General features: G+C 54.2%; 1 protein-coding gene and 1 long non-coding RNA gene across 2 annotated transcripts; one reads left to right on the top strand and one right to left on the bottom strand.

Annotated features, from left to right (window-relative positions):
• Positions 1-515: 515 nt before the first annotated feature.
• Positions 516-2391, top strand: LOC122231894. Its single transcript, XR_006209180.1, has 3 exons — positions 516-599; positions 1425-1573; positions 1913-2391. It is a non-coding gene; the product is annotated as an uncharacterized LOC122231894 (long non-coding RNA).
• RASGEF1A (RasGEF domain family member 1A) lies at positions 1491-35180 on the bottom strand. The gene is made up of 13 exons (XM_042960695.1): positions 35040-35180; positions 11987-12187; positions 9386-9508; positions 7114-7251; positions 6025-6246; positions 5400-5474; positions 4965-5057; positions 4403-4505; positions 4236-4315; positions 3300-3491; positions 2367-2490; positions 1873-1945; positions 1491-1567 (listed from the first exon to the last, which is right to left on the bottom strand). Exons 1-13 carry the CDS (start codon positions 35055-35057, stop codon positions 1543-1545), a joined length of 1467 nt encoding a protein of 488 aa, XP_042816629.1. The 5' UTR covers positions 35058-35180; the 3' UTR covers positions 1491-1542.
• Between the last annotated feature and the right edge of the window lie 25768 nt (positions 35181-60948).

The raw sequence follows: 60948 nt of genomic DNA, 5'->3' as shown, positions 1-60948 counted from the left end.
TTTTAGCCTTTCTGTATCTCAAATACATAAACAAAGCAATATGTACTACCAAGATACAATATGTACTATCTAGAACATCTGAAAAGTGCAAAAACACTGTGACAATACAGTGTAAATAATCTTGTTCCACCCAGGGCTGAGGGCGACGTCCATATCGGATTGGGGAGCCACCCCTTCCTGAGGCCTCACCTCCACATCTCCAGGCTCTCCTAGGAGCTTTGGGAATTAGCAACTAACTGACCCATCCTCACTTGGGCATCTCGGCTGCAGGCTCCTGGGAAGCCAGGCATACGGAGAGAAACAAGGGTGAGTAGTTCTGAATCTGCTTGTGCAGAATGAAAGCCCTGCTGTGAGGGAGAGAGAGTCAGAGCAGATGGCCCACCTCTGGCTTTTGAGGGATCAGGACTTGCCCTCCCACAGCCAGAAAGACAGAAAATGGAGTGTACTCAAGTTTGGGTATGGAAAATACCTCCAAATGCTGGGCAGTTTTCTGTGAGTGGGCTCCAGCAGTCTGGTCTGGCTAATATTCTGTTTCAGATTCCCTTAGGGGAGCCCCCCACCCAGAGGGAAGGAGGAGGCAGTCTGCTGAATACCGCTTTGTAAGTTGCTTCTTTTCATTTTGTACTGGAGTTTCAGGAACTGCTTTAAATGTCCCTATCCTCAAGTCTACTTTGTACCCTCTTCATTACAGCTCAGTGTACCTTTCCGTTATAGCCTGGGAAACAGACAATTCTACCACACCCTCCCCCCTTACATTTATTTTAGATTTTCTCTTTTCCTAAAATGTAGTTGAAGAACAATTTGCCAGACATATTCCAATGGAAATATGCTGCCAGGTATCCCCCTGCCCCTCCCCGACCCCCTAAATCCCTGATAAAGGAAAATGAAAATGTAAACTTTGGAAAGCCTGTACTCAGGGTTTGCTTCTAGAAGTATGCAAATGAGGCCCCCTTGGCCAGCCAAGCCCTTCTTGCTAGAACCTCTCTGGCCTAGGTTTTGAGGGCAGGTACTTTGTGGCCCAGGGCAGAGCTTTCCTGGCATTTCCCTGGCACTGGCTGGCTGAGGGCTAAAAGAATAGAGTGGGAGACCGGCCCTCCAGTACTCTCTAAGGCACTAACCCCGACATCAGAGACACTGGCTGGAAGGGCGTCCAAGCAGGCAGGGCTCACATTGGTTTTGGTTGGGTTTTTTTTTTTTTTTAATATTTTTTCGTAAGATGTTAATAATCAAAAGTAGAAAATAAAAATCTACATTTCATTAGAATAAGATGTTATCATGGATGCCATCTCCCATGATACTCTTTCCCCACCCTCCCCGAAGCAGGGCCCTGCCCTGTTATTTAAAATAAACAAACAAAAAAACTTTTGTAAGTGCCAAAGGTTGATGCATGAAATAATTACTTTTTTTTTTTTTTTTCATAAAAGTTATATACAAAATGGACCCCAACCAGTGAGGCCTCCTCATCTCAACCCTTATCAATCAAGATTAAAACTCAGTGCATGTGTGTGCTTCGTCCCGCGTCTGCAGGCTGCATCCGTGCCTTCAGGCTCTGTTAAGGAGAGTCGTCCTAAAGGTAAGCAGGGCACAGAGAAATGGTCAGGTGGTTGGCAGGCCCTTCCCCTGAGCAGGCAGAAGGCAGGCCACGCTATTTGGGGACGGCCTGGATTCAAAGATCCGGCCAAGAGGGGAAGCGTCAGCGACACTCAGACCCAAGTCCTCAGCCTCCCACCGACTGGCAGCCTGTGTAGAGACACCCCTGGCTGCCTTTCAGAAGGGCAGATCCATCACGCTCCCCAGTCCTCTCCCTTCCAGCAGACTTGGGCACGGGACTGGTCTCGGGGGCTCACAGGCCCATCCTGGGGGTTCTCCTACCTGAGAGTCTTCCAGCTATCCTTCTCCATGTGGTTTTCAGGACCTTCACTTTCAAAGGAGGCGATGAAGAGAGCTGAGAGAAGAAGCCCCTCAGAACCCACGTCCACATGCAGTCAGTCTGCCTACCACACCAGTTGTCCCTTCCTTTCTAGAGGTACAACTGGGCCTGGGAAGGGACAGTGACTTCTGGTCTAGACCTGTCCACAGGTCTCTGCTCCCTGGGGTTCTAGAGCTCGCAGCTTGGGGACTGAGAAGCTTCCTGGTTCTGCAACACTATCAGGGGGCTTCCAGAGCCCCATCTCTCCTTGTTCTCATCCTGTCACCTACCCACAGCCCACCCTCATGTACTCAGCCCTGTGGGCTCAGCTTCCCCTGTGATCAGGCCTGCCTCCCAGGGCAACCCCCCATGAGAGGAGAGGCCCTGGACGTGGGGAGTCAGGTGACATGTACAGTGCAGGGAGGTGGATGTGCTGCCCTGGGGAGCCGGGCCTCACCTTCCTCGCTGTAGATGGGTGCCGTGAGCAGGTAGTTCTGAATCTTCTTGTCCTTCTCGAAGGGACACTCTACCTGAGTCCATGTCATGAACTCATGGATCTGTCTGGAGATTTCCCAAAATTTCTGAAGGCACAGAAGACCAACTGGATGTTCATTTGTCACCTTAAGCTTGAAATCCTTGGTTTGGGCAGGGGATGTAGGTTCCGGTTTCATTCTGTGCCCCAGCAAGATGGGACGGTGACCCTGCTCAGCTGACTTTGTGGCCACGGCAGCACTTTATGCAGCATCAGAGCCAGTAAGTGTCCCCAAGACCACTCGGTCCTGCACTCTGCCTAGGCCCGAGGCTGCAGCAGGGTCTGTGCCTCCCCCGTGCAAGACCCCAAGAGGGCCCCATCGGGGACTCCAGGCTGAGGCAGGTATGCCAGCCATACCCAGCACAGCACCACCAACCTGAACGTGTCATGATCTCATTCTCTGGGGAGCTGTAGGGGAAACGGGGCTGTCCAGTACTTACCTCACACAGGTAAGGGGTAAGAAAGAGTTATGGATTCTTACACAGGCCCCCATAACCTTTGTCCTACCTTCCCACCATTGGCCAGCTACCCTTGGTTTCCATCTGGAATTCTGCTGCCTCCTCCCTGCTCAAGTACCTTCTTGCCTAAAGCCTTCCTCACTCCCAAACCCCCAGAAGTAGCCCCTTCTGTGTCTCCCTGGTGGGGTCAGTGTTGGGGCCACCCTTATACTTCACAAACAGCACACATAACCCACCCTGGAGCTTTCAGTCCTAAAGGCCTTTCCGCAAAGGGCTACTGCTTTTCAGCTCTAGTAGCACAGATTCTACCTGCCCTAGGATAAGGCTGAGAGGTCTGTTCTGCCCTGTGTTGGGACAGTCTGGCCCCCCTCCCCTCAGGCCACAAGGGTGCTGAGCTCACCTTAAAGTTAACATGCCCATTGGGCAAGTGATTGGTATGGATTTTGTGCAGGAAGTAAATGTCCTTAACGAAAAGGTTGAATACAGGGATAACAATCTTCTCTCTGCTGCTGTTGGCCATCTGGGACCTTTGAGTGGCCCCCTGCAGGGCAGTGCGGTAGTTGCAGAAGTTGCTGGATGGGTCCATGTGGTGCTGTGGGCAGACAGGAGGACCTGGTTGGCTGTGTTCTCCCTGTACCCCTGACTTGTTCAGAATGCCCCTTCACAGAGCAGGAAACAGCGATGGGGAAGGCATTTCCCTGCTGGGCAGCCCTGGACTGTCACCAGAAGAGACCTCCTTTCTGGGAGTGAGCACCTGGCTGAGTACTGGGTTTGGATCCAAACATGAGGAAAGTTACAGAGAAGTCTCACAGCTCACACACACCTCTTCCCTGCCCTGCTAAGCCTGGGTCTCACTTCTTTCCTTTCAAAACCTTCCTTTGCCCTTCTACTTGGACCAACACCTCCCAAAACTGACGAGCTCTGTAGGACACATTTGCAGAAAGTAGATTCTGTGATCAAATACTTCAGGGAAGGCTGCAGGTGAACCTACCCACTCTTGGGCCACCCGGATGATCCAGGACCGCAGGAACTCAAGCCAGGAAAAGGCCAGCCTCTGCTTCGTCAGCATCACCCAACACCCCAGCAACACCCTGGGACCCACTTTTGTCAAACTCTTTCCTAACCACTCTCTAGAACTTGCCTTAGGCAATGCCAGTTCTGCCTAAAGTTCCAAGGGCTGAGGAGAGCTTCAGCTACCCACCTCCTAGAGCAGCCAGGCCAGCTCAACATGCCCTACACCAGATGGCACTGTGGGCAGTGGGTTCTGAGCAAGGGGGCAGAGTGGATGAGGCTCACCCCTCCTCAGGCCAGTGTAGGACATGGCTGAGGTGCTTACCTCCAAGACGTCAAACTTGGCCGTCTTGACTTTGGACCACGTTTTCTTCAGCCTCGCCACAGGACTGAGGTTCATGCCAGCTGCAGGGAACAGCAGGTGGAGTCAGGGTGGGGTTAGGTAGGCCATGCAGAAGCTGGATAGGAAGCCCCTGGGGCCTGGCCACTCACAGATGATGGCCATCATGGAGTTGAAATTCCCGATGTTGAAGCACTCCCGGGCCACATCAATAAAGAACTCTAGCATGCGGGTCCGGTGCTTCTTCTTCACCACCTGGAGAGCAGCCAAACAGCTTCAGGGTGAGCCCCCTACAGGAGTAACCCCCCAACCAGTCCCTGAAGAGCAGCCTAGACAGGAGCTACACTGGGCCCTCAGAGCTGTCAGACCCAGGGCTGGGGAGATGCTCATCGGCTGCAGAGGCAGGAAACGCAGCTGTAGCATTTTCGGTGCTGGGCAGAGGGGCAGGAGGGCAGTCTGAGAGTACTAAGGGAGTCCCAGATAAACTCACAGAACATGCCAGGTACACTCCATGGATGGGTGTCTCATAATTACTGTGAGATTGGCTGGAGGGTAGGGGGGAACAGGGATGTTGGTGCCCCAGCAATGGAGACTTCTGTCTCCACTTTCAAAGTTTTATCATCTCAGGGGTGTAGAAGTCAGAGCCTCAGGAAGCACTGTGGGTCCAGAGAAGGGACAGTGTCACCCCACCCATATGGGCCATGCAGCACTTACCCGGCACACCTCGGTGGCCACTAGCATGCTAAGGCAGTTGAACCAGTTGTCATAGGCCTCCAGGCTATAGGTCTTGGTCAGGTCCCCTCGGCACTGGGAGAAACACAACAGGTCACAGGGAACCTGAGGACCCTGCCAGCAGGTGCTGCCCCAGCCCTAACCCCAGAAATGAGCAGGAACCATGGCCAAAAGAGACAAAGTGATGGTGGGGTGTGGGCAGCTGACAGGTCCAGGTCTCCCAGGAAGCCCCATCCCCAGGCTCCCGGGAACAGTGGCCCCCTTCCAGTATACAGCACCCTGAATAGCTGTCTGCTGACCCCTTGGGGCAGGCACCAGGCCACACCCCTAACATTTGGTTGTAAGGCCCCCACCCTGCATAGGTATAGGTGCTAGGCCCACCCTAAGGCCACCACAGAGCACACAGCAGCCCCTCACCCGGTGCTTGTCCCGAGAGTCCATGTGGCTGACGATCTGCATCAGGTCCTCAGGGTGAATGTTGCTGACCCTCTCCTAGGATGGGCGAGGAGGTAGCACAGGAGGGGTGATGAACCTGCCATTCTCCGGCAGGCCCCACACTCGGGGTATAGGCCATGTTTAGAGTACCTGTGAAGACCTTTCTGCGGGGGTGCACTGCAGGCCCTCCTTGATCAGAGCACCCAGCCAGTGGCAGGCCCTGAAATGCACCCCAGGGGTCTGCAAGACCCTCCCCTCCCAGGGCTTCATGGGATGAGGTGGAAGTCTTGGGGGCAGTGGCTCCTAGGTGCAGGGTACCTTCTCAGCCCAGGGCATAGGCAAGATGAGGTGACAGGGCAGGGGAACAGGCCCTCCCCCTCTAAGCCTTTCACCTCCTGGGCCAGTCCCCATCATCCCAGCCCCTCCCCTGTACATGGGGTTGCTGTGATCCCAGGGACCCAGGAACTGACAAGTGAGCTTCACCTGACACCCCAGTCTGACCAGCAGGGGAGGCCCTGCAGCACTATGTTGAGAAAGATGCTGGGGGTCCAGCATTGGTGAGTGCACCCCCGCCCCCATGCCAGGCAGGGCACAATGAAGCACTGACCAGCTCGATATGAGTCAGCTGCTGGGCCAGCACCAGGGGGTCACAGCACACACCCAGGATGTCCTTCTGAGTGGCTGGCGGCTTAGTCTTGAGGACAGACCCTTTGTCCATCGCCGGTGAGCGAAGCTTGTCCCGCAGCTCCTGAAGCTGGCTCCGGGCAGCCAGCGACAGCAGCAGGCTCTGTGTCATTTGGGCAATGGCCTTCTTCACTGTGCCATTCTCCTGTGGAGGTCAGGGGACAACAAAGGTGCAGGTGTGGGCCGGCAAGGCCACCACCTCTCCAGAGAAACCCATTTCCTCTCCAGGGATGTGCCCGACTTTGAATGCACTTGCCTACTAAAACCTGCCATGAGTGTTTGGGCTTTTGAAGGTAGAATGGAACACAGTGTGGGCTTCTCTGAGTACCGTTGAGGAGGGTGGCTCAGCTGGCTGTCCTGTGGGGATGGGAACGGAGGGCCAGGGCAGGGCCAGGGGTAGTCTTCTGGGTCTGAAAACCATGGTTTTCCTAATGCTCTCTAGCTGAAATACTTTTGGCCTCCCCACAGCAGGGAGGAGAGCATCTGGAAGGGCTTCCTCCAGGACCAGGAACCTTTGCTCTCTGGGTGGGAGCAGCCCCCCGAACTCTCCCTGGGCTTTCTGAGCCCTCCAGCCAGACAGAAACTGCTGAGCACACAGAGCACTTTCATTGTGGAGGCCCAGCCAGCCAGGTTTCCTGTCTCCACAGAAGGCCAGGAGGGAGCTGGGAGCCAGAGATGTAGACAGGCTCTTAAAACCTCTTACTAGGTCCCCACTCCACTCACCCCAAGCCCAGGAAAGGTGGGGCCTGGGCTCATTCCAGCCCGTCACTCGGGACACAGGATTTCCCACATGCAGAAGATGTCAAGGGCAAGTCTGGCCCATTGCTGGACAGCTGAGCAGTCTTGTGGGGAGGGGCAAAAATGGAGCCATCCAGCAGTTGTCTTGGGAGGGTGACCGCATAGAGGACCACATACAGAGCTGTCCCTGAAGACCTATCCTCCTGTGAGAGTAGACCCCCCTTCCCCAGACACATACCCAAGGGGTTCTGCCAGGGTCTAAGGAAGACCTCACCTCATCACACTGCGTGACCCGGTGGGTAATGGCCTTCAGTTCAGCCATGGCCTTCTCATCCTGGAAGTCGTAGGGGAAGGCTTCTGTCCACTCCTTTAACAGCTGCACAATCTTGGCTGAGAAGGACTTCAGCTTGGCCTGGGGTGGCAGGGTGTAAAGTCACCCTCCAGAGTGGGCACAAGATGACCAGTGGTACAAGCCTCCCCATCTCCCCCAGGTCTGCAACACTCCCACCCCCATTATCCCTCGTGGGACCTGCTCCCCAGCCCCATGCTGGGGCGAGGGTTCTAGAGAAGGACATCCCCACTCTGTCTACCTGTGGCTGTGTTGTACCTGCTTGGTTTCATATTTCCCCTTACGTCAGCTTTCTTTTTCACTTAAATTTATTTTCAAAAAACTTGTCCTCTCATAACCATGACATAGAAAACTAGTTTCCTTTGCTGTAATTAGAAGTTAGCCATTTAAAATGACAACAATGAAAACCAAGGAAAATTATTAAAAATCAGAGACTCTCAGGGCACCTGGGTGACTCAGTCGGTTGGGCATCCAACTCTTGATTTCTGCTCGAGTCATGATCTCATAGTGTGTGGGTTCAAGCCCCGCATCGGGCTCTGTACTGGCAGCGCGGAGCCTGCTTGGGGCTTTGTCTCCCTCTCTCTCTACCCCTCCCCCACTTGCTCTGTATCTCTCTCTCAAAAACAAAAATAAATTTTTTTTTTTTAAATGAGAGATTCTTGCCTGCCCCCTCTCAGTTAGCAACAGGTTGGCAAGTGCCGGGAAGGGGTGCAGACACTCAGAGGCATCCCTCTCTGGACCTCCTATCCTTAAAGATGGGCTGGGCACCCCTGCCGTCACCCTGGATCCACACACCGGTAAGGCCTGAGGAGGATGTGCCAAATGCTTGGCCGCAGTATCCCAGCGGGTCTTCAGGGCCCAGCCCCACACTGTCCCCCACACACACATGTGCCCACACCCCTCCTGTGCCCACCACAGCTCCCCAGCACTGACCAGCTCCCTGCCTGCCCAACCTGGACTGTTCTAGCTGCCCTGTGGGCCTCTCACCACCCTCCACCCCCACTTCTTCTTGCCCACATCTGCCCCCACCCCTGCTGAGCTGCCTCCAACCTGCCTGATTCTGGCCATGTCCCCAGCTGGTCCCCTAGTGATGGCTTCCCATGCTTTGGGGAGCCTCTCCCAGCTGGCCCCTCACTCCCTGCAGCCACTCCTCCTGGCCAGAGTCCAGTGCAGACGGCATCCAGGAGGCCTTGCTGATACTTCCCCAGAGGACCACACCCCACACTCAGCAGGAGCTAGAGCCTTGAAGCCCCTCAGAGGCCCTGCGGTGCATGTCACCATGAACACAGGCTGGCGGGTTCATGCCAGGCTCCTCTTAAGCTTCTGTCTCCATGCTGACCTTCAGCCTATAATTTCATCCAGCCACCCCGCTTGGACTTATTTCCACCTGTCTCTTCAGGAGCCTTTCCTAACCCTCAGGCTGTGCTCAGTGCCTGTCTTCCTGCATCCAGGGACTCCAGGAGCGCATCCCCGCATCCCTCCAACAAGGAGACTCAGTTCACAGGCCTGGGCTGCACACCTGCAGGGGCAGGTGGCCTAGCCTGGTGGAGGGAAGGTAGAGGGGAAAGTCACCAACAAACAGGGATGGGACATGCTCTGCCACAGCCCAGACTAGGCTCTGCCAGCTCTCTGATGGCACACTGACCACCCGGTCTTCTGCACCAGACCCTGGGCTTCTAAAAGTCTCATCTGAAGCACATGCCCCCAGGGACAGCCTGTGGTTTCTTGACTATCCCGGCTGCCCAAAGCCTGGCTCAAGAAGAGACAGCAGGGGCAGAGAGCCCCATTTGAGTCACTGCAAACCACTCTGAGTAGGAGTCAGCCTGCGAGTGCTGCCACCTGACCCCCACCCCGGAGGGGTCAGTGACCCAGGTCCCACTGCGGCCTTTCTTCCAGCGGGGGGTCCCGGCACTGACCAGGATTGCTGGCAGAGCTGTCTGCCGTGGCTCTCTCCTGGAAAGGGGTGTGAGTGCCCACCAAAAGCAGTTACTTTCAGCATCCCATGAAGAGTACCCGGCTCTGTGTGCACCCCATGCCTAATGGGGCGCCATGCCCCAGGCGCATGCACCCCATGCTCCTCTGCCAAGGAGGCCAGAGACCAGCCAATCTGCCCCATCAGGGAGGGCCCCCTGCTGGGCTCAGCCAGACCTGACCTGCCAGAAGCACGGAGACAGGCAGTACCCATCTGCTCCTTTACCTTCTCAGACCCGGTCTCCAGCTGCTGCCTCTGCTCCAGGCAGATCTGCCCCACGCGGGCCAGCAGGTCATGAGGGGGGATGAAGACCCGGGAGCTCAAGAGAAATGTAAAGATGTATGTCCTCTGAAGAAGAGACAGGGAGAGAGGATGAAGAGGAGGTCAGGCCTGTGCCGCCCCCTCCAGCTATGGTCACAGCCTGTCTAGCCACCTGCCGGGCCCAACAGCACCATCCAGCAGCCATGCCTTCTCCTGCATGGTTTACTCCACCTTGAACATCCTTTTCTCTCACTGCCACCCAAATTCCTGCCTCCCTTGCAAGGCACAGATCAAACCCCACTTCCCTGCAGCTCCTGGAGGCTTCCCCGGACAAGCTCAGCTCCCAGCAGTCTTGCTCTGCTGGGATTCTCCCCCACCCTCCGTCCTACCCCACGGTAGGAGCTAACACCCAAACCTGGATGTTGGTGGGACTCTCCCAGCCTGTGTGAGCCCATTGCCCAGCCCACAGTGCCGCCAGGGTCAGTCTCCAAGCCTTCTTATCCAGATCCTTACTGGTCTTGCCAATGGCGGGCAGAGTGGGGCATTTTTGGACCCAGCACCCAGCGTCAGGGACTGTCAAAAGCCCCTGTGCTAACAACCAGCTCTGGGCCTTATGTCCACCTGCTGTACCACAGCCCCTCTGGCCCACATCCATGTGCCCTTGTCCCTGGGCTATGTGGTACAGTTTCTGAAGGGCCCTCATGATCTGGACTAAAAGGTGTCAGGGAACAGGGCCCAGGGCCAAGGGTTCTCTGAGGCCTTTTGTCTGACATGGGTCAGCACCTGGGAGACCTTCACACTGGCTCCTGCCTGCAGACAGGTTGGACCTAGGAGTGGGGCAAGATGCTTGAAGCTCTCCTGGGGACTCTACCCCTACATGGGTGCTGCAGGCTGGGGGGCCTGGGACCCTTTGCCCTCACCCTGGGCCCAGGGCAGGTCTTCCTTGTTCCAGCCCAAAGCAAGTGGGCCGTGTTTGCTGGGAAGCGCAGGCCTTGCAGATCAGGCCTCAAGGCCTCAGGCCCTCACTGCCCCCCTGCAGCCTTCAGATGCCACTTGAGGAGATCCTCCTGGGAACAGCAGGCGTTCCTCTAACCCCCAACAGACTTCCCATGCCCTGTCCCCAGGCTGTGTAGCATGGGTGCTCAGGGATCCCAGCTGCGTGGTGGCCCCCTTCTAAACAGATGGCTCAGAAGTGTGATGAATGTCACCCAGGCATCACACCTTGGAGTTCCTAGCCAAGGCAAGAAGAGAACCCAGGGAGGAGCTGTGCATTTCCAAGGAGCACAGAGACTCGCTGGTGTGTGTGTGCATCCCCAGCTGCCCACATACACAGGAGAGGGGGACAGTGGGGGGAGGGAGGGAACCCAGGAGCTTGGCAGAGAAGCTGATGCCCAGCTGGACTCTGCCGGCCCTAACTCTGCACTTGCACCCCTTTACTCTCTCCTGGAAAGCAGGGGGTGATCCCAGGGCATAGTGTCTGGGGGAGAACACTGGGTAACAGCTGAGGAGGCCCCTCGGGACACACCTAAAAGAGAAGTAGCTCCTCCCACAAGGCCACAGAACAGTTCTGGGGTTGGAGGTGCCAGCCCCTGGGAGGCTGATGCTCTGCCCTAGGCTTCTTCAGGAGACCTGACCCTCAGCTGCAGTGTCTGCACCACCAATTCCAGCCCCAGCCCAGCTTTGGGTTTTCAAGTAGCATGGAGTAGACAGCCCCAGGAGGAAGGTAGGAGGCCTGACGTGTTGGGGGGGTTGTGCCAGGAACACCCAGAAACTGAGTTGGCTCCAGCACCGTTGGATAAAAGCTGGAGAGTGGATGGGGGCAATTCCTCCCCGACCCTCCCATGCAAGCCTGTGTCAGACGCCAAGGCCAGCAAGCACAGCTCTGTCCTCAGGAGGGAGGGGGCACCTGGAAGGGGACTGTTGCAGCCTGGCCCTCCAAAGGGAGCAGGCAGGCCCAAGACCACTGCTGCTAAGAGATGTGACCTCTCAGAGGCAAAAGGGAAGCCACACATGACAAGGGAACTATTTCTGCCTGTTCTAAGAATGTACCAGTGGCATCTTGAAATGAAGAGGGGGATCCGAATTGTAGTGGAAGGCCAGTCCTGCCCACGCAGGCATGTGCCGTGGGGTCTGCATGCTGGCTGGGCATGGCGGGGCTGTCCCTCTTTATTCTGGACCATGGCATTTCATGCACAAAACAAACTTCCCAGCTGGGTGGAGCCTCACCAGGACCCCAAGGCTCCAGTCTTACTCCTTAGACTCTTCCCTAAGGACCCTGTTCAGAACTCTGACCCCTGTTCCACCCCTTGTGTATCTGCTTCCTTGTGCCACCAAGGCTATCTCCCAGCTGCCTGGGGTCAGCAGGGACATCCCTGCAGATTCCTCTCCCCTGCAGGGGCAGGAGGAGAGAGCAGGAGGTAGGGCTGAGACTCCCTGATGGCCTGCCTCTCCCCTGTTGCTCTGTCCAGCTCTGTCTGGGCCTCCCTTCCCATCCCCGAAGCAGCTGCCCCTGGAACCTAGGTGACCCCGAACAGTCCCACCCATCTCCAGGCCCCAGGCACTTACATCCGGGTAATAGTCCACTGTGGGGACCAGGTGCTCCATCAAAGCCTCTAGGGACCCAGAGATGAGGCGTCCCTCTTGGAAGACGAGGTCCCCGGAGCTGCTGGCCCCACTTCCTCGCTCCCCCATGCCGGGCAGCACCTGTCCACTACAGCTGGGCCCAAGTATGCTGGAGAAGACGACGGACGTCTGGGGCATAGTTTCCTGGGAGAGAAGAAAGAGGCGTCACAGGCCTGGTCACCCGCAGCCTGAGTGCAGGTGCACAGTGAGAGCCCCAGCAGGGCCAGGAGGGGCACCCCACCCAAGGGTGGGCATTGAATGGCAGCTCAGATGGCCAGGCAGATTCCTCAGCAGCCCTACATTCACTGAGTGTCTGAGAAATATTTCTTGAACACCTGCTCCACGCATACCAGGTCTCATTCCTAGAACCTAGACACACAGAACCCTGCCTCCTGGGGTCACATCCCAGTGGAAGAAGAGAAACTATGGAGAAAAACAATGCCCATAGGAGAAGGATCTGGAGCATTTCGGGGTGGTCATGGCAGCCTCAGGTAAGATGGTGTTAGTCATGCAGCTGCCCGGAATAAGAAAGGAACATTCTAGGTATAAGAGACAGCAGGTGCAAAGGTCCTGAGGCCAGTGTGTGTGAAGGGAAGGAGCAGGGAGAGTGGTCTGAGTAACAAGCCAGACCCTGCACAGTGTGGGCCAGGGGGCCATGTCTATTCCTCTGAGACAGGAGGCATGGAAGCTCTGAGCACAAGAATGACTTGACTCAGGGTGAATGTCACTATTTCTGCTATGCGGAGACCCAGCAAGGAAAGGATCGGAAAACCAACTGGTGGGTTTTGCCATAACCCAGGGAGGGATTGCTCAGGTCAGGGGGTAGCAGAGGAGGGGAGCAGCGTCAACTCCAAATGCTGCAAAAAATGGTCTCAGGCCTGAGTGATTGATCAGCACAGGAAAGGACGTGAGAGTGGGGTTTGGAGAAAGATCTGGAACTTCATTTTGACATGCTACGTGTGAAGTGCCCATTAGATGCACATGTCAGACAGCAGTCTTGGGGGTGCTCAGTGGTCCCACAGTGGCCTGGCCTGTTATGGCCAGGAGGCTGAGGGTGCCCACCTCACCCTGCAGCAGAGCCTCTTAGTGGAAGTCCTCAGGAGGTCTACAAGAGTCTGCAGCCCTCCTGGGCCTCAGTTTCCCCTTGCCCAGGGGGCGGCACCTGGGAGGTGCTGCGTGGGGATCAGAGTGAGGAGCGTTTGCCAGCCTGAGGCCTCCGAAGCTAGTGCCCACGAGTCTACTCTCCCTCCTGCCGGCCAGAGTAGCCTGCCCTGCTAGCTTGACCAGCCTCATCCTCTCCCCACTTAGAGGGCAGGCTAGGCTGGAGTAGAGCAGGGCCTTCCTGCGCCCTCTCCCATGTTGGGAGAGCACTGGTGAGCAGGCACCACCACCCCAGCACCTCCATCCCCAGGCCACCACGCTGCCCTGCCTCCCAGGGGCGGAGGCTACCTCCTCGTGCTTAGGGGCCTGGGAAGTGCACACACTCTCCTTGGGCTCCCGCAGCCCTGAGCACTCACCTTGCTCCTGCTGCTGGGCTGCTCCCAGCCCTAGCCTGCTTTCTGATTCAACCTGGGGCAGGCTTCTGAGCCACTGTGGCCTCAGTTTCCCCACTGTGCAGAGCAAACAGTAGCCCTGATTATTTTACTGCCATGAGAGGGGCAGTGAGGTGTCTACACAAGCAGATCTGACTTCCAGGCCACAGCACATCAGCTGTGCTTCACGTGAGAGAAAAGGGGCACTCGGCCCAAATGACCTGGCTTCCCTGCCACACACACACCTGAAGGTTGCCTTGGAATTCTCACAAAAATCCTTCGTAAGGAGAGTAAGAACTCAAGGAAAGCCCCTGAGGTTGAGGTGTCCGTGGTCCCCAGGCTCAGCTGCCTCACTTGGGGATGGGGTTTCAGACTCACAGAACACTCTCCTCAACACGTTAGAATGCAGATTCTCAGGCCCTGCCAAGTCAGAAACTCAGGGATGGCCCTTGATCTGTACCTTGACAAGCTGTCTGAGGGGTTTCTGAGGCTGCCCGAGTCAGTCAGAGAGCTACTGACTTGGGTAAACCCTTCATTTTTCAGATAATGAAATAGTGGGAAGAACTCAACTGAGGAAATCCTAAGAGTCCCAAGTGCAGCCAAGGTGTCACCACCTCCAGGAAGCCTCCCTGGGTTAATCCCTAGACTGCTGACTGCAGGACTGATCATTTGCTTTCGTGCTCTCCTGCCTAGCCAGAACCCAGCCCATTAACCATTTGTGGGATAGAATGACAATGGTGGGCTCCCCAGCAATCCTTATCAAAATAACACCAGCATTCTTCACAGAGCTAGAACAAACAATCCTAAAATTTGTATGGAACCAGAAAAGACCCCAAATAGCCAAAGCAATCTTGAAAAAGAAAACCAAAGCTGGAGGCATCACAATTCCAGACTTCAAGCTGTATTGCAAAGCTGTCATCATCAAGACAGTATAGTACTGGCACAAAAACAGACACTCAGATCAAAGGAACAGAATAGAGAGCCCAGAAATGGACCCACAAACATATGGCCAACTAACCTTTGACAAAGCAGGAAAGAATCTCCAATGGCACAAAGACAGTCTCTTCAGCGAATGGTGCTGGGAAAACTGGACAGCGATGCAGAAAAATGAACCTGGACCACTTTCTTACACCATACATGAAAATAAATTCAAAATGGATGAAAGACCTAAATGTAAGACAGGAAGCCATCAAAATCCTAGAGGAGAAAGCAGGCAAAAACCTCTTTGACCTTGACTGAAGCAACTTCTTACTCGACACGTCTCCGGAGGCAAGGGAAACAAAAGCAAAAATGAACTATTGGGACCTCATCAAAATTAAAAGCTTCTGCACAGCAAAGGAAACAATCAGCAAAACTAAAAGGCAATGAATGGAATGGAAGAAGATATTTGCAAACGACATATCAGATAAAGGGTTAGTATCCAAAATCTATAAAGAACTTACCAAACTCAACACCCAAAAAACAAATAATCCAGTGAAGAAGTCAGCAAAAGACATGAATAGACATTTCTCCAAAGAAGACATCCAGATGGCCAACCGACACATGAAAAAATGCTCAACATCACTCATCATCAATCAAAACCACAATGAGATACCACCTCACACCAGTCAGAATGGCTAACATGAACAACTCAGGCAACAGCAGATGTTGGTGAGGATGTGGAGAAAGAGGATCTCTTTTGCCCTGCTGATGGGAATGCAAACTGGGACAGCCACTCTGGAAAACAGTATGGAGGTTCCTCAAAAAACTAAAAATAGAACTACCCTACAACCCAGCAATTGCACTACTAGGCATTTATCCACGGGATACAGGTGTGCTGTTTCGAAGGGACACATGCACCCCCATGTTTATAGCATCACTATCGACAATAGCCAAAGGATGGAGAGAGTCCAAATGTCCATCGATGGGCGAATGGATAAAGAAGATGTGGTATATATATATATATATATATATGCACAATGGAGTATTACTCGGGAATCAAAAAGAATGAAATCTTGTCATCTGCACCTATGTGGATGGAACTAGAGGGTATTAGAGCAAAATTAGAGAAAGACAAATATATGACTTCACTCATATGAGGACTCTAGGATACAAAACAGACGAATGTAAGGAAAGGGAATATAATAATATAATATAAAAACAGGGAGGGGGACACAACATAAGAGACTCTTAAATATGGAGAACAAACAGAGGGTTACTGGAGGGGTTATGGGAGGCGGGATGGGCTCAATGGGTAAGGGGCATTAAGGAAGCTACACCTGAAATCATTGTTGCACTATAGGCTAACTAATTTGGATGTAAATTTAAAAATAAATAATTTAAAAAAAATTTTAAGTATATTTTCAAAGCACAATTTTGCTACAAAACATGAAAAAAAAAAAAAAAAAGTGGGCTCCCCAGGCACCCTGACGCCCTCAGCTGCTCTTCTGTGCCATTGCTGGCTCCCAAGGGGACCTAAGTGCCAATCCTTCACCTGAGGCCCATGCACTATGGGGGGTCTTCCCCAAGATCACACAGTTCCGGGTTCAAAAGGTGACCCAACAATGGTAACCTTGGTGAGTTGGGCCCTAAGATTCTTGGTCACAGAGATGGCGTTTTCCTGAGCCGCCAGCCCCTCCCACCTTGGGGGCAGCAGGGGCTCCGGTCAGGACGGGCTATGGGCAGGCATGCTCAAGTACTCCACTAACTCTCACGGCCGGTGCCAGATCCCACACAAAGCAAGGCCACCCTGTGTCCAGCCTGCAGGGAGACCCACCCCAGTGCTAGGGAGGCTGCCTCGAGCCAGCCTGGGAACTCAGCACCACCCCCTGCTGCCCAAGACGGGCCAGCAAGCCAAGGAGGCCAGGGTGCTGAGCTCTGTGCTGGACAGCAGTCCACAGCTGCACCCTGGGGAGCCTCAGCACTCACTGTCACTATGGACAGGTAAGGGACAGAAGTTCAGGGTGGTCACCTGCCCCGGGAGGGTGGGGCCCAATCCATGTGTCCCAAGCAGCCGCTGGACTGTGCTTCCCCCCGACCCTGGCCAGCCCAGGAATTATCACACCATTACTCCCCCAGGGCTCCCTGCCCTCATGGGGGCCTCAGTCCTCCAGTGACTGCATCCCACCCACATCCCGCCCATCACAGCCCAGAAGGCCACAGGAAGGAGCAGCCAGGAAGGGCCCATCTCTTCGGCTTGGGGTGGTGGCCCTTCCTGCAGCATCTGGGCTGAGGACCCCATAACTGGACTCCCCAACTGCACAAAATCCCATATTGCTCATTTTTCAATGACATCAATATAAGTGTACGTAAATGCACAGAAACATGTGGCCGTCCATGACCACACTAGTTACAGAGTTCACTGCAAGGGAGCTGGACAAGGAGGAGACTTCCACTTTCCTTCTACACATTTGTAAACTATTTGGTAACTTTTCTAAATGGCACATCTATTTTGTCAGTGTTAAAGTAACTTTGTTTTTCAGTACAAAGAGGCTGAGTTTTGAGATCAGCAGTTTTCATAAAGGCATGTTAAAGAGGCTGGGCCTGTGAATGGAAGCGGTCACTGCCGCGGGGCACCTTCCAGGCAGGGCCCACAGGGGCTGCGTGGGATGGCCCCAGCGCCTACCCTGCCCTGGGACCCGCCCAGAGACGCTGCCTGGGGCTGGGTCTCCATGACCTGGTGTCCTGCCCACGTGTCCTCCTCTGTCCTCTCCTCTGTGCCCTGAGTCCGTGGGCCTCTCAGAGCCCCTTCTCTGCCCCCACGCAGTCCCTAGCGGAGCCTCCCCCACCAGCCCTGGGCACTGAGGGGGTTCTGGGCTCTGTGCCGAGTGGGCAGGGATTTAGGGCACCCTCAAGTTTGAATCCCACTCTTCAACGGCCAGCTCCTGGCCCCTGGACAAGTGTCACTAGCCTCAATTTCTCCAGCCATTAAATGGGGATGAGGGCGACCCCTGCCGAGCCCCCTGCTCAGTTCTGCCGGCCACCCCCACCTGGCCCCGTGGTCCCTTCTGTTCTTGCCCATGGGCTCCTCCTCCCAATCCCAGCACCAGCAGGCATCGCGATCGCTGGCCACACCCCTGTGTGTCCTCCGCACCCCTCCTCAGGAAAGGGCCCGAGTGGAGCCTCCAGGATACCTGGGCTCCTGTCACCGTGGGGAACACACAGCAAGCGCAACCATAATAAGAAACGATACGCTCTGACTACCTCACACGAGCCATCAGGGACACTAATGCCAGCACCGAGTCAGCTCATTAATCCTCACAAGCCTCACAAAACCCGTTATTCTCCATCTGCGGCAGAAGAGGACAAGGCACAGAGAGACTAAGCAACTGGCGCAGGTCACACAGCTAGATTGCCGCAGGGCCAGGATGGCAACGAAGGCAGTCAAGGGGACCCGAATCTGAGCCTGGCTCGGCCACTTGCAGCTTGTCAGGATCCTCGACCTCCCAGAGCCTTAATCTGCCCACCTGTGGAATGGGCAGAGGGTGCGCTACTTCAGAGATTTGCTGGGAGGATGAAATGGGCACTTGGGTAAAGCATCGCACAGCAGACATGGGATCACCTCCCCATCCCGGAGGAGCCACCTCCCCAGATATGCCTACTCAGCACCCCACACAGGCCATGTGGGTCGTCTGGGACAAAGGAGCACTGGATTCTTGTAGACACGCAGGCCCCCAGAGAGCCCGGGCCTACACGGATGCTCCAGAGCGGGTGCCAGCGCGTCAGCACCACCGGGGGGCTTGTGGGAGTGCGCTCATCCTGAGCCAGAACTCACCCTTTCTCGGGAGATTTAGGTCCTCTTCTAAAGTATCGCCGCTGCTTCGAGTGGGGCTCAACCAGCAGGACCTTCACCTGGCAGCTCACTAAGATGTAGGACCTGGAATCCCAGCCCAGGCCTGCTGGCTCAAGGCTACGGTTTTTTGTTTTTTATTTTTTTAATTTTTTTTTAACGTTTTATTTATTTTTGAGACAGAGAGAGACAGAGCATGAACGGAGGGGGGGCAGAGAGAGAGGGAGACACAGAATCGGAAGCAGGCTTCAGGCTCCGAGCCATCAGCCCAGAGCCCAACGTGGGGCTCGAACTCACGGACCGCGAGATGTGACCTGAGCTGAAGTTGGACGCTCAACCGACTGAGCCACCCAGGCGCCCCTCAAGGCTACGTTCCTGAGGACATACTTGTCCCTTTGAGAGCGTTAGCCTGCAGGTGAGCCAGCTTCCCCTAGGTCAGTGCTGCGGCTGGACACCAGAACCACGCGGGTCTTTAAAAAAAACACTTCGCCCAGCCCACCCTCCGCCCCAACGATACAGATTTAACTGGCCTGGGGTACGGTCCACGCACTGGCGGTTTTTCAGAGTTTTCCAGGTGAATATGGGAGCAGGAGGCACAGGGAGCCCCTCTTCCACCTCTGCTGCCCGTGGCTATGTCCAGACGTGGCTGGAGGCTGTGGACACTGGGAGGAGAGCTCTGGAAGCTTCCTGAGGCCAGGCCCCGGGGGTGGGGAGGATGGAGCTGGGCCCGGCCAGCTTTCCACACCAGCTTCCTCCACACCAGCTTCCTCCACACCAGCTCTAGGTCCTGAGACTGGAACCCGCACCTCTGCTCCCAGTCAGCTGGGGCCAACCCGGACTCACACCCAGCCTCCTCCGACTCTCTGCAGCCCCTCCTCTGTTCAGGCAGGAAGGCGAGCACCTTCTAGTTATAGCCGCGCTCGGCTCCCGGTGAGGCAGGTGAAAGCGGTTCACCATCTCCTGGAAGCTGGGCCTTGAGAGCTTCCCACCTACCTCACAGGGCCAGGTGGGCACAAGGGCAGGCCCACGTGCACAGGTACCCAGGTGCTCCTGCTCAGGGGAGACCCGGCCCTGAGTTTAGAGACAGCAGCCACGTGCCAGCGCATGCCCATTCCATGCCTGGTTTTACTTGGCTCTCTGGGGGCACCATCTATGGAGGAGGGGAGTCCTGCCTGCCTCTGGGCCCCAAGTCTCAAGGGTGCCGGGGTGCCAGGGGAGAGGCCAGGCCACTGCCCCTCCCGGGCAGAGTGGCGCTTTGGGGGCTGGCGTGGGATGGGGGCAGCAGGGCGGAGAGGCAGAGTCCGAGGGCCCCTTCGCTACCTGCCAGCGGCAGTGTCCCGCAGGCTGGCCGTAGATGAGGTGGGCCAGGCGGGCAAAGCGCTGGGGCAAAGCATCTGGCCCGGCCCAGCTCCATCCTCCCTGCCCCCGGGGCCTGGCCTCAGGAAGCTTCTTCCATCTTCCTGCCCTTTCCCACCACGCCCCCTACCACTTTGTTCCATCCAGCACATCTGTGGCTGCTCCCCAAACAGGAAGTGACTACAGAGGGGCCCCGGAGCTGCCGCTGCTTCAGGGCTCACACCTGCTGCCCCTCCACGGTCCAGTAAGGGACACGACCTTGGGGGACCCCCAGCCCCCTGCAACTCCATCCCTAGAATGCTCCTTGTCTGCACCCCCGCCCACACCCACCAGAGTCCTTTCATGTGGGCTCAGGTCTGGGACTACAGTGCTAGAGTCCAGAGTGGAGTCGGGAGGCACGCACTGTCTCAACGACAATGGGGAAGCCTCTGAGCTGCGCTGAGCCTCAGTTTCCTCCCCTGTCGATTCGGTGTGTAGTTTCTTGTTCCAGGTCCCTGGCAGGGCAGTGGTGAGGGCTATGGAGGCTCATAGGAAAGGAAGGAAGGAGGCTCAAAGGAGGAAATGGCAGCTACCATCCTGTGAGTGGCACCTGATGCCACTGTGGGCCACCACATCTGTGCTTTGCCTCGATGACGCCGGAGTGGCCCAGCGCTGGCTGCCATGGCTTCGAACCCACTCCCTCTGGCCTGGGGCCTCACGGCCATCAGCAGACCACACGCCTCCTGCCCTAGGCTGTGGGCTCGCGCTGAGGCCATGCGCTGTGGATCCATCCAGGCCCTGTGAACAGCTCAGAAGCCAGGGTGTAGCCAGGTTACCCCCCAGGGGCGAACTTGGACCAATGGGACATGGGAGGCAGAGGTAAGCTCCCCTGCCTTACCCCAGATGGACTGTTTGAGATACAGAAGCCTCAGAGAGGCTCCCCAAAGACATCAGTGAGACCGACTCCTACAGGAAGGCATCCCGCATCCATTCACCCCCTCCGTCGCTCGTGCTTCCCTGGGACCACACTCCGCACTAAGTGCTGGCACATCCGCTCTGGCTCAGGCTCTGATCTCTATGGAAGCCGGGCTTGGAGGAGAGCATCTGTTTGTCTTGTTCCTGCGCCTCCTTCCCATGCCTACAACAGGCACACGCCTGTGGCCGACTGTCAGATGAGGACACCGGCCCCTGAACTTCACAGCGAGGGTGTGGGAGTGCAGGAGGGGAGAGCGCATGGAACACGGCTTCCAGCCCAGAGCAAGTGCTCACGCACCAGGCAGTCAGAGTCCAGAAAGTAAACGCTGTTGTCTGAGTTCTGCTCAGCCTGGCTGAGGACTGCTTGCACGTGGTCCTCGATCCCTGAGTACCTTCCCACAGCGCAGTCTGGAGCTCTGCGTCAGTGCACCTCAGCCAAAGTACTCAGCTCCTGAGTACTCGCAGCTGCCCCGCGTGTCGCGCACACACACGCACACGTTCTAAGGAACACACTGACAAAAGCATCGGCAGCGTGGATACTGCCTGGACGGAGGGCCCAGGAGAAGAGAGAAGCACAGTGAGAGGGGCAGACGGTCTCAGAGACCTCGAGAGAATAAGTGGCAAGAACGCAGGCAGCCCCAGGGCCACGAGAGACCTGGCAGAGATGGGGAAAGGGTTTTGAGGGGCTTTCTGTAGAAGATTATGAATCAAATTCCCTTTTGCAGCCTCCTAAGAGACGTTAGCTAGAGATCTGAATGCTGCTCGCTGCCACAGTGCTTTTCAATATGGCCCTAGCAGCAAACTCGGGCCTTGAGGGCTCCACGCCCCTCCATCGGGCAGCAAAACAGAGGAGGGCATCTGTTTCCAGCCACACGAGTGCAAAAACCAGATGCGCCCTGGGAGGGACGCACACATCATACCTTCTGTGACCTGGGACACAGATGATCTTCTCCAGCTGGGCACAAGATGGCCTTCCCAGACCCTGCACCCTACTCACATCTCCCCCCGACCTCTCCCGGCCCCTGGGAGCTGCAGCTCTGATGGAGGCCCAGAACCTGTTGTGAGCACCCAAATTGCCCATCGCTCCTCGCCTCCATATGCTGTCATGTCTGCCCAGGCCTGGGTAAGGGCTACACTCCTTCTGAGTGCCTTTCCTGCTTTCTGTACTGAGATGCCCAGCAAGGTCCGGGGGAACGGGGGTGGGGGGGGGGTCACACTGCCCAATGGTCTTGTAAAACACTCCCACAGCTGATGAGCTGATGTCACAAACAATTTACTTGAATATACTTGAGTAAGGAATATAAGTGACATTGACTCTAGAGAAACATCCAGTTGCTGCAGTAACCGTATGCAGAGGTGTCTGTGTTTGCAACTGTCCCGGCAGTGCTGTGCACCTTCTGGAGGTGTTCTCATGCCCAGGGTCTGCTCTCATCCGAACTGGCCTTCATCCCTGGCCTCTCAGCCCCGGAGGGAGCCTCCAGTTCACTGCCTCATCCCACAGGGGCTTTACCCTCCCAGCTCTGGGCAGGAAGGGACTCAGGGCGGCCAGGTGGGGGCAGGAGCCTCATCACAGGAGGGGCCATGGCCTGTCCCACCGCTGGGCGCCCTGGGGCTCTCAGGCCTCCTGGCCTCTGATATCCAGCTACCTGCTCCCAACACCAGCTCTGCCCCACAAGGCATCTTCTGGGAAAGAGGAGGCAGGGCTCAACCCCGACCCAGGGCTTTTGCAGGAAACAAGCACTTCCTTCAGCCCAAGAGGGGCCTAACAGAAGACCGCCAAAGATAACTGGCTACCCTCAGCCACAGCCAACTTCGCCCCAGTCGATAGTGGGGACGGCAGCCCGTGGAGGGGACGGTATCCTGCATAACAGGACAGGAACAGTGTCAGGCCTCCATTCAACTCTGAAGGAGAAGAACTGGGGCAGGTTCCCAGGGCAGTCAGAACTTTAGGACCTCTTCCAGATCCTGGAGCCTGCAACTCTCGAAATTTCTGAGAAACACAGAAGCAAAAACAAGCTTTCTTTTGACTAACCTTGTTGTACTTCAAGTGTTTGTCATCGGGACTTGGAGGCCGGCCACATGCTGGGCATCACGTGTCTCACTTGATGCAATGCCCCCTAACCCGGTGGGGCGGGGCACGGGGTGGGGGTGGGGCAGCACAGAGACACCCATTTCTCAGATGAGGACACTGAGTTCACAGCACTTCTATAATGTTGCTCAGGTAGGCAGCGGCGAGTATGTCTGTCCCACAGCCCTGTTCCTTCTCAGGACTGTCACTTCTGCTCACCAGTGTCCCTGTCTGGGGCATGACCCCCTGAGCATCAGATGTAGGCTGAGGCCCTCACCCCGGACACATGGATAAATGCACATTCCCACGGCATCCTGCATATAATTCCAGGGATTGATGGGTTCCCAGAAGCTCATCTATGGATGCAAAGTTAAGAATCGCAGCTTCCTGGAAAATGGGGACAAAAATGGCCTTCAGGGCCCATCCTGCACGAGTCCCCAGGGATCTGCCAGGAGGAGGAAGAGGGACCCCGATCGGCCCTTGCCTCTGCCAGGCTTTGCAAGGGGTGCTGCTTTTGGAGGCAGCACATGGGCTTCTATTTTTTAACCTACTCAACAAAAATGAAGCCTATTTTTAGCTCAGCAAGCTGCAGGGCATCACAATTAGCAACTGAAAATTACACATCTTGCCAGTCTCCCCTCTTTTGGCTGGAGGAGAAAGAGAGAGAGAGACAGAGAGACAGAGAGAGACTGGGTGGGGGAAGAGAAAGTGCTCCTGGAGGGAGCTGGGTCCAGCCTGTGATCCCACAATGGTGGGCCACTTAACCAAGAGGGTAGGATTTGGCAGGGATTTCAGAACGAGTGTATTCATGGAGCTATCTTGGGTTACATCCCGGCTCCAGAAAAATCCAGCCTTAGTGGGAGCAGGCAGGAGCCCCACTGGCACTCAGAGGCCACATCTGGGGAGTAAACCATGCTGGCTACTTGGACAAGGGCCAGCAACAGCCAGGGCTGGGGAGGAGCACCATGGACCCCATCACCCTTCTAGGGCTGTCTGGTTCTCTGAAATCATTTGCACTGGGGTGGGGGAGGAGGTGAGGTATTCCACAGAGCCCTTCCTCCTTGCCCATCCACCCACCCATCCATCCATCCATCTACCCACCCAGCCAGCCAGCCAGCCAGCCACCCACCCACCCACAAATGTTAACGAGGACCTGCCTAGACATTGTAGACCCACCAATGAAGGAAACAAGGCTCTCTGTCCCCACTAAGCCCCCACGGAGCAGGCTGTGGCTGCCATGCATGATGATCCATATCTGTGGCTGTGATATTAGAGGTCAGCCGGGGATCAGTGCTCTGGAAGAGAAGAGGGTCAGGAGTGTGGGGACAGAGCAGATGGTAACCTAACCAGGCGGAGAGACAGGCCTCCCTGAGGAGGTGAGGTCTGAGCAGACTTGAAGGAGACTTCTGGAAAGGGAAGAGCACTGTGAGCAGAGGGAAGGGCTGGTGCCAAGGCCTCTGGAGCCTTCCATCCCACTTGCCCCCTGGAGAGTCTTCCCTGGAGCATGTCCTCCTTGCTCATTTCCAAACAAATACTTCCTGATCATCTATCTTTCAGCCATGCGGGGGCTGCCGTGGGCGGGGTCCCCTCCCTGCCTTCTCCACTGCCTATGTGGGTCTCCAGGGAGACTCTTCTGGCCTCTGTCCAGGATGAGGCACCCCTTCCAGGAGGCCCTCCTGGGATCCGAAAGTGACCCCCCCTTGGGGCACAGACCAGGGAGAGGAATTGGCTGAGGGGACCTTCACTTTACACACCAGGGAATTCTAAGCAGGAGGTTGCAAGGCAAATCTGTGAATGAAAGGCTTGTTTCAGTGCATGCCCCCCACCCCGCCCCCAACCACTTCTACAGGATTCCTGGTGCATATGCAAAACCTTCCGGTAAACCTTAAGTGGGTCCTTGGCAGCCGTGAAGATTTTGGCCTACTCTTTGGACCCTCACAAGTCACACCGCCTAAGCGGGGGGCCAGCAGTGGGAGAGGGCTACCCCTGCCAAGAGAAGGCCGTCAGGATGCTGAAGGTGGCCTGGATTCTCCAGAACGCTGTGACTCTAAGTTATTAACTTACGAATCTGCCTGCTGGGGGTGGGGGAAGAGTAGGAAGCTGTGTGTTCGGTGAGTGAACCAAGGGGCCCAACTCACCTATTGGCTCTGTCGCCCACTGGGGAGGGGCGAAGGGAGTGGGGAGAGGTCCAGGAGCCCTCCTGGTGAGGACAGAGGCTCAGGGACTCACATGCGTTGTGTCTGCATATTCTGTGCCTTGAGGCAACGGCCAGCATCTTGGGGCCTCCTCCCTTCCCCAGCAAAACTAAGGCCTCACCCCCAACTCAAGCAGGACAGGTCAGGTGGCAGAGGCAGTGCCTCCTTCATTTCCCCCATCTTAATCTTAATCTTAATCTTAATCTTAATCTTAATCTTCCCTATCCTGCCATCCTGCCGTCTCCCAACTAGTATCACAGACCAGAAAATGGCAGCAAAAGCGGGAGGGCCAGCAGTGGGCAGGTCACTTCACCGTGGCCTCTGGAGTCCTATCTTCATTGCTGGGTGCGGGGGAGGGGGAGAGACCTGCAGGGCCTTCCCTCCCCCCACCTCCTGGATCCCACTAACTGGCCGGAAAAACCTAGTGGGAGAGCCCAGACTAGCTGGGGGAGCTGCGTGCCAGACCCCTGGGCTGGCGGAGGTTGGGGGTGGTTGGGGGCTGGAAGCCCAGAGGGCGTAGCGCCCACAGCCAGGGAGTGAGAAGCGGTGGGGGGTCTGAAGGGAGACAGGGGGAAGAGGGGTGCCCGCCCCAAGCGCAGCCACCTCCCTTCTCCAGGCCTCCCTCCTCTCCCCACTTCTCCGATAACACCTGTTATTCATGACAAGCTCAGTGTCCCCGCCTCCGCACCTCCCCTTCCCACTCCAGTGCCTTGGAGCTGGAGCTGCACCCCTGCACTGGGCATTCAAACCGTCTCAGGCAGTCTCCATCCCCACTAGGGGCCACGTGGCACTGGCAGCTGCCCAGGGACCTGCCAGTGGCCACAGGTCCCTCGGGGCATCTGCAAAGGGCACAGGTCACACCTGCTTGAGAGAGTCTGTGTTTGCAGCCGACAGTCACTTCCAGAGATTCTGGTGGGTGCAAGAGCTTCCAGGAGCCAGGACCCTGAAAGCCATATGTCGCCCCAGCCCCCCAATAACCCCAGGCCTGACCTCTGGCTTAGGGGGTTGGATCCTGGGCCACTGGAGAGCAGACCTGCTACCCATTCATCTCTGGCTCCCCCAGCCCCAGGAATGAAGGACCACCCACCACAGCAGAAGGGCGTGAGCAGCCTCCAGCCCGAATTCAGGTACTCCTAAGGCAGGAACCTCCCTCCTGGGGGCTGTCCTCCCCTCCTCAAACCCCAGCCCTCAGAGCTCCCTAACTCGGAGTTGATATGTGTCTCCCTTAAGCACCAGAGAGCTCTGGTCCTGTCCGCTGGGGCCACACGCTACAGATACTTGGGGTCTGGCTGCAAGCATGAGCTGGGGGTCCAGGACACTGGCAGCTGGAGCCCCACCCTCCTCTGTAAAACACCGGCACCTCCAGCACCTGTTTCAACAGGTGGTAGCAAGCGCGCCATGAGGCCACCGTGCTCGGGACATGCTCAGTACTCGCCGGTTTGGGTGGACTTGTCAGTTACCCGCTTCCTTCCTGACACAGATTGTGGGTGGGGCCTGGTGCTGACCTCTCCCTGATCTCACCTCTCCCTCTCACCTCCCCATGCCCAGGTCAGCCAGTAGGCCCCCTCCTGCACACAGGAAGAAAGTGGAGAGAAGCTACCCCCTGCTTCCAGGCAGGCAGACCCATTGACTTGGCTGCGCTGCCCTGCCCTGGCCTGAGGGGGCTCTGAGCTAGCTCTGGCCTCGGGGCGGCTGCCTGGCCCCTGCCCAGGGTGGGAAGTGGCAGGGGTGACACGCCCCTGTGGACAGGTCCTCATCCCTCCTCCCTCTGCACCCCCATGGACTTTCTATCACGGAAGTCCTTGGGAGGACATGGCCTGTCCCCTCCCCGCAGCTCGGGCCAGGGAGCACCCTGCAGCTCCCACCTCTGGATCCTCCCAGCCGGGTGGGCATCTGGAGCTCCTGGAGGACAAGGAGTGACATTCCTTACATAAACCAAGCTTCAAGAAATCACCTTCACAGATGCCCTGAGGAAGGGCTATATTTACCTCGGCGGACCCTCTGGGCCTGGCAAGGCGGCCCTGGGGCCCGGTGGAGGCCTGCAGGCCGGACCCCTGCCAGGAGGCGGCTGCCATGGGAACCAGAGCGAGGCAGCACCTCGCGGGGCGCCTCCTCGACAAAGGCCCGGCCTAGGGAGCGATGCTGATAATTAAAGCTTTGTTACGGACGGACGCATGATTCATTTTTCTCCCTCCGGATTCCTTCCTAGCACCAAATACTATTCGAATTGACTGAAAGAATCTTGCCGTCTCCTCTTCACACTCCAAAGTACAAATTCCGCCGAGCCCGGCTGTTTTCCTCATTTTTTTCCTCCTTCTTTTCTCCCTTTCTGTCCAGTCAGCTTCTTCTGGTGGCTGCTCAAGGGACAGAATGTCATTGTCCACCAATAACCGTCCCATTATTGAGGCCGGAGAGGCCCAAGGACAGAGCAGGTAGGATTTCAGAGAATCCCTGCCCTTTCCCACAGGGCGGCGGCTGGCATGCTGGCCTCCCACTCAGGCCACTCGGGCCCCGCGTTCCCCGCCCCTTCCCCTCTGGCCTCCCTCCCTCTTGAGCCGACTCCACCGGATTCCACAGGGGTCACCCCAGCACTTCTGCACATGGGCGGGCGACTTGGCCTCCTGGAGGCTGAGTGGGGCACAGGCTGGGACAGGAGAGAATGCAAACGGAGATAAACTTGGGAGCCAGTCCTGTCATTTCTGGGAGCCCACTCAATGTGCCCCGAAGGAGGAGGGCTGGGGGACCAGGTCACAGACCCCCACCTCACCTGAAATCACCCTCTAGGGCCCCCTTTCTATGTGGAGGGTCCACTTGCGGGGCTGCTACTCAGAGCCTGCATAGTCACTAGAGAGAGCTCCGGCCATCAGGCAGGAAGAGCCCCGGCTCCAGGAGGGAATAGGACAGTGAGGGAACTGCATCAGAGTTGGGGGTCTTTGAGAGGCAGGGAGTCTGGGCCCCTCAGAATGGATGGGTGCGGTGGGGTACAGGCCACGGCTCAGACCTTTCAGGAGTGAGTGCCAGCCTCCACCTCCGAGGCTGCCTGGGGTTGCTGGGGTATGGAAAAAAAAGAACACACAGTTCCTTTATTTTTAAATGACATCTAATTAGGCTGAGCAATGATTTTCCTTTGTGTTTAAAAACAAATAAAAATCAATTTTCTTTGCTTGAATTGTCATCCTCCGGGCAAACGCCCAGAGTGACGCCCCTGGGACCCCGCTGCGCTCCAGGAGCAGGAGGGTTCTGTGCCCCAGCCTCTCTGGTGGGCCAGGGAACCACGGCCTTGGCCAGGGGCCACAGCGTCTCAGAAAGACCAAGGCACATGTCTTGACCCTCCAACAAAAAGCTCCCACTTCCTGTGTCCACTCCCTGGACACAGCAGCTTTCCCGCCACACACCCTGTGTCCCCTAGGCTGGGGGCTCATGACCAAGTAGCCAGAACCTGGCCAGCCCCCAGGAGTAGGAGTGGCACCGCTGCCTCTACCCGTCCCCAGGGCAGCACGCTTGCCCACACAAGGCACTTGCTGCTAGCCAGGCAGCCACTGTCCCATTCTCCAGATGAAGGAACAAAGGCTGAAAGGGTGTAAGTCATCAGCCCAGACCTTACAGATCCAAAGTGGAGGGCTGAGATTTGAAGCCTGGTGGGTGTAACCACCACAATCCGGCATAAACCCTAGAGCCACCCGCATGGGCTCAGGAGAAGGGAGAGCAGGTGCACGACAAAGGCAGGTGGGAGCCAGCCAGGCCTCTGCGAGATGGACACCGCCCGGCCCACATGGAGCCACCTGCTTGGAGTGTGTGCAAAGGGGCCCGATGAACTCAGCACCGCGGCGGTGTCGGCAGGGGGGAGGGTGCCAGGCCAGGGCCCGAGGGCCAGCCACAAATGTGCCCCCAGAGTCTCCAGACAGAAATGTACAGGTGACAGAATGTTGTGGACACAACGCAACAGCCGAATATTAATAAACAAAGGATGAACCAAAAGTCTACCCGCTTGATTAAAAAACTTCCCTAAAACATGTTTTTGCTAAAGAAGGAATGAAAACTCCAATTACAGGGGCTCCTAGGTGACTTAGTTAAGCACCCAACTCTTGATTTCGGCTCAGATCATGATCTCACGGTTGTGAGACTGAGCCCCACGTCTTGGGATTCTCTCTCTCTCCCTCTCTCTCTCAAAAATAAATAAATAAAAGCTTTAAAAAAAAAACCCTCCAATTACAGATACATTAGAGAAATAACCCTTATAAAAAAAAAAACTCCTCATGAAATTTGTTATGTCCAAAGCTATACTCGGAGAAAAATTCATACACTTCAATATATTTTAAGTAAACAAGAAACAACGAAAATGAACTAAGATTCAAAAAGAGCTTCTCAACAAGCAGAGCCTGCAGCAAAGTAAACTGGAAGAAGGAATTACTAAAAGCATATTTAACGAAAGAGAGTGGAATTTGCTGGTTGAATTTAATAGCTGATTTTCTTTAGAAACCACAAAATAAAAAGGTAAACCTCTGGCAGTTCTAATCAACAAAAGGGTGCAAGAAAGGGAGGGAGGAAGGAAAGCAGGAGGTGGGGGCGGTGGGGAGAGAGGAAATCTAAAATGCAGCTCCTAAGAATGAAAACGGGAATCTGGCCACAGACAGGGACAAGAAACTTTAAAAGAATCGACTCTATAAATCTGTGCTAAAAGATCCGAAAGCATTTTGAGCTGGGATATTATTTAGAAAATATAAATAACCAAAATAGACTAAAAACGCTTAAACCCCAAAAGACCAATAACCATGGTGCAAATTAAGGTAAGCTGACAGCCAACCAGACCTTAGGGAAAAATTAAACCAACTCCTAGCTGAGACAGTTTCCAAAATGAATTATTTCAAGCCTTGGAGAATAAGATAATTTTATACGATATTTAAAGTATTTCAACTACACAATTCATATTGAAAGACTTTCCTATTCATTTTACGAAGCTGACACAACCATGATTTATAAATGTGACAAATATGTCCTGTAATAGAAAGTACATATAAATTCTTACTTATGAATATAGATGAAAAATACCCTAAGCAACTTATCAGTCGAATGAACCTAGAAGCATTTTAAAGCACAATTGACTCTGACCCAGTGGGATTTATTCCAGAAACATGAGGATGATTTAGCTCAGAAAAGCTAGTAAGTCAACACATTAATAGGTCCAAGGAGGAAAGGAATTTGATGATCTTGCTAGATACAGGAAAGCTTTCAATGAAATTTAATATCCATTCTTGGTGAACACTCTTGGCAATTATTGCAGAGGAGCATACTGTTCATGATGAAGAGTATCTATTGAAATTTAGGGCCAATTTCAGACTTAGTAAAAACATTAGAGGCCTTCTCATTAAAATGAAGATCAAGCCAAGGACAACTGCGATTATTTAATGTTGCTTTGGACCTTTCAGAAAACACAATAAGATAAGAAAATAAATAAAAGATACATTAGAAAGGAAGAGGCAGAATGCTCCTTATGTGCAGGTAATATGATTAATCTCTTAGGTTTTCTAGGAAGCCACACTGAAAATCTGTTCAAAGTAATAAGAGTGTTCAACTACCAATTACTTAACATACATTTTTAAAAAATAGTTTGCTTATCTACCTCTCCCTGGTGCAAGTGTCCCTAACCCCAAAGATATCCTCACTCAGTCTATTTGGAGCAGGTGCTGTGACATTCGTTCCAACGGCAGCAGTAGGGAGAGGTGTGTGTGAGCACGCCCAGGTGCCCTGGGACCCGCCAGCTCAGCAGGTGTCCCAGCCTTTGGCCAGGGACACAATGTCCACCCAAGTCAGCCGCCTGGCCCACAGCCTGCTTTCCTGGCCACACACCCATGACACTGCACCATTGTGCCCTCTGGGCTGGGCGCTGCCTGTTTCCACCCTCCTCTGGGACCGTGCCAGCCCTCTTCTTTTTTTTTTTTTTTTAATTTTTTTTTAATGTTTATTTATTATTTTTGAGACAGAGAGAGACAGAGCACAAGCAGGGGAGGGGCAGAGAGAGAGGGAGACACAGAATCTGAAACAGGCTCCAGGTTCTGAGCTGTCAGCACAGAGCCCGACGCGGGGCTCGAACTCACGAACTGTGAGATCATGACCTGAGCCGAAGTCGGACGCTCAACCGACTGAGCCACCCAGGCGCCCCCTGCCAGCCCTCTTCTAAGGATGTTGCTCACAGCCCTGCTACTCACAGGAAGTCCAGGCTCTGTGAAGAATGTCAGCTCCTCCTGCCTCCTGGTGCTGCTGCAGCCTTAGACCTTGAAGCCTCGGCTTCCACTTGTGTCGCTAGTACAGCGACCTCCTGAGGGTTAAGGGAGACCCATGAGCTGGCCCCCAAGTCCTCTGACTCATACCTGCCAGCCCCACCTCAGGCAGGGGCGGCTAGTACGGCAGCCACACTGACATTTGGGAAATGCCGTGGGCTTGGCCCCAGCCAGGCAGGCGGGTGTGAGCAGGATGGTGAGGGCAGGGTTATTCCACCAGAGGCAGAGGTGCAGGGCAGTGGGTTTGTCAGAGAAACCCTGCCTATGACAAGGAGGCCACAGGGCCAGAAGCTGCAGGACTGCAGAGGGGGGAGGGCAAAGAACCCCAGTAAAGGCCCCTGGCTGCCCTCCTTCTCCTGAGATCCCAAGACCCCGGTGCCTTCGGCCATACGCTCCCACCCGACTGCTCACCCCACGGCCCCTCAACCTGTCTGCCTCTGGGATCCCCCACAGGGACCAACCGGCCCTGAACCTGGCACAGTGGAGGCATCCTGGTCTGGGAGCCAGTTCTGCCCCTGACCTCCGGGCTGAACTCAGGTAAGCCAGGACCCCGTGGGCCTCAGTTTCCGCATGTGTAAAACAAGGAGACAGAACTAAGCGGTCTCCACAGGCCATTTCCAGCCTTCATATTTGTTCCTTCCTTCCCTCACTTAGTCAACAAACATCCATGAAGTCCTACTGACCTGGGCTGCACCCTTGGAAATGGAAGAACCCACGGACCTCAGCATCTGCCAGGGCAGACAGATGTAACACCACAGAGCAGTACGAGCAACTCAGGACCAGGGTCCGTGCCAGATACCAAGGAAGCACAAGGGTCGGGGGACTAACTCTGTAGAAAGAGGTTAAGGAGGGTTTCCTGGAGGAGGTGATTTTGAGATGGGCTTCCAAGGATGAGCAGAGGTTTTCCTGCAGCTTAGGAGAAGAGCAAGGAGATACAACTGCTCTCCTGACCGACACAGCCCTCCTCTGCTCACTCACCAGTGGCTGCCCTGGAGGGTGAGGTCCAAGAAGCCCCGAGGTACGGAGGGTGCAGACAGCTTCCACAGATACAGCTCCAACACAGGCTGTGTCATTCCTGAGCAAAACCCTACCCATTCCCCCCAGCAGCCCTCCGTACCGCCCAGCCCTTGAAGACAGCACCACTGTGGTCCTGTGCTTGGTGGGTACAGGACCTGCCAGCAGTGCTGAACCCAGTGCTCTTGCACCCTGGCCAGCCCCCTGGCCCACAGCAGCCAGGTCAACACAAGATTCTGCAGCTCCCTCAGTCCGTCCTGCTGCCCCTGGTGAAGTTCACACAAAGGGTCCCCGGCCCAGCAGGCAGGCCCAGCAAGACGGTGGTGTGGTGCCTGAGGCAGCATGGGCCCAGGACCAGACTGTCCTGAGCCAGCAGGCACAGGGGTAGCAGTGTGGCCAGGGGGCAGCAAGGGACCCACAGAGTAGGGCAAGCTGGGGCTCCAAATTAGCACTCTGCGCCAGACCTCTGCCCACGCGCTCTCTCTCTCTCACCTGCCCACCCCATTGCTAGGTGACCTCTCCCCAGGGGATGTCAAACTGTTGCTGCCTCTTGCCCACCCTCCACCATTCCACCTGCATCCCTTCCCACCTTTCGCTGAGACCAATGCCCTCCTTCCTGGAGTCAGCCTGCCTCTCCCCGTCTCCAGCACCACATCTCAGCCACGAGCAAGGCCTCTTGCTCTAATTCAGAGTGTGTCCGGATCGGCCCTTCTCTCCCCCACCCCTGCCTCCCTGGTCTGAGCTCCTGGGCCACTGTGCTGGCCCCACTGTCCTCTCCCTCTCACCTGCTCTGCTCCTGACATCCAGCCTCCTGTCGGCCTCTGGACACGCAGGCCTCTTCAAAGCCCCGCCTGGTGTTGTCCTGGTGTGCCCCTCCACTCCCATTGCCATCTACCTCCTTCCCTGCCCTCTGTCAGGTCCTCATGCACACGTCACACATGCAGAGACCTCCCCTAACTGTCCTACCCAAGGTACACACAGCACCCCCTCAGTGGTGGTCCCTACACTGGGCCCTACCTGCCAGGCCAAGCAGGCTTGTCACTATTGGTCCTAGTGAGACTGAGTGAGGCCACATGACTCGTCCGGCTCAAGAGCAGCAAGGAGAAGTGACAGGTGGCGCTCTGTGCTGGGGCATTAAAATACTAGTGCCGGAGACCGTCTCCCCCTCTGCCACGGAACCTGTCAGCCTGAGGCCTTGAGTGAAGAAGGCTTGGAGCAGAGTCCAATTTGCATTGTGTTGTTAAAAGCCACTAGATTCCGTGGGGTTTTTTTTTTTGTTTCTGCAGATAACCTAAACTATTCTGACTGATGTTCCCGCCCTAGATCCTATACCTCTTTCTTGCTTCACTTTTTCTCTTTATCACTTAGCCACCATGCAACATTCCATATTGTATTTAAGTTTTTCCTAAGTTTATTTTTTTTAAGAAATCTCTACACCCGAACACGGGGCTTGAACCCATGACCCCGAGATCAAGAGTTGCACACTCTTCTAACCGAGCCAGCCAGGTGCCACTCACATTGCATTTATTGACGGGGCTTTCTCCCCATCCTCAAGCGCTAGAAGGTGAGCTCTATGAGGACAGTGACTGTCGTGTGTTTGTTCCCCTGCTGAATTCACAGTACCCGCACACAAGTGTTTAATCAATTCACCAAATAGGTGAATTAACGAAGCAACAAATGAGTCCCGTATCTTTGGCACAGCCAGGGCCGGCCAGCTCAGCTGAGGCCCTCTTCCGTGCCCTCACCCACACTGGGCCTGAGCTCCCAGGTCTGTGCGGTCAGCTACACGCTGAGGGGGCTTGGGACAGCGACAGCACCCTGTACCTGAATCACACCGCCAGTCCATCTCAAAGGGTGGCTTCCAACAAAGAGCCACAGAAATGCATCACATTGCCTCATGCTCAGGATTAAGTCTCAGTTCCCTACCTGAGCCATCCAGAAAGGAAGCTGCCCCTCACCTTGGAGCCCATGCTCAGGATTAAGTCTCAGTTCCCTACCTGAGCCATCCAGAAAGGAAGCTGCCCCTCACCTTGGAGCCCATGCTCCTTGAAGCCCCTCCCCCAGCCCCAGCTCAGTCTCCTTAAATACGCAGGCATTCATGTGCCCACACAGGCACAACCCTGCCCCCATACACACCTCTCCCTCCTCCTCTCCTGCTCTCACTCCCCATATATAAACATGCCTGCATTTTCGCATACTCTCACTCTCGCCCACACATGGCACACACACAGACACACCTCCCACGTACCCACTTCATCACAGACCTCCTCCTCTCCCCCACCTCCTCCAGGGCAAACAGGTGGTTCTGTGCCCGTCAAGCCTGGGAAAGGATCCAGGGTCGTCCTGGCTCTAACAAGCCTGCCTGCCAGTCCCAGGGCAGCCATCCCGCTCCTTGCCTTGCTGCCGGGGGGTGCTGTCTCCTGCCTCTCTGGCCCTGTTCACACCACAGGGCCCCCCACTAGGTTTGCAGGAACCCCCCAGCCATAGATGACCATTGGCATCAGCAAGCCATACCCGAAAGAGGGCAGCGGCAGCCTGAGCCACCCATGGGTTCCGAGCCCTGGGCGCCGCCCACCTGGCAGCAGGTGCCCCACTGCGGACACGCAGAGGGAGTGGTTCCCAAGGGCAGCCTCCTTCTGAGCCGAGCCAGGCCACAGACGTTCCGGATGGTCTCACTAGTTGCCGAAGGTCAGCGCCTCTTCCCGAGCTCTCGGCGGCGCAAGAACCCCCTGCCCCCGGTCTTGCTGCAACCAAGGGGTTGCCTTGCGTGCTCACCCACGTCGCCGCCTCGCGACCCGCTGCCCCGCACCTGCCACGTGCCGCATCCCTACCTGGGGCTCCAGAAACATCCTGGCTGCCTACACCCCGCGCCGTGCCCTGGCGCTGCAAGCGCCCCGCGTGCGGCCGCTCCTCTCCTCGAGCGCCCGGGAAGCTCCCGCCCCCCGACCCCGCCCGCGGGCTTCTCCATACCCGCTGCCCTCCGGCTCGCAGCCTCCCGAGGGGCGGGGCGGGGCGGGGCCAGGGGCGGGGAAAGCGGAGGGGCTGGGTGGGGCCGAGGACCTCTTGGCCCGGCCAAAAACTGGGCGGAACCTGGGCCGCGGGCGGGGCCGGGAGGGCGGGGGCGTCGGGAGTGGGGCGTGGCGCGGCGCGGCGGGGCGGGGAAGGGGAGAGGGCCTGAGCGGCGGGTCGCCGCTGGGAGGGTGGTGGGGAAGGGACAGGGGTAGGGGCACCGCGAGGGGCGCGGCGAGGGCAGCTCGCGCGGGCCCGGCGCTGGGTTTCGGGCGCGGAGCGAGGCATCAGTCGGGCGGCCGCACCAGCGCGTCGGTGCTGGGTGGCGCCGGTGTGCCACCGCGCGAAGCGGTGCTCTGTGGGTCCAGACTCCGTGCGGGACGCGAGCAGTGTTGGTGAGATCCCGCTCCCGGGAGGCCCCACTGGAACCCCATCTCCTCCCTTTGAGCCTCTCCGCGACCTTTGCGACCTCACCTCATCGTAGATATTCACTACAGAGCTACGGCAGGTGCTCGGCCAGCACTTGGCTTGAGTGCTTCCCCTGACGGGGCGCTCACTCTGGCTCCAAGCGGCACACGTAACTCTGTTCTTCCATTTCCTTGCGTGAACACAGGGGACACGGCAGCTGCTTTTGTGGGAGGACTAATCTGAAACACGGTTTAGGGTTGGGCCTGGCACATGGCAGATTCAGGCGTCATTCCACCCCCAGAAGCCACAGCGTTTGGAAGAAATCCTGTCAGGTGACAGGTCACCCCCTCCACCGTGTGCCTGCCGTGGACCCCAACCCAGGCTCTCAGAATCTGTATGGAAAAGATGGACTGAGCAGAGAGCACCCTTCCTGGGAGATCTGGAACTGGAGAGCCCAGAGGCTGAGTTGGGAGACCAAGCTGGGGTGGGACTCTGAGGGAGTCACCACTAGAGAGGAACAGGGACATTCTCAGCTTGCACGTTATAGCGAGGAGGAGGGGATGCTCAGAGAGAGGCTGACACAAGCCCAACAGGGCTCATGAGGAAGCCCGGGGGCACAGGTGGGCAGAGGTGACCCTGTCTGTGTCCAGACGAGTCCCTGGATGCCTACCCTCTGCCCAGTGAGACAGCCATCTCTCCTCCCACTACCCCTTCTTCTTTGCCTGCTCTCTTAGCAGTCCCAAGATTGGCCACCAGGCTGAGTGTCGGTGGACAGTTATTTCTGTCTTGTTTAATTAGGGGCTGTGCAGGGTCCACTCGGTGAGTGCAAGAGTTTGGAAACAGGTGTCTTTCTCTTGGAGCTCTGCCCACCGCCCCCTCATTTTCTCTGCTAGGACTGGAGCCCAGCACCCACTGCTCCAGCACCTGCACGGTAACTACAGCCCGGTGAGGCTCCTGTGGGAGGGCAATGGGGGCGGGGAGGAGCACCAGGCAGCGAAGGCCAAGGCCACAGACCACTGGCGTACCAGCCCTCCAAGCTTTCACACCGTCCTTTCCCCCTGATGCTTCTGCATCCCATTTCAGGCCAGCTGGAGGATACGGAGTTCATGGTGGCCTCTGCAGGGGACTTGTAGCACAAGCACCAGCCTGGGCTTTTAGGTCCTGGGCCTGTCTGGCCACCTCACCCCTTCAGATGGCTTCAGAGCACCAAGAGGGTGAGGCCTAGGTTCTCGCCCTGGGGAAGCCTGCCAGACACCCTGTGGCCCTCAGCTCTAGCCCACAACCCTGCCTGACATCTGGGCCCTAAGCTGGCCACGGTATTGTCTCAGGATGTCCATGTGGGCAGTTAACACCCCTGCTGCCACCTGCACCCAGAGCAGGCCTTCTCCTCTGCTGCTCTAGATGGTACAGCCCAGAGGAGGTAGCTGAGCTGATACCAGCCCCACGGCACCTTCTTATAGTCACAGAGCCATTTCCCCTAGGTGCTCACTCACAGATTTCACCTGCATCCCCAAGGACCTCAATAAAGTAGATGCTTCCCCGGGAGGAAGGAGGGCCCCTCTGCCCATTGTCTCCACAATGGGAATGTCCTTGCAGACACAGAGGACACTTTCTCCTTTGCTCACAGGTGTGACATCAGCATTCTGTGTGTGCCTGGGCTGCATTTATATCCTTCCTGGTGCCCAAAGAGGCAGGGAGATGGGCATGCCAGGGCTGATGCCTGCTGGAGTGTTCCCTTGCTTGAAGCTGTGGGCGGGGCTGGATGCAGGGAGCAAGATCTTGTAGGGAGGGCTTGTGGGGACTGACAGAAGGATCTTGTTACCTTGCCAGATTTGGCTTTAAACGTGGAGAATGAGCCAGGTGCGGTGTGGCAAGTAGACCTTTGCTGGAGGCTTCTGGAAAGACAAAGCACACAGAAGAGAGGCCCCAGATGATGTGGATATGGGCCGGACATGAGGCCAAGAACAGCACGTCAATCCTGGGACCATGAGAGGCTGCTCCGAGGATGGCAGAGCAAAGAGCAGAGCAGCCTGAGTCTGGGATGATGCTGACCCTGGACGTGCTCACAAGTGCTGACAACTGGGACAGATGGGACAGCTGGACAGGAGCCCACTGCAACAGGTTCCTAATCAGTGTCCCCGCTTCCACCCACGCTTGCTCAGCACAGTGGCCCAAGGCGAAGGGACTTGTTAAATCCTGAGTCAGGTCCAGTCCTCTCCTGCCCAGAACCCCCATGAAATGCAAGCCAGAGTCCCGGTGACCTGGTGACCTGCCCCCATCTGAGACCTGCCACCTTCCACTCACCACTCGCTCACTCTGTACCGGTCCCCACAGGCCTGCCCGCCCTCCCTCTGCCTGCAGTGCTCTTCCTGTAGGTCCTTACAGACACGTCACCTCCTCGGTGACATATTTACAGTGTTTAACCTCCACTCCCGCACCTCCTCCCCCACTGAACTTTTCTCCTCACTTTACTGTAGTCCACACATCCTTTCCACTTCCTTATTTGTTAGTCTCCTCTAGGGAGAGAATTCGGGCTCCGTGAGTTCAGAGCCTTTGTCTGTTTTACTCACTGCTGTGCCCCAGTGACTGTGACGTTTGTGCATGGGGGCACCTGGCCCTGATCCGTTGAATAAATGTGTGTCTGTGTATGACTGTGTATATATGTGCAGATGTAGATGTAGATATCCAGCACGGGCCTTGTACCCAGAATATATAAAGAACTCATACAAATCAAAAAAAAGTCAAGAGACCCAATTTTTAAAAAACGGGCGAGAGAGTCGAAGAAGCATTTCACGAGAAAGGATCTCCAAAATGGTGATGAACGTAAGAAAAAGGAAATGACACTCCACTACACTCGTCATCGGGGAAGGAACATAAAAACCACAGTGTGACATTACCATATACCCACCAGAATGGCTCAAGTGAAAGGACAGAAAAGGCCAAGTGCCGGTGAGACCGTGACCCAATGGAAACTCCCAGTCACTGGCAGCAGCAGCAAGACCAGGTAGAGCCACATGGGAAGACGGTCCGATAGCGCCTGGGAAAGCCAGGCGCACGCAGGCCCAGGACTTCCTCCCTGCGTGTAGCCCCACCAGAAATGCTTACACACTCACACCAAAGGCACATCCAGGAGCGTTTAGAGCAGCGCTGTTCACGATGGCTCCCAACTGCGAAGCAGGCTGCCCTCCAAGTGAGCTGTGGCGTACTCATCCGGCGGAGCCCCCCCCCCCCCCGCCCCCGGCAAAGAGCTTGACAAAGTCAACCACCCACAAGGACCAGTCCCACCACATCACGTGCAGCTAAAAAATCGAGGCACGAAAGAACATCTAATCAGGATCCCATGCATATCAAGCTCCGAGGGGGCTGCTGGGGCTGGTGCCAGTCACCCATGTCTTCATCCCACGAAAACTCACCAGAGCCGCACACTTATGACTCATGCGCTTTTCTGTATGTATATTCTACTTCCAAATTATTTATGTTGCAAAAGTTGAGAAAGAGAAAAATAATAAATGCAGGTCAGGCAGAAGCCACCTGAGCTCAGGGACCTTCTGAGTCTACTTTGGGTCACACCCGAAAGAAGCTGACTTGAGAGAAGGTGCATTTCAGGGACACTGGGGCCTTGGCCTCCCTCTCCTCATCTGCCCAAGACCAAAGGCCCCTCTGTTGAAAACACTTGCTCCCTTCTTTTCAAAGGGATGTTGGTTTGGGAAGATGAAAGGTGGCCTAAATTGGGTGGGCTGATCTTGCAGAACAGAGGAAGCAGGATCCCAAGTGCCTCCACGGGATTGTTGATAAGGACACAAAGACCTTGCAGAGGCTAAGACCTCAAAGGCTTGGGCTCCAGCATTGGGGGAGGCCCAGCTGCCAGTAGGCGCGGGTACAAGTCTGTATGACACCTGTGGGATCACGCAGGAGCAAGCACTGAGAGTGAGGGAACAGACGAAGGTCCGGCTCTGCTTCCTGCACTGACTCCCCTCCCCCTGCCCCTTCATCCTCCAGGGCAGCTGTACAGGCAGAGCTCCAGCTCCAATCCTCAGCGTGAGGGGGGGCAAGGCATGTGACTCTCTCAGTTACAAAGCAGGGTTCGTGACACTCAACTACCAGGGTGGTTGGTAAAACACAAAGCAAAACAAACCAAGCACTTCTAGAAACTTCTAGAAACTTCTAGTTCCAAGGGCTCACACTGTGCAGAGGCTCTATGCCTCCCCTGGGAGATGGCCTGGGCTGTCTACACTCAGAAGCCCTTGCTAAGAGCATTTAACAGGAACCTGCATGACACAGTGTGGCCTGTGGACCCATCAGCTCTCTTAGAGTGGCCACTGGTCTCCCTGTGGAGTTCAGACGCAAACACACCCATGAGCTCCATGGCAGTTGTGCCCAACACCCCGGGAGGGGAAGGGAGTGCCAATTCTCCTCAGCTGCTGACCCTATCCCCAAGGAACCTGGACAGGTTGGGCACTATTTGATGTCCCCTGGGGAAGCCACTCAGACCTCTGCATTTCCCTAAAACCATCCCATTAACACTCCCTTTTGAAGAATAATATTCTAAGCAAACAAATCACTAATGGATTTAGGCACCACTGAAGCAAAAGGTGTGGGGGTAGGGTTGGGGAGGACAGCTAACCCTTCTGATGTCCCCTCAAACAGAGGTAACGGCTCTGCCTGAATAAATGACACCCCACCCCTACCCCAGGCAGGAACCTCCCAGGCCCCTCCCTACAGCCTGCCTTTGTCCTTGGACTGTGGCCCTCCCCTTGGTCCTGACCTGATAGCAGATTGAGGGAGAGCTGCCCACCTGCCCTGAGGCTGTGTTACTAACAGTGCAGTACGTGTGTAACCCAGCATGTAACTAACTGTAACCCAGGGCTCCCATCCCCTCCCCTCTGCCCAGCCCTTCCTGCCCGCTGCATGCCTGCCCTTGCCCCTGCCCCCTCCCCACGCACAGGGATCCATGATGGCAGGAGTTCAGAGGGGTGAGGTGAGCTACGTGGGGACCTGATGCCAGGGATGGGCATCACCCTTGGGGGTGGTGCTGGGGTCCCCGGGGGCTTCCTCACCTCTGTACACCTCTCTACCTCAACACCCACTTTGGGGAAACAGGATGTTTGTTACCTGGAAGGGCCCAGAGAACCCTTGCCACTGAAAGGCCCCCAAGGGCTAGAGGCCCTGGTGCACCTCCCTCCACTCGGCCTGGCTCCCACTCACCCTCCGATCCACTCTGCCAGTGTCCTGGGTCTGCATCTGGAGGGCGCAACTCCCCAGGGGGCCTGGGGGCTGGGAAGGGCCTGGGGGCCCCTAGGGCAGAGGCTGGGGGGACACAGAGATCCTGGTTCTCCGGAGGGGACCCTGCTCCTGCAAAGAGAGAGCACTCGCCCTTTGGAGAGAGGGCTGGGGTGGCTAAGAACAGTCTGTGCTCCTAGCCTGGCCTCCGCTTCCGGAGAAGGAGAAAACACAGGTAGGAGGGTCCTCTCTCCATCCCGGTGAGGTACCTCGGTGGGACCCAGGCCATCTGCGGAAGGAGGGAGGGAAAGAGGCAGGCCTGGCTGTGAGCACCTGTGGGTCCTGTCCTCCCAGGGAAGGGGTGGGAGTCAGTTCCTAGCAGTGCCCCCAGCCTGGGCATGCTCCCCGGATCCCGCTGTCCCTTCGCACTGAGTCTCCCCGAGTCCTGGCTGGCAGCGATGGGCAGAGCACGGACCACAGCCTGCCACACAGATCGGATCCCCAGGCAGAGGTGGAGTGAGCCACCACAGGACTAGAGGCCTGCTAGAGGCCACACGCTGGCCCTTTCCCTCATCCCACAAAAGACCTCTGAGGGGTCATACTCAAGATTCCTGCTCATGAAGAAATAGATTAATTTCTTACCAGCCAGGCTTCCCTTTGGGTGACACTCGCTGGCCGGGCCAGCTTACGGAATGAGGTGGTTCTCCTGTCTCTGCGTGACACCAGCGGCTACCATTTATCTCCTGAGAACACAGGAGCGAGAACACGTCCCTGAGGAAAGGCGGGGATAGAAGCACCCCCGAAAGGAAGCCCAGACGTGCCCCCTTGACCAGTGCCAGCGGTGGCGGGAGCTGCAGAGGAAGCCGTCTGCTCTCCGCCGTCGGGTTCCCGCCAGGCCAGAGCGGCAAGGCCCCACCTGCCAGCTGCACCCCAAGAGCGTCCATTCCTCCGGCCTGGATGTTCGGCCCCGCCGAGAGGCCACCCCTGACGTTGAGGGGCCTGGTTCCATAATGGGCGGTGGTTGTCGTCAGAGAACATTTCCTTTGCTGAGGGGATACAGCCTCTAGGTTTGGCAGCCATGCTGCCAGAAAGCTGACCCTGGAGCCGTCACAGGGAGGTCGGGTCTGAGGTGAGACTTCTGGATCCTGCAGCATCCTGGGGCTGGCGGGGACAGAGACCCTGAGGATGGGCCCTCCAGAGCTGCGGGACTTCGGGCTGGGCAGTCCTCTGGCCTTGGGGGAGAAAACAGGCCACTCCGTCCGGGACAGTGGTTTGTCTCTGGGCGGTGGGGAAGTCGGAAGTACCCGGGACTCATGGCGAGCTGCCCACGGACTGTGATGTCATTAGCAGACAGTCCTTGACCAGGTCATAGCTTCCGTGAGCCTCAGTCCGTCCCCCCCGCCAACTCTGACTGAACATGACCTTCTTTCTTTCTCACCAGATGGAGCTAAGAGCCAAATCTGATTTGGGTGGACCCCGGTTCTCATGCAGCCCTTTGGCCGAGAAGTCTCTACAAGTGCCCCCGGGGAGGGCAGTGAGGGCAGGACGTGTGGACGGCACAATTGGCCCAGTGGGAGGGGGGCATCTGGTGAACACCAAAGCAGGACAAGGTGGGGGGAAGGCGCAAGGGCAGAGGGAGGGGCCACTTGGTCTAGCGTTTCCCCTTACTCCATCCTCCAGGGAGGCAGCAGAGGCCCAGAGATGCGCCCTGTTCCAATGCAGGAGCTGGGAATCCATCCGCATCAGAAGGCCCGGGGGAGCGTGAGTGCGGGGCGGCCCAGACCACTGTCCTCTGCATCTGTCACGGGGCGTCACTCCCACCCTCTTCATCTGACCTCGCCGTCACACCTGCCCCAGCCCTGTCAGTCACCATGATGACGGCACGGAGCAGGGGCCCCTCGGGGGAGCTGCTATCTGGGTTTGCACCAACCCATAAAGCAACGCAGTTTGGACACAGCCTCTGCACGACTCACAGGTGAGAAGATGGGGCCCAGGGCAAAGCTGGGACCTGCTCCAGGCTGCAAAGCGGGGTGCTGCCAACAGGGGGACAGCCTGTCTCCCGAGACTCTTGTGCCCCCCCTCTCCGCCGGCAGTGCTCCCTGCTGGGCTGCGGGAGAGCAGGGTTCCAGGGTCAACACCAGGCGACACTGGGCTCTCTACACAGGGCTTCTCAGTGTCTTGTAGATCCAAGAAGGGCTGGAAATTCTAGTCCTTACCATGCCTTTGTGAGAATTACAAAAAAGCACCGCTTGCTCCAGGAGGGCAGGGTCATAAGCAGAAAGCGAGCTGGCTCTCAGCCCTCTCGCCCCTGGGCCTGTCACCCTTGTGTGGCAGCCGTGTTCTGGATTAGCAGCGGATAGAGCATTTCTCAAAGGTATTTGGCCGCAGAACTGCTTCCACCCAAATGTTCCAGGAGACCCTGGGGCAGCTGAGGAAGGCCCTTCCAATGCCCCACCATGCTGGTGGGACACTCTGGGATGCCTGCCCACCCAGCCCTGGTCCCAGTGAGGGTCTGCAGCACTGGCCCTGACCCCGTGTCTGCCGCCACCAAGTCCAGCCTCCTGGGTCAGCGCTGCCCGGGAGGAGGGCCCTGGCAGGCAGGAAACTGTTAATGTGCATCCCTCTTCAATCTTCCGAGACTCAGAATCTGTACCTGCACAAATGCGTTCCTTTGGGAAATGCCTTACGGCGCCACAGAGGATTCCTAATGTCTTTTCACACAAGGCTTCCAAGAATCTGTCTGTTTGCTTCCACCTCCTGGAGGCCAAGAGGATGAGATATCTCCCGCAGCTCTTCCCCCTCCGCTAGCTCTGCAGGCCTGAGGTCCACCCCAGCCCTCCCCATCCCAGGACCCAACGGCAGGCTACCAAGGAGCTGTCGCAGACGCAGGGACAGGAGAAAAGGCAGGAATGCAGGGCTGGGAGGTCCCTCCAGATAGATGCTCTTAGACCCGAACAAATCCTCGCAGAACTTGCAGAAGAGGCACCCGCCAGGCCCAGTCCCCAGAGATCCCGCCTCCAGGGGTCAGTGGGCACTGGCTGCTCCTAGAGACAGCATCAGAACCTGGATTGGAGACCAGGGCCATGGGACTGAGGAGCAATGCACAGAGGGGACAGCCAGAAGTCATTCACGGAGAGGAGGGCAGGGATACAGGGCCGCAGAACCCAGGGAGATTCAGGGGGCTGGGGGTGAGGGTGGGGAGGTCCGGGAGGAGGGTGCTGGGCTACCGAGGCAGGCAGGGGCTGGGGAAGGTGACCTCCCCAGATGAAATAGGTCATGACATAAACCATGCACTCATAAGGAGCCTAATGAAAGTATCTGTGGGTGTGGCGAGGGCAGGGGGTGTCAGGGAAAGAGTGAGACCTTCCCCCTCCCCGCCCCGCAAAGCTCTCAACACCCACCCCATCATCTACACGGAGGACTGCCTTGAAAACAGGCCAGCACCCCGTGAGACAGGACAAGGCATGAATGTCCTTGTGCGCCCTGCAGGGAGCCTCAACCTCCCATCCCCAAAGAGGGGGAGGGGCTCAGGCTCCCGCACATGAAGAAGCAGGAAAACCCATCAACAAGGAGCAAATTGCTTCATGGCAACAAAAGGCCCTGAGTAACCAATTTTCACCGGTGAAATCTGCAAAATTAATGTTAAAGGTAATACAGAGTGTTAGCCCATGTGACGGGGAAGGCCAGGGTAGGAAAAGGACAGAAGTGGATGACGGAGATGGGCTTCCACAAGGCACCTCACATGAGAAAAGCCACTTCTCGACAGCGGGCCGGGTTTAAAGCACAACACATCCACATGTGTGTTTGTGCGCACTCGTGCACGTGACTTTGTGGGGACGTGTATGTGCATGTATTTGCACGCGTATGCTTTGTGCACGAGTGTGCACATGGGTTGTGTGAGCACACGTGTGCACATGTGTGCGCGTGTGCTTATAAAACAGACTGGCACACACACCCTGAAAGGTTAATCAGGGTGTGTGCCCACACTGGCCACTGCTCCTCTTCTCTTCATATATCCTCGTTAAGTGCTTCCCAAATTTTCTCCAGAGAATATGAAAGGCTCTGTCATCAGCTGAACACAACGCGAGTTCTTTTTCTAAAACCGAGACTCGAAGCTCAAGCTCACTCCCTGACAGGCTCCTGGAGAAGGGAGACTTCCTTCAGCCAGCCGGGGTATAACCAAGGCTTGGAGGGTGCCCAGGGCGGACAGGGGTGGGGAGCATCCTGGCTGGGTATCAGGAAAGGCTGCATCAGGCAGCACGGCTGCATGGGAGCAGCACCATCTAGACTCATGGGTCTCCGGAGGGGCAGTCTGTCCTCTCTGTCATAAAGAACCTGGAAGAGTTTGGCACGCCGCCTCGCCCCTGGGCGTGTGTGCTCAGCAATGATCATCACTGCATCCACACATCCCGCTAGCTTCTCCTTCCAGCTGGCCAACCAGAAGGTTCTACTTGTGGCAGGCAGGGACACGCTGTGGGAGCTGATTGGGGGCAGGCCAGTGGGCCTCTGAGCCAGCCTGACAAGAGCCCTCCTCTCTACACACGCAGGTTTTCACCGTCCTGGGGACGTGTCTGCTTGATTCTTACCTCTGCTGACAGCACAGAGCCCGACTCGGGGCTCGATCTCCCGGTTTGTGAGATCATGACCCGAGCCAAAACCAAGAATCAGATGCTTAACCAACTGAGCCACCCAGGTGCCCCTTCACTTACTCATTTTTAGAAAGTTAACGAACATTTCCTTGTGCCGAGTTCTCAGAGACGAGGTCACCGCTCTCAGGGTTTATTCTCGGGGCCATGGGAGCAGGGCATGGTAAACATGTAAACAAATGAACAAGATAGAGCTGGTGACAAGAAAGGCAATAACACAGAGCCTGTGGGTCATAGGAGGCCTCCCTGGGAGGAGAGCCTGGGGCAGAGATCCTGACGCTGGATTGGAGCCGTTCTGTAAAGGTACCAGGGGGCATGCCGGGCAGCAGGTGCAAAGGCCCCAAAGCTAGAAAGAACTCGGTGCATCCAATACATGGAAAAACCAGTGTGGGAGCCTATAAGAGAGACACCTGGACACTTATGGCTGTCCTGGCAATTCCCCAGAAGCTCAGCAGAGTGGCTGAGTCTGGGGCCGGGGTGGGGTGGGGGGGCCATGCTAGCTGGGAGGCTCTCGCGTCTTCTGTTATGGAAAGCCTGGCAGGGTTCTGACACTCCCATCTGAGGCCCCGAGTGGCCCCAGGACAGCCGAGGTGTCAGCTTTAACCCATTTGGGGCTGACCTGGCAGCAGCTATTTTTCAGCTGGATGGAAGCTTCACTGTTCAGACCCAGCCTAGCCATCTGTGTGCAGCATAAGGGCTGCCCGTCATTTGGCGTCATTACGATGTCATTGGTGTCTGTCCTCCAGGGCTGAGGCCAGACCTAGCCCCTGCCCTCCTCCAGGGGTCGTGAGGATCCCCTGCAGTGGAGGGCTGACTTTTCTGATCAAGCCTTTATTTCTTAAAAGGGGGAAAGGAGGGGCGCCTGGGTGGCTCCGTCAGTTAAGCATCTGACTCCAGATTTCAGCTCAGGTCATGGTCTCATTTGTGAGATCGAGCCCCATATCGGGCTCTGTGGTGACAGCGCAGAGCCTGCTTGGAATTCTCCCTCCCTCTCTCTCTCTGCCTTCCCCCCCCCCAAAATAAATAAGTAAACATTTGAAATGGAGGGACTGCATGAGCCAGGTGCCCAGGGTGGATGGCAGGGACAGTGAGGGATGAGCCAGGAAGACTGTTCTAGGTGAAAAAGGGAGGGGGCCCGGACTGTGAGTGTGTGCAGAACCAGAAGAAATAGGAGTGGCCCATGTAGGCTGCTCCTTCTAGAAGTGCAAAGAAGAAGTTGGAGGACAGCTCAAGAAGGGTGTGGGGTCAGGGAGACTGGGAGGAGACCGCCGGTAGGAGGTGGGGACAGAGAGACTGTAGTGGGGGAGGATGGAGGAGGCAGAGCAAGGGGGCAAGGCCACAGGGCATGACAGGTCAGGGTCAGCTCCAAGCACTGGTCCACACAATGGCCGGAGGCTCCATCCAAGGGGAAGGGCGAAGTGGAAAAGCAGACCAGGAGTCCCCAGGGACTGGGAGCCAGGAGGGACTCCAGGAGCATGAGGGGTCTGTCTGGGAAGGAGGCTGGGGGCTGGCCAAGCACCGGGGGAAACTAAGGGCCCCATAAGACAGAAGGAGTCCTCTCCTCATTTGCTGACAGCTCGGAGTCCCCCAGGCCAGGCTGGACCTGAGCATCACCCCACCCTCACCACACACACACACACACACATACACACACACACACACACACGCACACACATGAGGGGATCTCAAATGCGAGCTCTCTGGCAGCCTCCTCTGGGACTGTGGGCAGTAGCCAGGTGACCTTGTGGAGAGGAGAGGGCCCAGCCCTCTGATCTGGCCCTACCACACCTTCTCTGGGCATCCCTAAGACGTGGCAAGTCCCCCTGTTCCTGGAACAACCACATGAGGAGACTGACCTAGATGTGTTTGTGAGGAGAACAGCACTTTACAGTTGTACAGCTCTTTTCGGGCCTCCGGGGCTGTCCCCACGGAGCATGGAGGGTGTGGGGTCTGGCTCTCACAGTGACCGGGGCCTCTCTGGGACCGATACCCAGGATGACCCCCACCTGGCTGGCCCGAGGGGGCCCAGAGGGCAGGCAACCTCAGCCTCCACCCGGCCCAGCCCCGGCCCCAGGCAGGGAAACTGAGGACAGAGAGGGCACAGGAGATGAAGGCAGCACCACGTCTTCCCCTCAGAGGGCCCAGGCCGGCCATCTTCACGGTGGGGTCAGCGTGGACACCAGAACAGGGCACCGTGGACACCTAGCAGGCAGGGAAGAGGGACTGGGCCTGAGGCCCATGAGTGCTGCTACCCTGGAACCAGAGGCCGGGGATGCAGAGAGGGCCCTACTGGGGGCCCTAACGACGGAGGGCCAGGCAGCGGACGCGGCAGCAGCATTAGCACAGCCAAACCTTCCCACCTGGAAACCACAAGCGTGTGAAGCGGGTGTGCTGTCCCCTGGGAGACTTCAGCATGGAGAGGGTAGCGGGCCAGCGCCCAAGCATCTCAGCCACCCCTGCCAGGCTCATCGGACCTGCCTGGAGTGCCAGCTCCACCTTTCTGCTTCCCAGCCTTCAGACGTCATCCTGCAGAATCAGAGGGGGCCAGCTGCAGGGCCTTGAGAGGTTACCAGTCCAGTTGGGGAAACGGAGGCTCACACAGGGGCAGGGCTCGCCCAAGGCCCCACAACAAGCCTGGGGCCTTAGACCAGCTTTGGGGGGTGCAGTCCACTGCTTGAATACAGATCCCTGGGCCACGCAGCCACCTGTCCCAGGGTTCTACGGTTGCTGGGCTGGCCCCTTGTCCCTTCATCTTGTGCCAGGAGGAACTCTTTATGGATTCCAATGTCTGTTTGTTCTTCTTGCAAAAGCATTTTTGAAATATTGAGATAGCCAAAGTCCACAAAAGCCATGCTTGCATTTCCAAAGTCATAGTGCAAAGCATTTGGACTCCGTCCAAGAAGAAAATGCCAGCAGCCCAGGGGCCAGTCCCTGTGGGTGCGAGGAAGGGTCCAGGGGACAGGCAGACCCTGGCTTGGGGTCCAGAGGAGAGAGGCAGGGACTCTCAGTAATCTTGGGACATCTTTCTGGGAGTGAGGGATGACACAGATATGGGAACACAGTGGTTCCCTTGATTCCAAGAGAAAGAAGGAATATGTAGTCCCAAGCTCCCTTCCTGCCATCCATAACTGTGGATTTTGAGATGTGAGGAAGAAGCAAGGATTCTCAACCCTGATTCACACCCCATCCTAATGGTCTCTGCCTCCTTTCCCCACCCCTTTCTTTTAAAGTTTATTTATTTGTCTTAAGAGAGACAGAGACAGAGAGGGGAAGGGCAGAGAGAGAAGGAGAAAGAGAATCCCAAGTAGACTCTTTGCTGTCAGTGCAGAGCCAGACTCGGGCCTTGATCTCATGAACCATGAGATCATGACCTGAGCTGAAATCAAGAGCCAGATGCTTAACCAACTGAGCCACCCAGACACCCCACCTCCATTTTAATAAGATGTAACTGCTCACAGCTGAGCCTCAGTCTGGTCCCAAGCCCAGACGCCCGATACCAGGGCCAGGGTGCCTGGCCCCACCCAGCCCCACAGGAGTCCTTGGGGACCTCACCCGTGTGCTTAACCCCAGCCACTAAGACATTTCCCTGTACACACATGACCCAGGTCTGCCACAGTCACTCTCTTGGAGGAGAATGCAGGTTTCTAGAATCCCTTGGCAAAGGCACATGGAGACCCACCCCTCGTGCACTGTGGGCAGCGATCTGGACCCAATGCAGCCCCTGAGCTGGGTGGGGAGGGGGGGCCGTGGGGGGAGCAGAGGCTGAACAGGCAGAGGTGTGCTGGGGCCTGATGCAGGTACATTTGAGCTCCACGTTCAGAAAAGGTTTTAACCACAGTAGAACATATGGTCTCCTACGCTTGAGCTTCTCTGTTTACTTCACTCACTTCAAATATTTTGGATAGTTACATTGCATTTTTTGACAGTTTACTTATACTTTATTATAGGTTTGAGGAAGAGTTTGGGTCCCTCCTCTGATTTCCTTGCCCGTTATCCTGTCTGCACACCTACAAATAGTCCTTCAAAGGTTCTGCAACCCTGAAGAAGCTTGGGGCCACCGTGAAGGTCCCGGGGGCTCTCCCCTAGCCCTCTCCGTTTGGGTGGTGAGAGGCTGTCTGTGATGGAAAGGGAGGCCCTGACAGCCACTTGGCATCTGAGCAGGGGAGGAGCACTGGGGGACCCTGAAGGAGCATCCAGAGGGAGGCTGGTTGGACTGACAGGTGTGTGAGCAGGTCGTGAGCCTCTGGGAGTTGTTGCCTCCTCCCCGGGGAGGGCTGCGGCTGTCTGCCGATGAGTGTCTGTGCACAGCCAGAGTCTATCTTGCGCGGGAGAGAATAATGCCCCAGGCTGGTAGAAAGGGACTCGGTGCCAACTGGACATGAGGTGACCTCTGTGTGCACAAGCCTACTCCCGCGCAGACACAAACGTTCCTGGTAGGGCTCTCTCTCGTCTCAGAATCACTGGCTCTTGGAAGGATGCTGTTGTACCCTTTCCTCTTGCCCCAGACAGCTGTGATCCCCTGACCAGCGCCCCCAGTTCCTAGCCCTCCCTATCTGTGTGGTGGCCCAGGGCCAGGACTGGACAGGACTGGGACTCCTCCTTCAGAGGAGACCCAGTGAAGTCAGAGAGCTGAGACCAGAGCGCATGCCCTTTCCCCTCTGGGGACCCGCACCTGTCCTGAGGACCCCGTGGGAGGGAGAGTGGTGGGCGTGGCCTGCAGAGAAGTGTTCTTCATTCTTCCAGCCAGCACCAACAGTACAGAAGGTTATACAAGAAAAAATAAGTCCTCTCTCACCCCAGGCTCCAGGCCGTCCCCAGAGACATCCGCTGTTAACAGTGTCTTTGTGTCACCTTCCAGAATCACTGTGTTCATGAAATCATTTACATGGGCATACAGGGTTCTTTTTCTGGACCACAGGGCTCCCACTTCAGGGAATGTTTTCAACCTGCTCTTTTCTCTGGGCAACTCCTCAGGTTCTGTATTAGTTGCAGGACGTTCTGTCGGGTGGCTGGGCTGTCACATGCATGATAGATCCCCTAGCAAAAGGCATTCAAGTGGGGTGTGGTCACCTACACGCTACAAAATTCCCACATGTAGCATCCTTGGTCAAGGGTCTTCATTAAAAAATGAGACCATATCTGATAAACTCCTAAGATGGGATGTGTCAGATCAAAGATGATGTGCCTTTTAAATTAAAGAGACATCACAGAAGTGCTCTCAAAGGATGGCCAAGTGTCAGTGAAACTGTAGAGTAAGCACCTTTGAGAATTCTCTCCTCATAAAACCTAGGAAAACCAGCCAAAATGATCAGAATCAACATTTTTAGAACTCTGTAAATTAATCAGGGGCTTGGAGAAAACCAGGAAGCATTTATTCACAAAAAAACGACTGAATCTCACTAAGAATTGTAAGCTTTGTGGCGTTTAATTTGCCTTAGTCACATCCTCCACTCATTAGCTCCCTATGCCTTGAAAAACAAGACCCCACACTTGTCATGAAAATCAGCAGCCTGGAAGCCTCTGGGGAGTGCAGAACAGCGCCTCATTCCCAGAAAACCGTCATTATTTGACCCCACTGGTGGTTCCCTGGAAGATCCCATTTGCGAGGACGTCTGCATTTGACCTGACTCAGACCTCACTCTGTACAAAAAGCCTATTCCCCTGGGATGACTGTCAGAAACAATTACAGGCATTTAACTTCACAGCTGCCTGAGGCAGTGAAGAGCAGTTGGAGCAAACAGTAGACTAACCCAAAAGCTTAAAAGACAAAGCTCAGTAATGAGAGGACCATAGGGGCTTTAAGGAGTTGCAATGTATTCCTGGGAATCCAGAAGGCCACATGCAGGTCCAGGCATGCGCGCATGCTTAGGTAAGCCCTGGGGAGGCCCTCTGCTCTCACTCTGGCTGACTTTGAGGCTCTGTGCAAGCAGGAAGTGAAGGCTACAGCAGAGCCGTCAGCTGCCTGGCTGTGAGTTGAAGGTGTTCCCCAACATGCACACAGAGGCCTTGGGTAGAGACTGGGAGACTTATTAGTTCCAGGCACATAAAGAAATCTCTGTCCAATCATTAAATGATAACCAAGCTAACCAAAAAGAAACTATAGTGGCCACTCTCCAGAATTAACTCAGAAAAGTCACTGAAGAAACAACAGTGACTTCAACGAACAGCAATAGCAGTAAACCCTGAAGACCAGTGAGAATCTGATTTCCACAGGCGCCACATTAAATTATTTAGAATATCCAGTTTGCAACAAAAAAGTACAAGACGTACAAGAAAATATGGCCCATGGGCAAAAAAGCATCCACTAACAACTGTCCCTGGGGAATTCCAGACATTGGACTTTTTTTTTTTTAAGTTTACTTGTTTTGAGAGAGAGAGCGAGAACAAGCAGGGGAGAGTCAGAAAGAAGGAGAGACAGAATCCCAAGCAGGCTCCACACCATCATCACAGAGCCTGATGCAGGGCTTGAACTCACAAAACTGTGAGACAAGATCAAGAGTCAGAAGCTTAATCAACTACGCTACCCAGGCACACCTGACTTCTTCTTTTTTTTTTTTTTTAAGTAATCCCTACCTCTAAAATGGCACTCGAACTCATAATCCCAAGACGGAGAGTCACACGTTTTTTCAACTGAGCTAGCCAGGCACCCCCAGACATTTGATTTATTAAACAAAAACTTTAAATAGGCCATTTAAAATGTATTCAAAGACATTAAGTAAGGCAACTTACAGAATGAGTAAAAATATTTGCAAAGCACACATCTGATAAGGGGTTAATGTCCAAAATATATAAGAAACTCATGCTACTGAATAGCTAAATAAACACATACTTACATACGTACATATATAAAACACAAACAATCCAATCTAAGATGGGCAAAGGACCTGAATAGACACTTTCCCAAAGAAGATATTCAAACAGCCAACAAGTGTATGAAAAGGTACTCAATATCACTAATCACTGGGAAAATGCAAATCAAATTCACAATGAGATCACCTCACACCTGTTAGAATGGCTACCATCAAAAAGATGAGAGGTAACAAATGTTGGCGAGGATGTAGAGAAAAGGGAACCCTTACACACTTTTGGTGGGAGTGTAAATTCGTGTAGCCAATATGAAAGCCAGGATGGAGGTTCCTCAAGAAATTCAAACTAGAACTACCATATGACCCAGAAATTCCACTTCTGAGTATATATTCAAAGGAAACAAAAACATTACGCCAAAGTGATACCTGCACCCGTGTATCCGGCAGCATTATTTACAACAGCCAAGATGTGGAAACAACTTACATGGCCGTCACTGAATGAATAAAGAAAATGTGAATAGAATAATATTCAGCCATAAAAAAAGAAAGAAATTCTGACATTTGCAACAACATGGATGGAACTTGAGAGCATTATGCTAAGTGAAATAAGTCATACAGAGGAAGAAAAATAGTATACAATCTCACTTTTATGTGGAATTTAAAACAACCAAACTCATAGAAACAGAGATCAGGTTTGGGGTTTCCAAAGGCAGGAGGTGGGGGGGTTGGGGCATCAGGTGAAAGTGGTCAAAAGTTACAAATTCCCAGTAAATAAACAAATTCTGGGGTGCTTGGCTCAGTTGGTTGAGCCACCGACTTCAGCTCAGGTCATGACCTCATGGTTCATGGGTTTGAGCCCTGTGTTGGCCTCCATGCTGGCAGTGTGGAGCTTGCTTGGGGTTCTCTCGCTCCCTCTCTCTCTGCCTCTCCCCTGCTCATGCTCTCTCTCTCTCTCTCTCAAAATAAACTTAAAACAAAATAAGTTCTGAGGACGTAATGTACCACATGATGAATATAATTAACAATACTGGGGCACTTGGATGGCTCAGCTGGTTGAGCGTTCAGCTTCAGCTCAGGTCATGATCTCATGGTTCATGAGTTTGAGCCCCATGTCGGGCTCTGTGCTGACAGCTCAGAGCCTGGAGCCTGCTTTGGATTCTGTGTCTCTGTCTCTCTCTACCCCTCCCCTACTCTTGCTCTGTTTCTCTCTCTCTCTCTCAAAAAGTAAATAAACATTTAAAAAAGTTTAATTAACAATACTGTATAGCATATTCAAAAGTTGCTAAGAGAGTATCTTAAAAGTTCTTACCACAAGGAAAAGATTTTGCAATTATGTGAAGTGATAGATGTTAACTAAACTTATTGTGGCAATCACTTTGAAATATATACATATATCAAATCATTATGTTGTACATCTTAAAATTATACAATTTATATGTCAATTATATCTCAATAAAACTAGGGAAAAAAGAATTAAAAAAAGAAATTAAAGAAACCATGTCTAAATAATTAAGGAAAAGTATGGAAACAGTTTCACCAAATGGAGAATATCAATAAAAGATTTCAAATTATATATATGTATATATATATAATTATATATAATATATAATATATAATTATATATATAATTATTTATTTATATATATACATATATAATATAAATTTTTATATTGAAAACTATAACAACTAAAATAAAAAATTTAACTAGAAGGGGTCAACAGCAGATTTGAACAGATAAAAAAGAAAAAGAAAGAAAGAATCAGTGAACCTGAAGATAGGTCAATAGATGTCATCTAGTCTGAGGAACAGAAACTAAAACATTAAGAAAAATAAAAAGAGCCTCAGATACCATCATGCATACCAACATATGTATAATGGGAGTCCCAGAAAGTGAGCTGGCGGGTGGGAGGGGGGGTGGAGCAGTAAGAATATTGGAAGTATCAGTGGCTGAAACTTCCCAGATTTGATTAAAAACATTAATCTACACATCCATAAAGCTCAACAAACTCCAAGTAGGTTTCCCATCAGAAACCATGGAGGGTAGAAAGCAGTGGGATAATGTATATAAAGTACTGAAAGAAAAAAGATGTCAACCAACAAATCTTTATGCAGTACAATTATCTTTCAAAAATGAAGGAGAAATTGTCCAGATAAATAAAAACAGAGAACTCATCACTTAGATAACTAACCTACAATAACTACTAGAATCTCAAATCTGTATGCAAAAACAAAGAGCACTAGTAATAGTAACTATATAGGTAAATATAGAAGACAGTATAAGTGTACTTGATGCTTATAAATCTGAATTAAAAGAAAACTGCAGCAGTCAATAATTATAAATACTAGTTGATGAGTACACAAATCTAAATATGTAAATTTTATGACAATAAGAGCACAAAGGAGAAGAAAGGTAACAGAGCTGCAGAAAAGCAAAGTTTTTATATGCTACTGACATTAAGTTAGTATTAATCTGAAGTACATTGTTATAAATTAAGATGATAATGGTAATCTTCCAAGCAACAACTAAGGTAAAAACTCAAAAATAGATAATAAAAGAAATGACATGAGAATTAAAATGGTACTACAAAATATCTATTCAACACAAAAGAAGGCAACAAGGGAGGAACGGAAGAACAAAAATGACAAATTTGAAAATGAAAAACAAATAGCAAACCCTATCTTACCAGTAATTACATTAAATGTAAATGAATTAAACATTCCAGTTAAAAGTCAGAGATTGGCAAAATGGGTTTAAAAACATAATTCAACAATGTGCTTCCTACAAGAGGCACACTTTACATTCAAAGACAAATAGGTTGAAAGTGAAAGAATGGCAAAGATATTCTGTGTAAACAATAACCAAAAGAAAGCTAGAAAGGCTATATCAGACAACATAGAATTTATGAGACAGAATAGACTTTAAGAAAAAATCGTTACTAGATATGTGAAAAAAAGATGTTTGTATGATTCTTTCATGCTTGGCAAGTTGAGAATAGTATTTCAATAAGTGTGTTTCTATAATACATGTTAGAAAAGTATTTAAATACATATGCAAAATATGTTTCTAAGAATGCCACTATCTCAGAAAATTCAGAAGGGTGTAATTTAATTAGGTGTATGTGTTGCCAGTTGGTATTGTATACAGAAAAACTGATTAAACAGACAAGTAAAAAAAAAAAAAAGACATTTCTAAGTATGTTCCAGGCTTGTCAAGATGAGAACAGTTTTATTTCTGTGAAGAGATGTGCTTACAGGTCTGTAGTGCATGTAGAGATGTGTTAAAAGTCACTAATATAAAAGAGGCTTCTAGAGTGCCACTTGCTCAGAAAGTTGAGAACACTTTTATTTTACTTTGGTATATAGATGTTATGCCAATCTCTAACCAACCACAGCATTGTTTTAAGACTCATGGTGAAAAAAAAAAAAAAAAAGCATCCATATTAAGAAGCTATTTCTAAGATTGCTATTTACTCACTATGTTGAACTGTGTTGTATCAGTTTTTGGATGTGATAGTAATTCTGTAATAAATGTACAGCTGTGTATGAAGACATATAAAATAGATATTTCTAAGACTGCTAAAAAATTGTTACTAGCAATGAAAAAGGAGATTATATAATGATAAAAGGGTCAATCCATAAGAGGATATAATAATTATAAATATATGCACCTAACAACAGAGCCCCAAAATTTAAGAAGGAAAAACTGATAGAACTGAGGGGGAAAATAGACACTTAAGCAAAACTAGTATTCAACTTCAATACCCTGCTTTCAGTAATGAATAAAACAGCTAAACAGTAGATCAGTAAGGAAAGAGAAAACTTGAACAATACTATAAATCAACCAGAAAAAAGAATATATATTCTCCTCAAATATGCACGGAATAGTCTCCAAAACAGACCATATGTTAGGCCATAAAACAAGTCTTAATAAATTTAAAAGAGCTGAAATCATACAAAGTATGTTCTGTAACCACAATGGAATAGCAGAGGTCAATAACATTTAAAAAACTGGGAAATTCACAAATATGTAGAAATTACACAATATGCTCCTAAATAGCCACAGGGAAAAGAAGAAATCACAAGGAAGATTTTTAAATGCTTTAAGATAAATGTAAACAATTCCATCCACAATAGCATCAAAAAGAATAAAATACTTAGGAGTAAATTTAACAAAAGCAGTGCAAGACTTGTACACTGAAAACTATAGCACATATTTGGAAGAGATTGATTTAGTCTTAAATAAATAGAAGGACATCCCATGTTCATGAACTGGAAGATAATATTAAGACGACAACACTCCCCAAAGTGATCTTCAGAGTCAATGTGATCACTTTCACAATTCTAGCTGCTGGGGTTTTGTTATTGTTGTTGTTTTGTTTTGTTTTTGTTTTTGCAGAAATTGATAACTTGTTCCTAAAATTCGCATGGAAATGCAAGGGATCTAGAACAGCTAAAGCAATCTTTAAAAAGAAGAAAAAAGTTGGAAGACTCACACTTCCCCCATTAAAAACTTAATGCAAAGCTAAAGTAATCAAGTCAGTGTGATACTGGCACAAAGATAGGCATATAGACCAAGAGAACAGGTTGAGAATCCAAAAACAAACCCATATATCTACGTTCAATTGATTTTCGACAAGGGTGGCAGGGCAATTCATTGGGAAAAGAATAGTCTTTTCAACAAATGGTGCTGAGACAACTGAATAGCCACATGCAAAAGAATGAAGTTGAGTCCACAGAGTCGGTGGAGCATGTAACTCTTGATGCTTGGGAGGGTGGCTTGCCCTGGGGAGGTAGCAGTGCACGGAACGAGAAAGGGAAGACTATGGACTATATTAAGGATGGGATTTGCTCATTGATCAGATATGGGTTTTGAGAGAAAGAGAAATCAAAGATGCCATCACAACTTTAGACCTGAGAAATGGTAATAAAACGTACAGATTTATAAGAGCGCCTTTTACAAGAAGAAATTCTCCTGACTTCTAGTTCAAGATGGTGAAGCAGGGGTGCCTGGGTGGCTCAGTCGGTGAAGCATCGGACTCTTGATTTTGGCTCAGGTCATGATCCCAGGGTTGTGGGATTGTGGGATCGAGCCCCACATTGGGCTCTGCACTGAGTGTGGATCCTGTTTGGGATTCTCTCTCTCTCTCTCTCTCTCTCTCTCTCTCCCCTCCCTCCCCATGCGCCCATGTTATAAATAAATAAATAAATAAATAAATAAATATTTTTTAAAAAATGGTGGACAGAGAATGTGCACTTGCCTTTCACCCTTCCCAACTTCCATGAGCTAAAAGAACACAGAGGAAAAGGTCTGGAAGAGGGTGGGTCACTGATGGACCAGAGTGACTCACGCTTTTGGAAAACGGAAGGCAGGTGGGGGGTGGGTGGTAAACAAAATCACACAAAAGCCTGAACAGGAAGCCCCACCTTTCGGAAGAAAAGTGGGCATACAGACCAAAGGCCATGTGGAGGTCTGCCAGAGGGAGGACTCACCTCGCCCTCCCACCACAGGACATGGACAGGTCATTACTGGGCCTGGAGGCAGGGACAGACCCCCGTGTGGAGAGCTGCCTTCTTCTTCTTTCTTTTTTTAAGATTTTATTTTTTTAGGTAATCTTTACATCCAACATGGGACTCAAACTTACAAGATCTAGAGTCACATGCTCCATCGACTGGGCCAGCCAAGCGCCCCAGGAGAGCTGTTTTCTAAGCCGGCCTTCAGTGTGGCGCCAGGTGCCCTGTGTGAAGCCCTCAAAGCTCAGGCACTGTGGGGGGTTGGGCGGGGTGGGGGGGGAGTTGCTGCTGACAGCCAGTCCCGAACACCCCAACTTGCCTTAGAGCAAAGTGCTGACTCATCCTGTCTCACTGCTCAGTGTCTGCCTAGGGATTCCACGCAGGAGGCGAGACTCTGTGGAATACAGTCTGACCCCAAGACAGCAGAGGAAGTGCTCGGCCAGCCCCCAGACCCCTGCCTTAAAACAGACAGACAGCCCCAAGTTCAGGAGGCACAAACAGGCATGAAGAGCAGGACGAACAGCATGAAAGCAAAAGGCCAAAGGGCCAAGGGAAGAACAGATCCCAGAGGAAACGCACACTTTAGGCAACAAAAGAAATCTTAAAGGAAACAATTGTAAAAAAGCTACAAAGACCCCCGCCCCCGCCCTATGTCCAGTGGGTCACCTGCTCCCCGTAGTTTTACTTGCTCTGTATTTCCCATGTCTGACCACGTCTGCCTGTCCATCCCTGCTGACAACCTAATCCAACCGGCCATCTCTCTCCTCAGACAACCTCGGCCCGGTGGTCCCTGTTTTCACTGCTACCCCCCTTTCCGGCCCCTCCCCAACTGCTAAGCCCTCTACAGATACCCAACTTCTTAAAACATTTCACTGGCTTCCCACTGCTTCACGGAGGACAAAACCTGGTGACATGGCTGGCAAGGTGCAGGCTCACCTTGACCCCATCCCCACTGCTGCTGGGTGGCTCTGCTCCCCCCCCCCCAACTCTGCACAGGCTGTTCCCTCTGTTCAGTGCTCTTCCTGCCTGGCCTGCCCCCGCACCTTCTCCCTGCCAGGGCTCACAGATCAGGAGCCTCCGCAGCCATGCTATTCCTGGGATCATCCCATGACTGTCTCCTTTACCTGACTCTCAGCCATCTTCGCCACCTCCTTTCAAACACAGCTAGTTCCCTAGGACCTATTTGGTATCATTTTGGGTTTCTTTCACCACTAAAGAAAGTTTGAAACCACCTGCCAGACACCTGGTCACCTCCCAATTTAGAAGAGGCACTCAGGGCAACAGGCTGAGCCTGCAGGGAGGCCCCTGGCCTGAGTCCTGCCTCTGGTGAGGTGGGGGGGTGGGGGTGTTTTGTGGAGCGGGAGACAGCAAGCACCTCTTCTCGGCAGGAAGGAAGGACAGAGCACCTGAGAACAGGTTCCAGAGGTGGATGGAATTCTGCCTTCTCTGCTCTCAGGCTACAGGCCGTGGGCTCAGCCTTCCCTTGGACTGTTACGGATTTTTGCTGTGAATAAATCTTCTTTACAGTGAGACAGAAGTCACATTAACAAGTCACTCTCCATGCCCAGGAATCTGGGCTCAACATTCCCAGGGAACACTGAGGCCAAGGACCTTGGGCAGAGATCCCTGGTGGGGTGGGGTGGGGTGGGGAGGGGGGTAGGATACCTCATCCTGAGAGTGCGGGGCCGTATCCGGGTCAGGAGCTGCTACTGAGGCACTGGGCTCCAGGGTCTGAGAGTTCCTTAATCAGGACAACGCTCCTGCAGATGTTTCAATTTATGCATTTAAATGCCACTTTTAAAGCAAGATAATTCACTGCCCTCTTCAGGTAGAGTCCCCAAGGGAGGCGGCACAACTCTCGCAGCAGAGCCAGGCAGCCTGGCGAGGTCCCCAGCTCGGCATCCCCCACTTAGGGAGCTGGCACAAGCCTTTCGCCTCTCTGAACCTCAGTCTCCTCTTCTAAAAACTGCAGTGTGTGATATACAGCCAGGAGGGCAGTCGCAGCTCCCTGCCCGGTACCCTTTCCCGGCACTGCACGTCTACAGATGGGGTGACCCGAGTTTGGGGGGCCACCACAGCACCAAGCCGCTTTGACAATTCCTGGCTGGGTGATGCAGAGATGGGCCCCCAGTTCAGTGCACTCTGTCACCAACCACGAAGAGACAACTTTGTCCAGTGGACCAAGGATCGTCCCATTTCTGCCTGTTGTCTGACATAATTCACTCCCCAAAAGTGTCTCCCATCACCACCCCCTCCCCAACCAGACTGCTAAAAATGGATCTCTGGGCTCCACCCCCAGACTGACTAAACCAGTCTCTGGGGATGTGGCCTGGGAATTTACGCTTCCTGCCAGCGTGAGGGGGATTGTAATGTGCAGTCAGGTTTGAGAACCACTGGGTGTGGGGTGTACGTGCTGCAGGGGAGGGTGGGCCAGATACCCCAGGAGGGGTCCCTTCACTGTCTGCCCCTCACCCAGCCCCTAGGGCCGGCCAGAAACATTAAAGGCACCCGAGGGGCATCATGCCTTAGCTATTTTCCCACCTGCCACCTGGCCAAGCACAGCTTCCCACAGGGCAGGGGAAAGAGGGCGAGGCTAAGGCAGGGTGGTTCTTATGGGCCTGAGACACCTGGGTCCTTGGGCAAGAACCTGCTGGCAGGATCTGTGCTGGGTCAGGCAGTGGCTCCTGCAGCCTGTTGACCATCTGGAAGGACCAGGGTGAGGAGGGGCCTCTGCCCCGATTCGCAAAATAGGAATCGTTGGGGCCTGGGCACCCCACAGGGCAGTGCAAACTGTATTGCAAACAGCATAATGGGAGCACCTCTAGGGCGGCAAGACACAGAAGGCCGTGGTCACCCCTCTGACCCACAGGGGAAGGGCTGGGGAGGCGTCAGAAAGCCAGACATCCAACGGGAAGGGCTGTGGAAAGAGGCTGCTCTGGGGATTGGAGCCTGGCTTCACTCGCTCTGTGACCCCATTTCTGAGACTCTGTCTCCCTTCCTGCCCCAGTCCCAGCACACAGCACAGATCAGCCAGCCGCAGCCACCTCAAGTGCTGGTGAGAAGCCAGCCGCCCAGCGAGCTCGAGCCCGGTGGCAGGTTCCCTCCCCAGCGTGGGGCGCAGCCGCTGCCGCCTGCCTGCA

This window comes from Panthera tigris, chromosome D2 (genome assembly GCF_018350195.1).
Source record: "Panthera tigris isolate Pti1 chromosome D2, P.tigris_Pti1_mat1.1, whole genome shotgun sequence".
Lineage (NCBI taxonomy): Eukaryota > Metazoa > Chordata > Mammalia > Carnivora > Felidae > Panthera > Panthera tigris.
Note: the sequence above shows the minus strand (reverse complement) of the source record. Positions and strands in the feature narration are given on the sequence as shown.

Bases quoted from the DNA above. Each gene is read 5' to 3' on its own strand.
- RASGEF1A (XM_042960695.1), bottom strand. The intron at 6,247-7,113 runs GTGAGGTCTTCC...TGACCTCCACAG, and splicing joins GGGTCACGCAGTGTGATGAG to GAGAATGGCACAGTGAAGAA. The intron at 4,316-4,402 runs GTGAGTGGCCAG...TGTTCCCTGCAG, and splicing joins CTCCATGATGGCCATCATCT to CTGGCATGAACCTCAGTCCT.